Source organism: Rhododendron vialii, chromosome 3a (genome assembly GCF_030253575.1).
Source record: "Rhododendron vialii isolate Sample 1 chromosome 3a, ASM3025357v1".
Classification (NCBI taxonomy): domain Eukaryota; kingdom Viridiplantae; phylum Streptophyta; class Magnoliopsida; order Ericales; family Ericaceae; genus Rhododendron; species Rhododendron vialii.
Window position 1 is genome coordinate 27,834,905 of NC_080559.1, and position 71,347 is coordinate 27,906,251.

A 71,347-nucleotide genomic window follows, 5' to 3' on the forward strand; every position below is an offset into this window, starting at 1 on the left:
AATTATTATACTTCATTCAAGTAAATAGAGATGTTCGATCAATTTGATTTTTTTTTCAGATGAGAAGAACAAGTTGAGGCCTACAAAAATGAATGACACAAATTGTAAAAAGTGACGACATTATTGTGGATCCTCCCTCTATACACACATTGCACAATAGGATCATCACTTGAAAAGAATGCACCCCCTCCAAAAAAACCAATGCTTCAATGCTCCTGATACACTGTCACGTGGTGCTCCAAATTATTTTTTTGCCACACGTTAGTAGTGTCGTCACCATAAAATGTGAAGCCCATATAAATTTGAGAGCGAGAAGAGTTTGAGGCAAGGCAACGTGGTGTCCCAAGGGCACCATGTTTGGTTTGTGTCTAGAAATCCAATATTTTTTCTTTGCACACATTTTCTAATAAATTTTCTCCTCTATTATTATTTTTATTTCTCTATCTATTTCTATATTCTCTTTACACCCAAAACCTCCCTCAAAACCAAACCAAACAAAGGTCATTTCGCGGGAGAGTCCCCGAGAGCCATCTAATGATTCACAGAGTGTTTATGCTAGTGATTAACTTATGCAGAATAATTTTTTGATTTTGTTCTTATTCAATATTCTTTTTTGCATTGTTAGTTTTACGCCAAATTTTTATGTAATATGGAAGACGAAAGGAATCGGAAAAGTAAAAAAATTTAACTTTTATATAAGTATTTTGGAAAATATCCAACGTAAAGCTCAAAAAGTCAATTTTTGAACTTTTTCTTGAATATTTTCCGAAATACTTGTTTAAAAGTCATAATTTTTTTGTTTTTCGATTCCTCTCATTCTTACTCACTCATATCACACAAAAATTTAGCATAAAACTAATAAACGAAAAAAAATTGAATAAAAATAAAACCAAAAAATTATAATGCATATGTTAATCACTAGTGCGAACGAGAGGTACTATAGATACAGTCGCTTACGTCACACTCTTGCAAATCCACAGGCGTCGATTGTCGGTTACCGCCAAAAATGGAAAGTCCCCTCTGTCCTTGACTCTCTCTCCTCGACGTACGACCCATTCCAGAGCCACCGACACTTTTAAGCCGTCCGATCCAAAAGAAACTTGACAACTTACACGTGGCCGTTTCTGGACTGTGGATCGGTGTTTTCCCGTGGGAATTGATCTTTTTGCGGGGTGGGAAAGTATTAGATACTTCCACGCATACGTGGTCCGATAGAGACGGTACAACGTATTCTTTCTCTAATCTAATCGTGGAGATATTCAAACCAAGCTTAAACTAAAGTAAACCACGGCGGCCGTCGGTTGGTTTGTCCAGATGCTAATATTAATAACGAATTTTTAATTAACAGTAAACAAGTTATGATTGGAGTTTCAACATTACTATATTGTACGGGAAAGTATCCGCAGGCAATTTTAAAACACAACTTCATACTCCATGAGTTTGTCCGGAATCGGGGCGATGCTTGCGATTCACAAGGATGAAGCAAAAGAGGGGTCAGTATGGGCGGTCGCCCCTACAAAAAGAAAAAGAAAACTACTATTATATATAAAAAAAAATTAAAAATACCTTGAAAGTATATAGGCTCGCTCCTCTGTAGAATTTTGAAAAAAAAAAATAGTAATCTGTGAATTATGAGGATACCAACATTAATTACTAAAGACTAAGGGCTAAAATATAACAAAAAATAAAATTATATGGTTAATATTGTGAATATTCAAATAATAAACTTTCACCTTTCATTAGATGGGTTTCATGTTTTATAGTTTTATTTCTTTTTGCTCTAAAATCTCAATGGCACACGAAATCCCCCCCCCCCCCCCCCCGCCCCTCTCTCTCTCTCTCTCTCTCTTTCTCTCTCTCTCTCGGCACAAACATCCCCAATTGTTAAAACTTCAAAGGCAATTTCTAGAAAATAGAGACAGAGGAGAAGACATTTTGGAAACCCTAAGTAATTTTAGTGAAATTTAAGTTGTAGGTATGTCTTTCCCCGATTGTTGTTCTAGACCTCTCCTAATTCTTTGTTTTTTTACCAGTTAGTAACATGAAAGCCCATGTACTGAATTCGTCCAGTTGCGATGAATGAAAAAAAAGAAGATGAACAATAAAGAAAAACATGACACATATATCAAAATCGATCCCATTAGTTAAACCGATTTACGTATTTATGTTATTTTGAGTTTTAATGTATTTACGTAATTTATGCATGTGTATTTATATATATTTTTTCTCGCATGGACGGTCGCCCCTGCGTGGTAAAATTCCTGGCTCCGTCCTTGCTTGCGAACCCAAAGGCATCAAACCGTTCTGCATGGACGGTCGCCCCTGCGTGGTGAAATTCTTGGCTCCGTTCTTGCTTGCGAACCCAAAGGCATCAAACCGTTCTAGATATAATTTTGTCTAATGTTGTGTTTTAAAATTGTATGCATAGGATTACTTTGAGTGAGAGTAATATTTTAATTCAGCTAAATATGCAATATGTACGCGCGGGGTATGCACCCCTTTGAATTTACTCATATCCTTTTCGTCTATCTAAAACTTAAACATGCTTTGATCATTTCTTTATCGATTACTTATTGATTTATTTTTCATATGATTAATATTGTTGACAAATTTTATAAAAAAAAATAGACGGTTTTTTTATTATAAAAGTGGGGTTGAGATGGCTCAAAAATTTAAAACTAGAGAGGAGCCTTGGTCTTTGAGCAGTTGGTTTGTAAATTGTAGGAGTAATATTTGACCAGGGACGGGGTACCGACCGACCACTGAAGTACTAAAATAGTAATCAAGAGGATAACTGAATAAAAAAATAAAAAACGTTAATTAATGACTCACGGGGAAGTCTAAGTTATAATAATATTATAAGATAAGATTAGTGGCAATGGTAATTGTCGGTCCCTTAACTTTTCATCAACAGTTAAAAAAGGCGATTGGATGTTCATAGTAGGGACCATAAAACATGAGAAATGTCACGTCAATTTTCTTTTCTTCTTTTGCCTGGAAAAAGGGGTGAACTGGCGACCGAGGCAAAGGGCAGATCTAGAAATCCAATCAATCCTGAGTTAACATAAAATTTAATAAATTAATATATAATTTAACCCAAAAGAGTCGTACAATTAATATCCTACAAACTTGTACAAACATAGGAGTATATGTTAAAAATAAACAAAAGAAAAGTAGAAAGAACATAAAATATTAAAGTGGTACAAAAAAAAAAGTTGTGCCCCATGTAGTTTTAGGGAGTAGAAATTATTTACTATCGAATCTGAGTCGATATCTTCAACTAATTTTCTTTCAAAAAAATCTTCATATAAGGTGTGAGTTAAGCTAAAAAAGAAAATGAGGTGGACTAAAAGTTAGTGGGCTAAAAGTTAATGAACTAAAATTTTACATAGTATAAGTTTTTATTTTTTTAACCTCACCCGCCATGAAATATCTGGATTTGAGTCATAATAGATCTGATTGAAGATAAAAATACTTTTCAATTATCATGTCGCATGAAAACCGCCATTAAAACCCCACCCAAAAAACGAGTGGACATGAGGCCTTTACAGCCCAACTATTTGGTCTTAAGTTGACTTGAACGCGGAAAGGGGAGGGGTTTTTTTTTAAAACCCAGCTGCCTCAGTCACTGGAATTACCACCCCAAAGGTTGAGAAGTGTCAATTAAGTGCTAAATAAAGCTTAATGGAGAGAATTTTCTCCTGCCTTTTCTCTAGCCTCATAATCATCAATCGGTCTTTGTTGGAGTTTATTGAGGGATCGTTCTCGACCCTTTCCAATGATCAGAATTTTTCGTGTTTCAAAGGTCTCTGAAAATATTAACGATGGTTGAAAATCACGTCAGTCGAATTGTAAATAGTATAATTTCAATTTACATTTATTTACGTATAAAAAATACATATTGACACGCCAAATTGAAACACATGTGTTAATTGATATACGATTGGCGTAATTTCTAAAATAATTATTATTTCTGATGACTTGTACAAAATGGGTATTTCTTTTATCATCAAAGCAACTCGGTATTGTTGGCAGCCCTATTCAGATAAGGTCAAACAAATCCTATAATTACATGTCTAGCCATCTAATTAAGAATCGTTTAGGGTCTGTTTGATTAACGAGAAAAAATAAAATGAAAAGTGAAAATGATAGAAAGTGAAGTGAAAGAAAAGAAAAGAAAAAGAAATTTTTTTTTCTCACATTCGTTTGATTAGAATGTAAGTTTTGCAAGAAAATAACAGAGAAAATGAGATATCATTGTTTGGAGGGGATAAAATTGTCGAAATTAGAAGAGAAAATAGGATAAAGAAGGAAGTTAGAGTAATTGTTGTTGATTTTCTCGAGAAAATAAAATTTCTCTACACATTTTGTGAGAAAAAGTAAAGTAAGCTATCATGCTTTAGAGGGTTATATAGAAAAATTCACTTTCTACTACTTTTTTAGATATTTTTGCTTAGTGAACAAAAAAGAAGTATATTGTTTTCCTCTTTCTTGCGTTCATTATCTCTGTAATCAAACAGACCCTTAATATGGCCATACATGGTATATGAGAAATGTACAGACCCTTAATATGGCCATACATGGTATATGAGAAATGTTTACCCTAGCAAGTAGCATGCTTCCTTTCTGACTTTTTTTTTTCCCACTTTTTCAAATAAGTATTTAAAAAATAAAGACCTATTTTCAATTTTAAAAATAATTGACTTATGGAAATAATTTTTCAATTTTTCTTACAGTGTTTGATAGATGTTGATGAGATCTATAAAACAATATCTATAGTACATTTTTTTTTATTTCAGTAAGTCTATTATTTTTAAACTTAAAAATTATAAATAAATACTTATTTTTTAAGAAGCTAAACCGGAACATCAAGCATTCTGTGCAGAAAAAAAAGAGAAGAGCATACTGTGCGGCGCCCTTGGTATTGACCTTTGGCAGGTAGAGCCCTAGTCAATGACAACCAACTTTTACAAATGTGGTCCTAAACCTGTTTTACAACCATTAATTATGTCTTGTTCTCTTTACAATTCAAAAAGAATTTTTTTAAAAATTTTCCCTAAATTCTTCATACTTTCAACATTTCTCTCTCTATCTCTCTCCACTTATTATCACCCCTACTATTTTTCAAAAAAAAATTCAAACACCAATCCAAACAAAGCATTAATAAAAACTCTGCTACGGCTAGCACCGATCGAGAACCAACGGGCACGTGTGGTCGACTCTGTGTTCCGCACGGATAATTCAAACCGTTCAATTACTTTATTAAAAAACAAGTGGAATTTTGAAAAATCGGCTCAATCCGATATGTGTAAGTGCTCGATCCAATCTTTTACTTTTTTTCATTCAGATTTCAGATCTATCCGTGCAGGATCAGAAGTGGGCCCCGCATGCCTGTCGGTTCCCGATCGGTGCTCTGGCCGTCGGTGGCCTTGGCATTTTCTATTTAAGAACACGACACTAACATTTCAACATGGATGGTTTGCGTTAGTGTTTTGTTTTCTGTATGCTATTCTAAAGCCCGGGCCTAATAACTTTGTTTGGAGGACAATTATCGAAACCTACTGCTGTCTGCTGGACTTTTTTTTTTTGGAAAATGACGGTCAAAGACATATTTTGATAATTAATACCCGTCAAGGATATGCTGAGAACATTTGCTAATACTGAAAATGTCCTTAGCGTGTATTAATTATTAAAACATGTTATTGGCCGTCATTTCCTCTCTTTTTTTTTTTAAGACAACCGGTCACCAACAGAGATGTTACTCGTAAACCATTTTTTATTGCTTTTTGTCTTATGATGAATGCAATATCAAGATGATGATTGGTGCGGTTTTGTTTTTTGAAAGAGTTTTCCAAAACTTTTATTAAAAATTCGAAAAATACTGCCCGTTTTTAACCAGGCAACCAAACGGTGTTGTAAAATCGTTTACAAGAATGTCGGATTAAGCTCACGGAAAGGCCCTCTTTTGCCCTCTACATGGGCCTCGTACCGAGTTCTAAAATGTGATCCAAACTGTTGCTTTTTGTAAGCCTTGATGTGTACAACACCATCGTAAAAAATCAAAGTCAATTGGACAAAGGCAGCTTAATTAAAATAGATCACGTTTTTCTTACGTAAATGAAACAACAAATATAATTTTAAAAAATACACAACCAACAAGGTCAAAAAAGATAAACTAGAATCATACTCCCTCCGTTTCTAAACGAGAGTCCCTCTTAAGAATTCCAACATTTTTAGGGGACATGTAATTATTAAACTTACTTTCCACCTTTAACCCTATATTCTAGAGTACCTATTTTGAATCATTTGTATTTACATATGAGGGATACTTTTGAAATTTTATCAAATTTGTACTTTTATTTTTAGAAAGGAATAATCATTTTGAAACATCTCAAAATGAAATAAAAGGCTCTCTCAATTAGAAACGGAAAATATAAATAGTTTAGCTAATTGAGCTGCATAGTGCTTAAATTGCAATGAATGATTCTCTCTGTCCTTCTTTTCTTTTACTACTTCATTGGTGGAAAGTCTCCTTCGCTGGCTCAATCTAGGGGTTGATTGGAACTTGGAACTTTATTAGAGCATATCCATAATGGTATAATTAAAATCAAAAGGTTGCTAAGATTATAAACATTTGTTCAAAAAAGAACTTATATTGGAATACAAAAATGCTACTTGCACAACCGTTGTGTTGGTTGTGTTTGTAATTCTGACCGTTGAATAATAACAACTTTATCAAATTTTGACCATTGAATAATCAAAACTATCAACCTTTTGCTAATAATCAAATTTAGTTGTCCCCACATTTCCTCAATCAAGTACACCATCATAACACAAAAACCATATCTCTCTTCCATTTTTAACATGTCTTTAAGAAAAATACTTTTAAAAACAGTTTTTATTAAAAAAAATAATTCAAAAAACTGTTCTTTTGAAAAAAAAAACTTTTTTTATTCAAAAAATAATTTTTAAAATTTTTTCCCGAAAACTGTTTTTTTAAATCAAAGTTTTCATAAAACTATTTTTTCTTTTTCTAATAACCTATTTTTATAGGTTGAAAAAAACTATTTTAAAAAAATTATTTTCTATGTCACATTTTCTAGATTTTTATAAGTTGAAAATGTGATGTAGCAAGTTTTAGTTATTCAATTTTGATTATACCATTGTAGATCTCTACATTGCTAATCTTAGCAACCCCTTAAATGGATAATCAAAAGATGATGTGATAACTTTTGATTATTCCACTGTGGATGCTCTTAGAGCACTAGTGTTTGTCTGTGCCTACGGCACTATTTTTGTAATATATTTGTAAGAGTGTGAGTGTTTTCTTAAGAGAGTTGGAGAGTACACATCAGCTCTTGGATTAAATGAATCTCAGTCTTCTTTCAACTTGTATTTATGTGGTCTTCACACCCTTGTGTTTTATTAGATAGATGTATACACCGGTTATGTAAAAATGTTAGTAAATAGTGTAATTTTTTCATTTTACCTACTCATTTTTCTTTCAACACCACACCAATACTAATTATTTTTCCTATCCTATATTAAAATATTAGAGCATGTATACACCAGTTATGTAAAAACGTTGGTGAACAGTGTAATTTTTTCATTTTACATACTTACATTTCTTTTAACACTGCACCAATACTGTCTATTTTTTCTATCCTCTATTAAAATAGAGTGTAAATTTTGTCCGGCTCATTCGAACAGAGGGGGTTTTCCGCCACCCCCGTGGGCCCTCTTTGCTTTTTTTTTTTTGGATTATTCAAACTGTGCATCTTGTAGGGCCTATAAAATAATGTACCTACGCAAAAAATTAGTTTGTTCGAACATCGATAGATATGTCAAAAGTTGAGTTTTTAGACGAAAAAATAAATGGTTGTGGACAGTTTAACTTAAAAAACAGTTGACAAATCCAGGCCATGCATTTTTTCATCTAGAAATCAACTTTTGACATATCTATGGATGTTCAAACAAGCTGAATTTTTGCGTAGATACATTATTTTATAAGTCATACAAGATGCACGGTTTGAATTACCCAAAAAAAAGCGTGAAAAGGGTCCACGGAAGATGCTGGCGGAAAATTCCCTTTGTCTGGATGAGCCGGACATAATTTAATCTCATTAAATATCATTTCTTTCTTCATTCCAGAACGTACCATTTCTTTCTTGGTTGGAGAGAGAGAGAAGAAAAAGAATAAACAAAGGAAACCGAATGAACAGTTCTTCGGATGAAGAAGCGAAGTATTGTTTACAAAAGAACTCTACCGTGTAGTTTACCTATGCTGCTGCAACTTAAAATTTCCCAATTTGGTTAGGTAAAACAGATATATCGGTTGTTTACCTAGTAAACTTGCTCTTATTTTTGCATTTTGCATTTGCATTTTAAAATTCTTGGCTGTCAATTGCATAATGCATTTTGTGATTATTCATTAGAATAACCCCGAGTGAACTTTTTGAATTTTCATTTTTCATGTTTCCATTCACTTCAGAAAAGTATTACTCCTTATTACAACCACCAGAATGACAATGAATGAAAGATCTTACAATTGGTTTTCTGAAGATTCTTCAAATTTTAAATCTACCCCGACGGTCTCTGGTCCTATCACGTGCTGTGTTGTAGAAGAACAAACAGTGTTCCCCACTTGGGATATGAGTAGCAACAAAACACTTTCTCATTTTTACTTTTATTTTACAATGCAGGTGTTCCGAGTCAATTTACGCGCATCTCAGACTAAATCTGCAGCCTCTCCCCACAACTCTTCTCATGCTTAAGCGAGCGGTAAGGTGGCCCCAAGAATCGCTAGCAAGGGGAATCAAACTTAAGACATTAGGCCTTGTTCATTTCCAAATTTTGTTTTGTTTTAATTTTGTTTTTCAATCATTACTTTATATCTTTCTCCAATCATTACCCTATTTCTTTAATTATTAATTTCATTTCTCTCTCTATCTCTCTCCACTCATTACCCCTCTCTCTAATCATTACTTTATTTCTCTCTCCACCCACTATCAAAACAAAAATATCCAAAGTTACAAAACGAACAAGGCCTTAGACCCAGTTCGTTTTGGGATTTTGGATATGGATTTATAGGTAATGAGTGTAGAGAGAAATAGAGTAAAAATTGAATATAGAAGTAATGATTGGAGAGAGATAGAGAGAAAAATGAGAGTAATAATTGAAGAGAAATAGGATAATGATTAGAATTCAAAATTCAAAACCCTTAAACGAACGGAGTCTTAAGTCTTAGACCAAGACCACCAAATCACCCCTGGAGTTAACAAAACTCTTCAATTTTTCCTGTTTTGGCACAGAATGCAAACTCAATATTCATTTCTTTGAAGCTCTAAAAAATAAAGTCATTTCCTTGGTTGAGATTTTTTGTGTTAATACAGGGTGTTTCGGGCCAGCTGGCACGCACCTCGAATTAATTCTTACAGCGCTTGCCATCGTCCTTTCACATGCTTACACCTAAAATGAGGTAGCCCTAAGAGTTGATAATGAGAAGAATCGAATCTGACATGGTTGAGATTTTACTCGCTGTGTTTGGTTGGCCTTTTTGAGAATAACTTTCAACTCTCGACACAGTTTTCAATAAATCTTTCTCTCTATCTCTCTCCACTCATTACCACTCCAACTTTCAAAAATAACTTTCTAAAAGCTCAACCAAACAAAATGAGATCTTTGTTAGCATTGCTCTCTAATAGATGATTCAAACATCTGGCAGTGGCTGATAAAGTCACTATACCCAAAACAAGATTGCGGATCAAAAAAAAAAACAAGATTATCTTACACTAATTATATGTAAGGTAATTACACCAATTGCCTGAGTGATTCAACGATATCTGATTGGCCAGTTTAGCTCTTAAATATTGCGGTCCATTTTCCCAAAGTTACGAGTGAAGTTAATTGGTTTTTTTTTTAACAGAGGATTGACTTTTGTGTTTTAATAGTCATAAGACAGAAAATAAGTGAGGGATATAAGATTTACCGTTAGCTAAAGGGGGAAAAAAAAAAAAAAAACTACCAAGAAGGTTCCTGACATATTGAGAATAGTGGAAAGTTAGATTCTTAAGTCAACAATACTAAAATATTAACCCTGAGATCTTTTAAACAAAATTTATATTGCATATTTTTAGATTTTAATAATTTAATTATTTTTGAGCTTGAAATTGTCTTTTTAAAAAATAAAGACTTATTTTCCGTTCTAGAATGGGGCCTAAGTCAACAATACTAAAGTATTAACCCTCATGAAATTGTTACTAATGTCCAGGAGTTTTATACTAATAGTAATTTGAGTAATTAAAAAAAGTCAAACCTCATGAATTTGTCTAGACAGGATCACACCTATGGCTGATCTGTCACACACATGATTTGTTTCTTTTAACTAATTATGTAACTGGTCCTCCACCATAATGGATGATGTACTATTGTAAATTCAAAAAAGGGTTCCAATTATTTTCGGTTCAAGTTTTGGACTAGGCGGAAAAAACTTTAAACCATTAATCATTGCAATGTAATGACCCATATTTGAACTGTCCTGTCCAATTCAAGTTATATATAAGGACCAGAGAGGATCCAATTTCTTCGTGAAACTAAAAATATATCTTACCATAAAAATGTGTGTTAGAGCCCAAGTAAAAGTTTCCCTTGAAAACATTGGATAACATGTCCGATGGAGAAAGGCTCATACAGCTATGCTTCTTGCTCTATTCACTTCTACTGTATTATTTTGGTCCACAGTACTAACAGTACAGTCCAATATGCTAGTATTAGAATGCCAAACTAACCCTTTTCTCCATGATTAGAATGATAAAGTCCATTGGAGATGATGGGTGCTATTGATGATATGATATTTCACCACCCCCCCCCCCCCCCTTTTTTTTTTTTAAGGAAACGAAACATAATCATAAACCAAACCAATACTAAGGGACACTCCGGTTCTGGAAATACAACAAATGACCCAAAAAGTTCAAACAAAAACAACAAAATAGAGATTCGTCAAAAATTAACAGCTACGATGTTGGAGGCGGAGACCACTGTTCTGCTCATGACGGTAGTTGAAGGAATCACGTCTGCACTGGGGCTCACCGTCCTTTGCCCCACCGGCCCTTTTTTAACTTTTTTGTTGTAGCTTTGGGCAAGAGACACAAGAGTCTAGTCTTGTCTTCATTTAGGTAGGGGGTCACTCGAACCTGCTAAGCATCCACCCGAGTTCTGTTTTTGTGAGATGACAGTATGAATGAAGTGATGCATATTTTCCGCAGACAGCTGTGTTATGTTTTCAATGTTCTTTGCATGCCTCAAATATGAAGGAAATGAAAACAAAAACAGAAATAATGCTGGACCTGATGCTACTGCCTAGCCTTGTCCTGGTGCCCACCACTTGACATTGGTTTCCTTGGAAATTTTAGAAATGAATGTCACTGTCTCTGGAGTCCCGCCAAACAAGGCTTAACAAAAGGCTCAGAAACCTTATCTTGAAAACTACAACAGCAATGGTAGGAAAGAAAACTTTATCTACATGTTAAACCCTCTTCAGATAAGATCAGGAACATAGCTTGGAGCAGCCATGGCAACCTTAAGCAGCCAATTTCATATTACCAACCATAAAAGCTATCGGAATGTAAAACGAAGAACGTCGTCGTCGATCTCTTGCTCAATGCAGCCATCTCAAAGCAACATTAAGGTGCAACTCCAGTCTCAACTCTACGTCTTGTCATAAACCGATTACATGACTAACACAGGACTGGAACTAAGAGTTCTTTTCTTTGTTGGAAGAGGTAATCATAAATGGAGCAGCCAAGGAAATTGGAAGGGCAGCAGTAGTTGCAGTGACAAAAGCCAGAGGGATGGAAGTGGCTGGTGCAGTGGATTCGTACCTTGTTGGAGAAGATATTGGAAATGTTTCTGATCCTTTAATTTCACCATTTCATTTTTTGTTCTTCATTCTTCGGAATTGTTTCAGTGTTACATTCCTTCTAATTTGTGTACTTCAAACAGGTTTGTGACATGGAAGAGCCACTTGAAATACCCATAGTGAATGATCTGACAATGGTGCTAGGTTCTATATCTCAGGTATTCAACTTCAACTGCAATTCAAACCAGCTTATTTTTTGTTATCCATTCCATTCTACGTTTCTGGGTTCTAACAGACGGAAACTTAACGTACTTTGCTTCCAGTCAAAGGCAATAGCAGTCGTCGTAGATTTTACCGACCCTTCCACAGTTTACGATAACGTAAAACAGGTTAGTTCTCTTAATCAACGTCAACTTGCGATTGCCCTGCCATCTACCAATAACAACACTCAAAAAATAAAAGTACGCACTTAGCCCATTTCTTTTCACTCTTTCATTTATACAGGCAACAGCATTTGGCATGAAAAGTGTGGTTTATGTGCCCCGGATAAAATTAGACACGGTAGCAGCACTATCGGCATTCTGTGAGAAGGCCACCATGGTGAGCGCAGGGTGAGACTTCACATTGTTTCATTGGTTTCTCTTCTCTTTCCCCGTACAATGTGAGTGCAGAGTATACCAATTTTGTTTGTGATTTGGTTATGAACTTATTCGTTTTCTTCATTCTTTATGTTTTGGAATTTAATGTTTTAGGGCTGTCTTATTGCGCCGACTTTGTCCATAGGATCTATACTCCTCCAGCAAGCTGCAATTTCAGCATCTTTCCACTACAAAAATGTTGAGATTGTTGAGTCCAGACAAAATGCAGGGGTAAGTTAGAGCATACTTTTATCGAATTGCAACATCATATCAACATTTTACTTTCATTTTAGACCTCAGACCGTTCTAATATTTTTTGTTACACCTACATTACGTAGTCCCAAGACATTCAACCTAGTTTGAAGCTAGCCGTTGAGCTTATCAATCAATACAGGAATCATGATACAAAAAATTACCTGTGGCATCCCTTCAAAATGCGGGAGGCAAAAAAACATGCATGAATAAGTGCACTTGTGGTAGTGTACATGTATCTATTAGAAATCTAATATTCAACAGCAAAATTTTTTGTCAAAAACCATTCAAAAGTCGTAAATCCCAATTGCATATTCTTCATTCATAAGTTCCAAGCCACTCCAACTAAATTACATTCCAGGTTAGAGTAGAGCTATTTACGATGTAAGCATATGCATTATAACCATTCATCGTTTTATGGATTCGAACAAAGACTAAAATAGCATGATTTTCTACTGCTGAAAAATTATTTAGACGATATAAAGAAGGAGATATTCATACCTCGAATTATGAGTATTTATGAAAGTACTGGAAATGTTGTTGCTGGACAGGGTTTTCCATCTTCAGACGCTATACAAATCGCCAACAACCTCTCAAACCTCGGTCAGATCTACAACAAAGAGGATATTTCAACAGATGTTTTGGTAAGGAGAAACTCAAAACTGAACCACGTTGGGTACCCATAAATGTAAAGAAGCCAATATGAGAGGAGTCAACTATATCTGATGTTAGTCTGATTAGAACTTGGAAATGACATAAATATGGAGAGCCCAATTCGCGTACCAAGTAGCAAAACCCGAATGAAAAATAAAGGATTTTAGAATCCTTGTCTAATCAAGAATTTTGCTTTTGTTTTGACCATTTTTTCTAATCAAGATCTTCGACATGATTCAAATGCAATTTTCTTATCTTGCAAGGCACGGGGGCAAGTTGTGGGAGAAGATGGAGTGCGTGTTCACAGCATGGTTCTTCCGGGGCTTCCATCGAGTACATCAGTTTACTTTTCTGGTCCAGGAGAGGTGTGGTTGGTGGCCCAACTCATACTTAAGAGAATCATACCCTCCTAACATAAAAACATAATAACCTCATCTGAGAACTGTTGATCACAGGTTTATTCCCTCAAACATGATATCACAGATGTGCAGTGTCTCATGCCCGGCCTAATCATCGCTATCAGAAAAGTTGTGCGGCTTAAGGTACCCAAATATCTGTATCTTGTGGCAATTTCTTTCTGATTCCGTTTCAGTACTTTGTAAATAATCTCTCTTTATTCCCTTCTGTCTTCAGAATCTGGTGCATGGCTTGGAGAAGGTTTTGTAGAAACTTTAGTTTCTTTAATCTCCTCAAAACAGAACTTATGCATGTGAAAACACGTTATACTGCTCAAATATGTGAAGTGGAAGATCAAGTGAGAAAAGAAAGATGGGAGAAAGAATATTTGAACAGTTTCTATGTGAGATACTAAGTAAATTATCTTTCATAATGTTTTGGTTAACTCGGACAGAACCCAATCTTTTGATGGTAGTTCATTGAAGCTTTGATCTTGATGAACTATAAGCACATAAGAGACTCCAGCCAAATCCTGAATCTATTTTGCTTCTCCCGATCGTTGAGCCTGATTGAGCCATAGAAACATTTCGAACACTGTCTTACTTGCTAGTTTGGATGATGGTCATGTGCATAATGCCAACAGTTTTGTTAAACACTTGAGAAAGAAAATTTGCCGATGAAAGTTACTCTGAAATTCTGAGTAACATGCTTAACCAGTTAAACTTCAACAGATAACTCAATGGAGCCTAAGTGGTACAACACTGAGAAAGTTGTTTCCTTCAATTTACTAAAACAACTATACTTCCAGAATGTTGTCTGCTGTTTCGATGGCCAAGAGAGATTCCCACTCGAAATGGAGGGCGTTTTCACACTCTCTTGTTAACCAGCTATCTTCTAGTACTGTTTCTCCTTTACAAAGGCTAATCAATAGGAGCATATTAGCCATACATGCTACCTATGCAAAGCTCATAAAGAGATGATAAATCATTCCATGATTTCTTGAATACGTACTCTCGAGTTAATAGACAAATATTGCTCAGCACTTTCAGGGACGGTCACTTGATCCACTTGATTCGCATCCTGCACAATTTTCCAAGATGGGTTCATACTTTACATAGAAATATAGAACAAGACTTGAATAGGAAGAGTTTTTACAACTGGCCTACTGCAGAAGCAGGTAATCCAAGTTTCCGGTATCCCCAATCGAATAAGCTGTAAATGGTTTATACTACAGGAGTAGTTTTCCTCTTTCATATTCAAACTGCTGATTTTGCACAATGACACCGTTTATGATTCCAACAAAAAAAAGATGTCATAGAGTATTTCATGTTCTGAAGTACTCTGAAGAACCAGGCTAAAAAGACACTTGAAACAAAGTTACAAAGCACAAAACTAAGTTTGGACAAATGATATTGATTCCACAAGGTGCAAATTCATACAGGTTCTCATCCAAATGGGAATTCACTAGCCAAAAGAACCACACATTTATCACCCAACCTCAGTGTAGTGGGCCGGAATATCATTCATAGCCCAATCGCCCGATTGGGATTGGTTGGCCCATCACCTTAATGGGAGGGGAACATCTTGGGCTGCCCTGCACGATTGGGACAAACTGGTCGGGCCAATGGTCCGGATCACGATCAGGCACTGCAATGAATATCAGGTGCTACAGTACGGAATGATTCGGTCCAGCCACGTGGCACATTTGGGTGCCTCCATGCGGCGCTGCTCCCAGCTGGGCAGTAGGAAGATATTCAACGGTTGCCAGTACAGGCGCAAGGGGCCAACCCGGTGTGGCCACGTGGCACGACAACGCGCTGGCCGCAGGGACGGATTCAGAAATATCGTTTAGTGGGGGCACCTTGTTAATCGTAGTAGCGAAAATTTATTTTTCTAGTTAACCACAATAAGATCGTTACATAATTAAGGCATGCAATACAAACTACAAAAATATATAACACATACTTTCACTTAAATTATGTAAAAATAAGCACAAAATCTCAGACAAAATTTGAGAGTATGTTATACATGCATATCGACAAGTTTTAGAATGGTCGATATAGTTTTATTAATGATATTATTTTAAAATATTGCTCTTAGACGGTTAAAAATAAGTACAATTAAGAAAGAATCGATCCAAGTAGACAAATAGTTCAAAAATCAACAAGTATAAATGCACCATATAACAAAATTGAAACATAAAACTAGTTTTATATGTATATTTTCAAAATATATGCACTTGTTTATGTGTAGTAGCACACTTAATTTTGTAATTATGCGAAATATACAAAAATATAACAAAATCATTTTAGTTTCGAGCGGGGGCACGTGTCCCCACGTGCCCCACTTTCCCTCCGTCCCTAGCCTGGCCGACAAGCTCAAGGGGCAAGGGCATTCCATGATCTGGCTAGCGTCCAGGCAAGATAGTGGTGGTCGTCACCCTGGTACGGGGACGACATGCAGGCCATCTTGGCTTGGCTTCCAAGGTAGGGGCACTCCTATAAATACAACTGATAAACCCTATCAGGCATGCCTTCTTCTCTCCTAATAAGTTTGTGTTTTTCTCTATTTGAGTTGAGACTAACTTAATATAGTCATCGGAGCCAACCAACCTCAAGAGATACGGAGCAAATCCGAGAAGGAGAGGCCCAATCCAGAAGAGTGCGAGTCATAAAATTGGGACACAAGGCCTGTTTTTTAAACCAATTCAAAAGCTGAAGCATTGTTCTCCGTTTGGGCATGCCAAACAACAAACAAACAAAGCGTATCAAGAAATACAAAACTATCCATCAAACAGAGCCCAATGCTATAACTTCACTACATTGGCTTGTATACGCCTTACCCTTTTGTAAACAAGACGGCCAAAGATTTTACCTTGAGAAATTTGCCGCGGTAGGTTAAGTAGAATAGAGAATCCAACCAAGGAAAGACCCAGAGCCTCTGATCTGATCTCTGCACAAGAAGATAGTCAAAACTCCTGATGGAAACTATGTAAATTCAACCGATCAGTGTGCTGGTGTAGGGGTTGTTGAATTTGGTCCCGCAAAAATGGTTCAATAGCAAAAGCGAACTAAAAGCATGCCCTCGAGACTGTTGTCCCTTCGGGCTTTCTGGATATCGTCCCCGACCAGATTGCATCATGAGCATAGTTTGGGGTTGGATTGTTGTCCCTCGAGATTTCTATCACTTTCGATGGCGGGCTCCTAGTCCGGCAACCGAGTTGCAGGCCTTCTTCGGCAGGAACGCCTAGAGTAGTAGTGTTTGGTTAGCATGTACTCATGTTTAGCTTGTGTTAGTTTTGGTTCAATTTTGTAGTTTGTGATGTAATTTGTCTGCCTTCGGACTTCTCCATTTCGTAATGGATTGACGTTTTCAAAAAAAAAAAAAAAGAACTAAAAGCATGCCCAATCCATAATGGGCAAGTACTACTCGTCCAATCCAGGTATTCCTAATAACAATTATTAACAGGCAATTTTGCCCAAATTAATTTTTCTTAAAGACAAGTTTTTTTGTTTTTTGTTGGTCAAACAAGTTTTATTAAGAAATGTGACCGGAATATATCAAGTTGGGCGAAGGTAAAAGGAAATCCAACCAATAAAAAATCCAACCAATGATTGAATGAAAAAAAGCCCTAGGACTATGCCAAGAACACCAAAAGGGTCAAAAGCCCACACACCCAAAGGGCCAAGCCCATCCCAAATTAATTTTTCTTAAATAAAATTATTCATCTTTTGGTTAGTTTTTGTCATATTGTTTTTTGATTAATCTTTCGTGAGGAATAAAAAAAGTGTATTAGTAGAATATGAACATGAGTTAAAAAAAGTTAGCATTGTAAAAGATATACTAACGTTTTTTCTCTATACAGAAATTTTTAAGTTAGGCAAAAGGTAGAAGTTTTACATTGATATTGAGACAGAGATGTTTGTCGTCAACAACCACCAAAAAGAAGATAAAAGCCTAACTGGAGCGAATTGCGACTACATGAGTAACCCCGTTTGTTTTGGGGAAAAAAACGATAAAAGCCTAACCGGAGCAAATTGCGACTACATGAGTAATCCTGTTTGTTTTGGGGAAAAAAAAAATGATAAAAGCCTAACAGGAGCAAATTGCGACTACATCAGTTACCCAGTAGTCAGTTACCCCGTTTGTGTTTGGGATTCTGTTGGGAAAAAACATTTTCTCGAAAACATTTTCTGTAGAAAACTCTTTCTAGAAAATTGAGTTCTTATCCAGGGTCACATGAAATTGTTGTCCGCAAAATATTCTCTCTTATTTGGTTAAGAAGGATAAATCATACTCATACATGACAAACAGAAATGATATCAACACAATTTTTGTATCTGTACCAATGGGTAGAGACCAATTTCGGGTCCATTTTGGTTCCAAAAAAATAATCTGATCCGCTCATTTTGTTTAAAATATATTTTGTTTAGAGTCCCTGTAAAAAAATTAGTTAAATCGGGTATCGGTAAGGGAGTTTACGATACATCCCACTTTGCTTCAAAATTCAAACTATTCATGGACAGTTAGATGTATCGTAAACGTCCTTATCGATATCAGATTTAGCTAATTTTTGGTAGGGACCCCTAAACAAAATATTTTAAACAAAATGAGCGAATCAAATCATTTTTTTGGAATCCGAAATGAGCCCAAAATTGATCTGTATGCGGGGTATATACTAAATTATTTGTACCAATAGCATCTTGATAAAATGATTACTTCATACCTTATACTCCATCAGTCCCAAATTATTTGTCCCTTCTGGAGAATCTAACTTATTAATTACAGTACAACAATATAATTGCTTTATACTTGAATTTTTTTACATTGACCTTACTTTACAGTGTAACTGATTTTAAGAAAATGGTAGAGAAATAGAAATGGCAAAAGAGGAATCACTTATAAATCTATTAGTCATTTGTGGAAAGTGGACATTTATTTTGGGACATCCCAAAATAAAAATAGGGACCAACAATTTGGGACAGAAGGAGTAGTAAAAATGGAAAGTTGTGCTACTGGTACAGACTGAGCAAAACAGATCCAGTGTACAGATGGTTTTGGGATCCATCTCAGGTTCCACAAACATGATCAGAACCATATCATTTTGTTTAAAATATTACTATGTTTAAATGGATGATTCATAAAGGTTCTTACTGGTATAGGATTGAGTTAATCTTTTATAGAGATTTTAAACATTAATATTTCGAACAAAATAACCGGCTCTAATCATGTTTGTGGACCGGAGACGGGTCCTAAAATCACATGTACACTAGATCTGTTTTGTTGTGGTTCATTTTCTGTTAAAGACTTTAGAGAACGTTTTCCTTTTGTTTTCTGTTGTACTAGTATCTATTTTCATCCAGAAAACCTCTTCCGTCTTTGGTGTCGTGGACCCATATAAAAAGGAGTAACTAATCCATGTTTTCGGAGTATTACATGACGATGCCCCAAACTCTTTTTCACTGCACATTCGTGTGAGCTTTACACAATTTGTGATTAGAAATCACACAAATATGTGGTAAATGAAGATTTTGGGGCACTACGTGACTGTGTCCCAAGGGCATTGAATAAATTTTCATAAAGAAGATGCTTCGAGGAAGAAACAATTAACGAGCTGTGCTATGGGTACACCATTTGGTGTACACCGCATTCGGTGGAAATCCACTTCATAGTCCTACGCAAATGATCAGAGCCGCTCCATGTTCTTAAAATATCTTTTTGAGAGTCTTTGTAGAAAATCAGCTTAGTCAGATACAATTAAGAGCTTAATCAATTATTTGCTCAATTTTCTGTTAGCTATCTGGGCGTAGAATCGATCAAACCCTTTTACAATAAGCTAATTTTTGGGGGACCCTTAAAAATGAATTTTAAGAATACTGGGCGGTTCCGATCATTTATATGGGATTAGAAGTGGATCCCACGAAATACAGTGTAACCAATTTTATCGTACACCTACGAGAGAGGCTCATAAGTCGATGACACGACACCAAAGACGGAAGACGTATATGAATATGATGAACAACTTTGCTAGCACCTCCGCTCATGTAAGTGTGGACGTATAAGTAGGCGTGGAAATAGAATTTCTAGTATGACCAGCAATCGGAAGTTAAGAGTAGTTTTCCTTACCAGACTAATGAAAACATGCCACGTACCCCGGCAAACCCCAGACCGACCTTCGGGTGGTCACCGGTTATAGTCGGTCTCGTGGGTCATCGAAACCGGTACAGCCGGCAGATCCTAAGCAATTCCCTTTTTTTTTTCGTGCTCGCCTATCTGCAATTCCCGCTACTTGTATGTAGCTGATCCCAATTCTCTCTCTCTCTCTCTCTCTCTCTCTCTCTTCGATTCACTTCCGAAGGACGCGACGCGAAACGTTTCTCTGCCCTCTCCAGCTCTCATTCTGAGGTCCGCTCTACTATTCCCTCTTCTAGATTTATTTATACACAATTGTGTGGTTTCTTGGCTATGAAGCCTTCTGAATTCTGAGAAATTGTTGTCTTTGGGAGTCTTTCTTGTTTTTTTTTTTCTTTGGGCTTTTTAGAGCTAATTTGGAAATTAGGGCTTTTTAGAGTTAATTGGGATTCATTGTCTTGGATGACGATATTCTGATTTTGCGTTGATACTCGTGACCTTTTGCTTTGGGTGACTCGGATTCTGATCTGTATTGTTCTTGATAATGGGTTTTTTGCTAACAAGGTTTCTTTTTGCGATGCTTTTCTGTACACAGTTTCCCTGCTCGAACCATTGAAACGATTTGGTCCTTTTTCTGTGGAGATGATCGGTTAGGATTACCTTTTTGGCAAGTATTGTCTCTTTATTTACTTGGAAGAGGCTTGAGTTGTTTGATCCTGTTAGTTTTATAGTAGAGCTTTGGACGCTGGATCTGGATAGCTACTTGGATTCTGGTCACCCAGGGGCTTTTCCATCCATGGGGCCTACCCGGACCGCTAGAGGGCTAGCGAATTCTTCCTCTAGCTCCGGCATCTCTTTCCAAGGAGATGGGCAATCACAAGCTGTGGGATACTCCCGCCCGAGTTCATCTTTTGGGAATTCATCGAATTCGATTCAAGGAGTTGGACGTTCACATAACAGTCCTGTTTCCGGAGACGCGAGTAATACGTTCTTGAACAGTGTGGCGAGCCCTGGACCGAGTGCTGGCGTGAGCTCGTTGGTTACAGATGCCAACTCGGGTCTTTCAGGTGGGCCAAATCTCCGGAGAAGTTCTAGCTTTAACACAGAGTCATACATGCGCATACCTGCATCTCCCATGTCATTTTCGTCCAACAATGTTAGCATTTCCGGCTCTTCGGTTATGGATGGGTCCTGTGTAGTGCAGCAGAACTCCAATCAAGACACCAACTCCCAACAGGTATCGAGGAGTCAGCAGCAGCAGCACCAGGGGGCTTCTGGTGCTACATCCTTGCCTACGTCGCGAATGGGCCAAGTTTCATTTCCCACTGGCTCACGGGTCCGTGGCGCTTTCACTCAGGATCCCGACATGTCCCACCTGCAGAAGAAACCCCGGTTGGATATAAAGCAGGAAGATATAATGCATCAGCAGGTTATACAACAGGCACTGCATAGACAGGACTCCTTGCAATTGCAAACCCACAATCCTGAGTTGCAAGCACTAATTCAGCAACATAGACTGCGGCAACAGCAGCAACAGTTTCTGCAGTCTATCCCACCAGTGCAGAGAGCCCACTTACTGCAACAGCAGCAGTTTAGACAACAGCTTCAACAACAGGGCATGCAGCCTGTATCTTCAGGAGAACGGCCTTATGATAATGGTGTGTGTTCTCGTAGACTAATGCAATACCTGTATCATCAGCGGCAGCGGCCCCCTGTGAGTTGGTCTATTAAAACTACATCGAACAGCTTTACTAATTTTCTACAAAATTCACCCTGGACTTTTGTAGAAAATTTTGAGCTCTGAGATATGATCATGCCTATCTCATGTTTGCATTCATAATTGCAGTGTTTTTTTTTTACTCCTGATGCCGTAGTTTTGTATATTGAAAGTTGGTCTGATTCTGTCATGGTATTACTTATTTCAACAGGACAATTCTATTGCCTATTGGAGGAAGTTTGTTTCGGAGTATTATTCCCCACGTGCAAAGAAAAGATGGTGCTTGTCATTATATGATAATGTTGGACATCCCTCATTTGGTGTTTTCCCGCAGGCAACCAAGGTGTCTTTATTTACTGTTAGTTTGTTATAAGACTGTACTTCACTCCAAAAGGCGCATTTGCATCGTAATGTACTTTGGTCTATAGTTTATACTTTATGTGCTTGGATTCTATGCTGTAAGATGTGCTTGGATTCTATGCTGTAAGCAATGCCAAAATGATGTTCACTGTAGTTAAACCCCAAGTTTGTTGACACTTGTCTTATAGTTTGGTCAATATTGTTATTGTTGTGCTTTGATTTTTCCAAAATCTGAAGCCAATCAGTTGAAGTGCCTGAAACTTGTTAGGATGGTTATGAGGCAAGACTAGCAATCAACAGAATGCATGTGCAATAAAACTGTTTGGTTTTGGTGTAGGAGTTAATGTCTTAGTAATTGTGGGAGAAACAGATATGATTGTTTATACCAGCAGCCGATTTGTATTTGCGCATCACTCATTGCGTATGTGTTTAACTCTTGGATTTTGTGATGGATGCACATCCACATTTCTTTTATTTTTCTCTTTACATGCCTAGTTTTGCAGATATTGTGAGCGCAATTTCTGAGATGTTCTTTTTTCTTGTTCAGGGTGCTTGGCAGTGTGACATTTGTGGTTCAAAATCTGGAAGGGGTTTTGGTAAGTGGATCTAGAATTTTTGTTCTTGAATGGTGTGTGTTTCATGATCTCCAGTAATCATGTGACTCTTTGATCCTTGTTTGTGTACAGTTCGTCCTTATCTGTGACTCTTTGATCCATGTTTCCATGTTTTGAGTATGATGTTTGAATGTTCTAAAACCCTAGAATTTGTATTTCTTAGTACACACGCAAGTAAAGTAGCTTACTATATAGTCGATATAGATATAAAAGGGAGTTATTCAATCCTCCCGGAGTACCGTTCAACGTGATACTCCCAACCAATCAAGTAGCGACAAATTTTGCGGGTGGGACATCAACAACTTTTGTTGGATTGTTGGGAGATGAGTGGTGACCCATAGAGTGTGTTGCTGTAACTCATTGACCGGGAGTACCATGTAGCCTATAGGCATTTGTCACATGATACTCCGGAGTACCTAATGTGAAACATGAGTAACCTCAACAAGCTTGTATGTGAGTTCATTGTCTGGCTGTTGATAGTCTTTAGTACTCCCATTTTTTAATTGGATTTACCTTCGCAGTGTTTTTGTATTGATCATCTACCCTTTCTGCACCTACATAAAATTTGTTTGGCTGGGGTTGCATGCTAGGGGCCAACAACCTCAATGATATGGTTGTGGAATTACTTTCATACTCCTACTTCAGATTACTTGCTACCATTATGCAACAATTATGTCTGATGCCATTTGGAGCTTTTATTGATGTGAATTTCTTTTTGTTGATAACAAGATTTGTGTGCTAAGATTGTAAGATAGGTTCGGTTTGATGCCTTGTTGGGCATAGGTTGAATTTCAGTCAGCTTTCCTATTAATGAAATAGAGGCTTAAAGGCTTGTACCCATCTAAAATAGACGTTTTGGACTTCAATATGAGGTTATCTACTTCAGTACAACTTTTGTTTTAGTGTTTTTACAGTTGATCATTAGAACCTTTCTAACTTGGGTTCGCTATATCTGCCTACCTCATTTTACTTTGTTTCACACTACAACCAGTTGAGTGTTTTGCTGTCGCTTTTTGATAAGCTTCTTTAATCTTCCCTAACACATTTTATTTGTGCCTCTCTCTCTCTCTCTCTCTCCCTCTCTCTCTCCCCTTTTGTGGTGGATGTTGACAGAGGCGACTTTTGAAGTACTTCCTAGGCTAAATGAAATCAAATTCGGGAGTGGTGTCATTGATGAACTTTTGTTTCTGGACTTGCCGCAAGAAGTTAGATCTACTTCTGGATTAATGATGTTAGAGTATGGGAGGGCAGTTCAAGAGACAGTATATGAGCAACTTCGTGTTGTTCGTGAGGGTCATCTTCGTGTTATTTTCACTCGTGATTTAAAGGTAATAAAATACTGTTTGGAATCTTACGATTGCTATACTCCTACATTCCCATCTTTTGATGTTAGCACTCCTATACTCCTCCCTCTTTCAGATATTATCTTGGGAATTTTGTGTTCGCCGTCATGAAGAACTTCTTCCTCGTAGGTTGGTTGCACCCCAGGTACGATTTTTTTGTTCGACTTCTTGCGTAAACTTGGTTGGCTCTCAAGATTTATGAGACGATTTGGATGTTGGTATATCTATTTCATTCGATTGTTATGGTTTTGGAGGTCTTTATTATTTTGTGTTTGTGCATGCGTGCGTTTGGAAGCCACAATTAATTTAATTTGATGGATGAGTTACACCATGGAGGTGGACTAGTGGATAATTCGTCCATCCAACACAAGAACACAATTATGACTAGTGAGAACTGGATGGAACTGATTAATGCAGACCTAACTGAAACTCGTTGTCAGTACTTCACTACGAGTTTACAAATGGTGAAAGGACAGGAGTATTACTTCTACATTTCAATGAAAAATCTTCCCTCTTGTTGGCCAATTATACCCAAAGCAAACTTAGCCTATTCTGGGAGACTATTAAATCGTGTTTGCCACAGTGGTGATTCCTCCTCTCCTCAAAAGATATTGATACTCTTATATAAACCTAATGCAGAAGTCGATTTTCAGCCTTTCCAAGCACTGGGAAAAGGCTTTTGTTCTTTGCTGCTTGAATCTTTTCTACCGCTTTTCCATCTGTTTTGGCATGGGGACATATTGGGATGGTCAGGCCGGATAGGTGCCCTATCGGGTAGTTATCATCAAGTGTATTCTCTGTCCCTTTACTTCCAGCCTTGCTCTGATAGGTAGTGTGTAACAAAATCGTAAAGTGAGGTAGCTTGGAAAACAACTGAGGGTCAAACATCAGTTTGCTCTCCAGGAAGAAGGTTTTTAACTCTTTTTTTTTTGTCATTACTTCCATTCCACACTTTGTAGTGAAAGGGGTTAACTAATATTTTTAGAGCCTGTCTTGATGTTTAGAATTTCTTTCCTCAAATGATGGTTACTTCTTCTGAAATAATAAGAGTCTATGGATTATGATCCCACCGCGCTTGATGTGGTCAATCTGGAGAAAGCGGAATCGTAGGTATCTTGACAGGGAGGATAGGCTATTGTTCAAAATTAAGAGTCTTTTGATTTCTACTTCTTTTTAGTTGGGAGTCGAAGGTGTGCAACCCTACTTTGAGTCGATTCTTTGACATGTTAGGTACTTTTGGAGTATAGAGGGGTGTATAGGTCCTTTGATAATTCGACCTTTTCTTTTTTTATTCCTTGCTTTCTTTTTTGTACATGTGGCATCCCCTTGATGCCTTTTCAATAAAATTTTATCACTTAATCAAAAAAAGTTTATTCTTCTGAATATTGGAACTATCATTAGTCCTTACCATATGCGTATACCTCGTCAGTTCTTTTTGTGAAGCCAATTCCTGTTGTCCTTGCACAAATGAAAAGGGTTTTAAACTATGGTACATATATATTCATGAAACATACATATTTTGCAGGTAAATCAGCTGCTACAGGTTGCACAGAAATGTCTTAGTACAATTGCTGAGAAAGGATCTGATGGAATTTCTCATCTGGACTTACAGACAAACAGCAATAAGTGAGTTAATTAGCAAAATATCTCCAGGGATTAGTATTTATATTATGTTCTTGTGATCCTACCCTTTTTACCTCTTTGGTTAAGAATATTGTATAATAATTTGGAAGGATTCATGGATCATATTTTCCGAGCTTAAGCTTTTGTTGTTTTTTGATTTGTTAAAAATCTGGAGCACGATATTTTGTGTTGCAATTTATCTCAGGGTTGTGACTGCTGGGCGTCAGCTGGCAAGGTCATTGGAGTCGCATTCACTAAATGATTTAGGATTTTCCAAAAGATATGTGCGGTGCTTACAAGTGAGTATCTTTCTTTGTTAACCCGTTTTTTCCCAAGGAAAATTGACACTCTTTTAGATTGTTATTAAGGTTTCTTATGCTAGTCCACCATGACTTGTAACAGATATCTGAGGTTGTACATAGTATGAAGGACTTGATGGATTTCTGCCGAGACCATAAAGTTGGGCCAATGGGTAACTACTTTCTTGCCATTATTCTTGCCCCTTTATTCCTCCCAGTCATATGCGAAATGTCTATAGGCCCTTTTTGTTTCACCGGATTAAAGTATTGGATTGGACAATAAATCCATGAGAACCACATGTCCCATGTTTGGCTGGAACTTTTGCGGCTAGGGTTATATATCCATATGACATCCCATAAAACATTGGACGTGTGATCTGGCATTATTAATCCCTTGTTATTAATCCAGTAGGTTATGTATCTTGCAAAACTCTTATCTTTTCCCCCGCTTGTATCTGATATGAATAATCCTTGGCAGAGGGCTTGAAAAATTATCCTCGACATTCTAATGCTGCCAAGCTTCAGATGCAGAATATGCATGATATGGAGCAGCTAGCAACCATTCAGGGTCTGCCAACTGATCGGTCCGCTATTAATAAACTGACGACTCAGCATCCTGGACTGAACAGTCATATGAGCAATAACAATCAGACGGTTCACCGAGGAGTTCTAAGTGGCACCGCACAAGCTGCTTTCGCAATAAGTAACTTCCAGAATCTGCTGACAAGGCAGAACTCGATGAACTCGAATTCTAGTTCTCTTCAGCATGAAGCATCGTCGTCATTTTCCTTCAATAATTCCTCGCAGAATCCATCTTCACCATTTCAAGGGCCAAGTCTTCATCAACGATCTTTCAATGGTTATGACATGCACCAACAGAGCCATCTACAGCCGCATCAGGGCGGCCAAACAATACAACAGCAAATGATGCAGCAACTATTGCAAAATATGAACAACAACAACAACAATGGGGGAGGGATGCAAAATGTGACGAGTGGCGGAATATCGTGTGGAAGCAATCCCTCATCAGGCGTTACAAGTGCGGCAGGAAGTGGTGGGGGTCCTACACCCAGCGGATGCAACAGTTTGAAAGCCGCATCCAATAGTGATTCCTCCGCTGCTGGTGGCAACAATGGATTTAACCAGAAAGCACCGGATTTGCCGCAAAATATTCCTTTGTCAGATGAGGAAATAGATGGGTTTTTTAATAGTGATTTCGACGATACTATGGGCTTTAACTGGAATGAATGATACATGCATTTGAGGCTCTACTTTCAACTTTCCATTGGGCGAAGTACCTCTTCTTTGTACAGGTTACTTGAATCATCAAATTTTAAGCCCTTATACATTTTCTTCCTGTTTCTTTTTTCTGCCGTGTATTGTGGCGCGAGTTGTTGATGTCAAGCAATTGTAGTGAGTAGGTATCAAAGTTTATCCCTTGATCTCTTTCTGGAATCCGCCCCCCCTTTGACTGTGGGATTTCGGTTGCCAAGTGTAACATAGTGGATATGATGATGCTTGAAGCTGTATTATGGTATTTCGCCAATTTAATTCCTTGGATTTCATGTCATCTGGTGTTTTCTGATTTCTGCAAATTATTGGCTGCTGGAGGCTAAAACCAGTCAGATGCTCTTTCTTTTTGCCATAGGCATTAGATTTGACTACGACGCCATTTTTTGAGTCCCTGAGGTTTAACCAAGCAAATAAAAGAACCAAAAAGGAAAAAATGTTCATTTATTTCTTCTAGTAATACACAAGTAGGAACCCAACTACCAGAACAAGTACTAAGGTTAATTGCAAGCACTTAAAACTGCCTTAACCTCTCCCCAGATCACAAAAGAACTAATTCCTTGGGCAATATCAGCACAGAGTCTAAGCACAGGCCACCTTTTGTATGTGTGCAATCAATCTGTGTCATTAAGAACTTGATCTTCATTGTTGTTCCGGGGCTGTCAACAGGAAAATCTCCCACATGGTAGTGAACCCACTTCCCCGCATCGTTCAAATAGCACCGGGTCGTGGCATGGTGCCCGTTGGACGTGGAAAACTGAAACTGAACTGGTTTGATATCCCAACCATGTATCTGGTCTAGGTCACAGACCCTCCGGCCGTGTCTTCTCATGGGTTTACCGAGCTGGAGGCGGAAGTAAAGGCTATAGGTTCCTGATCGAAATTGGAAATCCATCTCTCCTCCTACTTCTAACCACCATATCTGTTGAAGGTATGCAATTGTGTGGAAGCTACAGATCAAAACAAAGGCAAATGCCAGTTCAGATGTACAGTCGGGTTATACAATGATTTTCTATATACTGCATCAAATAGAACAAATTCATCTTTGTTATCTGTAACTAACCAAAAATATAGATTGTTACGGATGGTTTTTATAATTTCCCAATTGCCCTATCAATACAAAAAAGAAAAGGATCCTATCTTTTTGCCTATATTTCGCAATTGGTATGAGGAGTGTGGAGACATTGTAGCTCTGTTGCAGTCACAAGATTCAACCCAAACTTCATTTCTAGTCTAGTAATTAAAGGGAACACGTTCGTCTGACCGGTGTTTAATTCAAAATTTTTTTCTTATTTTAAAGTATCAAAAAATCAAGATTCAGAACTAGAATGAGTGAGAAGCAAGTTAAGGGAAACATGGACGAGATAAAATTATATATATATAAAATCTTCCAGAGCAATTGAATGAGTCTTTCTACGTTTTCATTCGTAGACGCAACAACTTAATTTCTTAGGCATGCGCTGAAAATCTCCATGGATAAAGTTGCTTCAGGGTCGTAGGAGATGACTAACTATTGTATAATTTTTAATCAAGAAAAATTAAGATGGAAATGGAGAAGGAATTGAGCATTTGAGCTGACTAAAATGACCAAAAATTAACCCGAGCACAGTAACTTGCAATTGAAGTCCATGTTGACACAATCCATCTTTCCACTAAAATTAAGAGAAATAATTGCTTAATTCTTTTTCTTGTAAATGTTGAATTCTGTCTTGATTGGGATAATAAAGATGGTTTTCTAAAGCCTTTTTTTGTTTTTGTTTTTTTGCTAATCGAAAAAGGGTGGGTTGAACCAGCGTAGAGGTCCCCGATCAGAGAGAAGAGAGTAACCTGGATTCATCAGTTGGGAGGTGATTCCAGTATCTCCGATCATCTATACCAGTTATTTTCATTCCCTTCCAAGAAATGGAAACACAAATTCCTCCACTTCTCTTCTCCATACATACTTCCTGCAATGCCAACCGTCAATATTAATCCAACACCACACATAGCCATAATCTACAGAGAGAGAGAGAGAGAGAGAGAGAGAGAGAGAGAGAGAGAGAGAGAGAGAGAGAGAGAGAGAGAGAGAGCAACAGGAATCATGCTGATATGTGGTGATACTCGAATGAAATCGATCCATTATCAAGAACTAATACGTATCCCGATCTCATTGTTTAAAACACTTGGAATAAGCTAGGAAGAGGTAGAGACGGCAACAGGCCTTTGGCCCAACGTCATCTCTAAGGTGCGGGAGAAAGGAGGCTGTCAAGAGTTCAATTCTTCTCTCAACTCTAATCTAATTATTCTAACAAAATTGACTTTCACCGTTGATTAAAAAAGAAAGGAAGAGGGAGAGAGTGTCACCTTGGTTCCACCATCGAAGGGAATGGGACGACACAATCTAGTGTAGATGTCTCTCTTGGACAAACCGATCTCTGGATTTCTTCCATCGAAAAGCTTCTTCACGAGACTCGGATAATTTTCTGGTAATTTGGATTCCCATACGAAATCAGCCAAGGAAGCTTGACGGAAAGCCCGGTTTATTCGGGCCAATTTACAAATCTCTGGAGGGTCCAGATTGATCAGAACCAGAGCTACGCAGCACTCGGGTATTTCCCCGAGACCCGGCTTCCACGGGTCGGTACTCTCAGCGCCAATACCCTCTTCGGCTGAACCGGAAAACGCAGCCCCCATATACGCGAGAGAGAAAGGAGAGATCACGTACTTGGAGAGAGAGAGAGAGAGTAATATGAGAAGGAGAAATAGAATAATAGAGAGAGAGAGGGGGTTAGTTTGGACAAAAAAATCAAAGGGGCTTATTTTTTATCTTTATTTAAATTTTTTTGGTATCACTTGGTTTATTATCATTTTTTTGGCAATTATTGCATCCTCATGATGAGAAATTTAAAAATTAAATTTTTTTGATCAAAATTCAATTTTTTTTAAATAAAGACGAAAAAATTGACTTATTGACTTATTTTCATCTTTACGTAATTTTATTTGGCTCATTTTTTACGGGAAAGCCATTGATTTTTTTAGAAGAACAACCTTTAAGAGAAGGAGAAATAGAATAATATATATAGTAGTAATAAGCTTGTGAAAAACTAGGCGTACGTAATTTATTAGCCTTGCACGATTGTATTTGAAACACGAGCCGAAAACGGATTTGTAGAGGAGTACTAAAATTAGGGAGAGGATCCTGTCCAGTGTGGTTGACTCTAGTCGTCCAATTTAGATTTTTGTGGACCCATTATGGGCCCGCATAGATAATCGAAACGGTTTATTGTGTAGAGCTTGTTGAGTTTTTCAAGTATTTGGTAGTAAAAATCAAGTTCATTGAATACCCATAGATGATCGGTTGGAACACATTTATCTTGTAAAAAATGCACTAAGCACATTGATGCAAATCCATCTGTTTCAAGATAAATGTGTTCTGATTTGTCACTTATCGATATTCAATGAACTTGATTTTTACTATCATATTTGAAGAACTCGACGAACTCTACACAATGAACGGTTCTGATTATCTTGGCTCCACAAAAATCAAAATTGGACCGGGCTGGACTTAAGCACACTGGACAAGACCCTCTTCCGTACTATTAGGCTAGGTTTTGATGACAGGAATCAAAAGATCAGAAATGAATATCTTATTTATGGGAATCTCATTTACAGTAATGTGATACATGGATAATCCTATTGAAATGTTTGGATGATGTGAGAATGTTAAAAAGGAAAAAAAATAGAGTAAATTCCTATAAGAATGGCATAAAATCTTGAGTAGAAAAATAGGATTTCAAGTGCTGAGAAAGATGCAATCAATTATATAGCGGAAAGGCTAATTATATTAGAATTTTTTTTTTTGGGTGAATTGGAAACTTCATTGCATAAAACAATTAATACAAAGTTCTGGGGTAAGTAATTCCCTCCTTGTCCGCTAGAAACTGCGAATTAATACATAAAGGCATTGAAACATAATGAAAGAAAGGAAGAACAAGCAAAAGAGCGTCTCTTGAAATTATATCGGCACATTTGTTGCATTCTTTCATGACATGGCTAATCGGTGGAGCTCCCAACTGCCGAATGAGGTCCCTGCATTGAATGATAATGGATGAAAGATAATGATCACTGTTAGCCTCTTGAATTGAATCAATAACATTTTGGGCATCCATTTCAATGCAAACCGGAGAAATGTGCATTTGCACAATAAGCTTGAGGCCAAAGTGAAGGGCTGTGAGTTCGGCCGCCAGGCCCGACTATAAACCAAGCTTCGCAGAGAATTAAATCAATAATTATATTCGATTTTTGTCTTTATATAATGACCTCAAACCGTTAAAGCAGTGCTGTAATATTTATGGGGACAAAAGAAAGAATCACTCTTTATTCCGTTTGACCAAAAAAAAAAAAGAAGAAGATGAAATCACTTTTATAACATAGCTTCAAAAAAGTGTATACGTCAAAATAGGCTCCCCTACATTGATCGAGTTGCCTGGAACACCCATCTGCATTATATAGCATATAGAAGGTCTAAATGGGCATTGCATTCACAAGGTAGAAGAGTTCAACACAATAGGTTGTCTGCAGTACTCAGCATCTTCAGACCAAAAGACAAAAGCAATAGTATAATTGAGACTTGATAGTAACAAAAGCAAGATAATTGAGCCTTTTTTCGGAAAAAAAAAATGGAAAATACGCTTTTTTGAGTTCTGTAATTGATGCCAAAGAGAAAAACAAAGAAATTGATTTTCGTGCTCCACTTTTTATTGATGACGCTCCAATTTTAACGTGAATATAAATAAAGTGGAGCGTCATCAGTAAAAAATAAAACGTGAATATCAATTTCCAAAAAAAAAAACACTTAAAACAAAAAATAGTACGGCACACGTACACACACATGATGCCAGAGAGGGAAAAATGAAGCATGGATTTGGTGGAGTCCAACACATAGTTCTACCACCCACAATGAAATGATGGCAAAGAGAGAAAAAAGAAAAGAAAAGAAGAAGTATGAATTAGCAAAAACTATTCAATGCCTTGAGGGTACCACCACACGCGGTGTTTCAATATTACTGAATAATCTCTCATGAATTAGAAGGCAAGAGTATGAAAAGTGGTAAAGTAAAGACTTGTGCAAAAGGGTTTCAATCCGCAAAAAGTCTATGCACACGATAATCCAACCACATGAACCATTCGAACCCCCTCATATACGGGTATCTGTCATCTGACTCATCTTGGGTTCCACAAAGCCTAAGGCAAGAGGAGATTGTGGGTGGGAGGGAATCTTTTGAGGGGAACGTGGGTAATGGCAGTTAGCATGATGTGTTTTTACAATTTTGGGCCGGAAGTTATACATGGGAATTAGGAAATATATATATCCGGGGAAGGTAAAGTAGAATGTATATTCGGTTTTTTTGGGAGGACAATTTGGTGAGAGCAAAATGTGAGCCAAGTCTTGAAAAGATGTCCACACCAAGTGCTCTTGCTTAATATATTAGAATAGATTATTATCATTAGAATTAAAATAGAAGATGATTTATATTTCTGCGCGCCAATAGTTAAATAAGTGTAGACTATAAAAAATGCCCAACGATCTTGTTTGGTTCTTCTCTTAAAAAATTTCTCCCAAATTTGTTTTATCGTTTCGTTGTTTTTTTCGTCTTTAATGATTTTTTTACTTATTTTTTAATTTTGTATATAACGTATGTCTATTTAAAAAGAAAAAAAAGTTGGTTAAAATTTTTCAAAAATGCATAAACACAAAAAAATACACAAACCTCTAACATTAAAAATACGCGAACTTTGAAAATGTCGAACCCTCATTGAAAAAGTGAAATACTAGAAGATTGACTATCAAAATATTAAATTATTGAATAGCCTACTACAAGGTAACTAAAAAGTAATTAAAACAGATTGCAAAAAATAAAAGAGGCAAATAGTTTGGGCAAAGTGAAAAGACGGGAACAGAGAGAGGGATTGGAGGAAAAAGTGGAAGAGAGGAGGGGGGGAAAAAACATGGGTCTTGGGGTATAAGATTTATTAATTTAATTTTCCTTTTTTCTCAAGTAATTAGATTACCCCGGAATCTCAAATTCTCAAGGGACAGTGGAGGTATGAGATTTGTCCTCTATTTAGGTATCAAATTGCTTCTGGATTTGGAAATAAGTAATCATATTCTCATTCAATCACAGCCCAAACATGGAAATCAAGAGTTCATGTATCATATTTTCATTGTCCTAAACATGTCTGCCGTCGAAACATAGCCTTATTGTATGACAATCATGTGATTGTGTAAGTTATGCAGGAGACAATTTTCAAGAATCAAGAGGGCTCTTCTTTAAGGCTCCGTTTGTTTCAATGTAAAATAATTTACAATGGTCTAATTATAAACTTTTATTCCCTGAGTTTGATTGGCACATGAAAAATATTTCTCAAAACAATGGAAATTACTGGTTTAGAAATATTTTAATCGAGTAAGCTCTCTCTCTCTCTCTCTCTGATCTAATATTATTTGAGGGGAAAAGGAAATGAAATACGTGATTTTGGGAATGTTGGAAGATTGGGGGGAGAAATGCAAAAATGACTTACAGCCAAAATTAGAGGAAAACAATTTCACCCCGTTGGTGCAAAATGTTTTATCTTAAAAATATTTTCCTCCTCCTTTTTCTAGCCAAACAACAAAAAATGGGTAAAACGTCCAAATAAACGGAGCTTAAGAATCAAATTCATTACTTAGTAGTGGGGCTTGGTTTTCTGCTTATTGTTACCAAAAAAAATCAATTGATAAATGCTTGATTCAATCATTCAACTCTTGGTTTGAAATTCTGGACTAGAATTCTAAACTAAAAATAAATACTATTATTTGATCACTTACTTGCCCATGTGAGATTGAACTGATTTTTGAATGGAAGTTGATTTTGGCACTCTACTTTTAACCATTGACGCTTCATTTTTTGTCTTTTTTCTATTTGAAATTATAACAATACCCTTTTAAAGTAGATGAACACTAACAAGATAAAAGATAATTTAATAATTTCACATAAGATAAAGATAAAAAATAAAGTGTCAATGGTTAAATATGAAGTGCGAAAATCACTTATTTTTGAATAATAGTATAAGAAACCCACCTCTACAAGATAATGGACGATTTTTCCTACCCACCACTTAGGGCCTACTTACGTTTTTTTTTTTTGAACTGACCTACTTAAGTTTGGTGGATTATTTTGTAATCAGGATTATGGTTGCCCCTCTTGTTGTACTCTTGGTTGACTCCCTTGTCAAACTTTTTTTGCTCTTCTTGGGTTCGGGGCTGCCTATTATTGTTGAGTGTTTAATATGTCAATATAGTCGAGATGTTATATTCCGTTTTGATACCTTTGTGCCTCCGTTCCCTTTAATCTCTATATATATTTCAAAAATTAATAAATGATGCTTTTTTGTACTACCTATTTCAAAGATTAACAAATTGTCGCTTTTTACTGTTTAAAAAAAAAAAAAAAAACCAAGCCAAACAATTCACTTGTACGCAACCCCTCACTGGAAAAAGCTAACCAATAGCAAGCACTTTGACACTGAAAGCTTACCATCCGAATTTCAGCCGCTAAGCTCGCGTTTTAAACTTGGAAAAATGACTGTTAATGACGTGTTTTGATAATTAATAACCGTCAAGGACATTTTCTGCATTAACAAATGTTTTTAACTTGTCCTTGACGGGTATTAATTATCAAAACATGTCCTGAGCCGTCATTTTCCCTTTAAACTTTCTTCTTCTTCTTATTCTTCTTCTTCTTTTTTAAAAGAAAATTTGCAGAAAAGTAAAGAAAATAATTGAACAAATATGTCAGCCTTTTTCTAACTTCGCAAATGTCTTTATATATATAGACAAACAGAGTAATCCATGGGAAACCAAATGCATGTCTTTATATAGACAAAAATAAAGTCTGCTAAAGACTAAATGCATGTCTCTTAATCTATAATAATAAGACTATTACAACCATAACCAAATAATGCAGTCAACCAATAATAGTTTCATAACATAATGATGATAGACCCAAAAAAAAAATAGTACTCTCTTATGGAGAAATTTTTTAGTGCCGGGTGGGTATTACGTCGTGCCCGCTCGGCGCATCCAGGCCGTTCATTTCAGTTCTGGACGGCTCAAATTTGGAGAGAGAAAGAGGAGAGAGCGTGGTGGGATGAAAGGAGAGGGAGAATTTCAATCTGGGCCGTCCAACACACCTTTTGGACAGCCCAGATAAACTGAGCGGGCACGACGTGATATTCCTCCGGTACCCAAAATTTTAGTGGAAAGTTTTAGTAGTGGTTTTCTGGACACGAGGTGAGGTCTTTGCACTGCACATTTTTCTCGTGGTTGCGGTCGTTTTCAAATGAAAGGCTTCTGATATGTGACATATGGGCCTACGCAATTGCTGTGATCTGCGTGCTATTGGAGGCCTTTAACTGTCATTTGGTGGGTTATGTCATTTCGTAGAAAGAGATGCTAGATGAACAACCATCCGAACACAACACAGAAATACAATCTCTCACGTATACATGGGTTTCACGCACATTTAACATGCGGAATCCACGTCTATATGAGGGGTTATATTTGGTGTTGCGTTCGGATGGTTGTGCACCTAGCATTTTTGTTTGTAAATGGAGTGACAGCTAGCTAGACATTATACTCCTCACACAGTAGAGTCTTCCAATGCATCCAAAAATCCCCTGATTCTGTTCTTGAGAAAAATCAATTTTGATGTTAGGGCCAAGGGGCTTTCAATTCTTTTGTACTAGCAGTACATTGGAAGGATTTGTTGATTATTATTGGGGCGTGGCTCCCATCCACCTGCATCCAAACTTATGAGATGTGGGAGACAATTAAGCAACCACTTCCTCATTCACCCAGATATATGACTATTTCAACCACCAGAGTAGAGGCTTGGTCTGGCATGGAGAATGATTCGCATAGAGGGGTTTGATCCTCTGGCTCCTTGCATTTGTATCTCAGAAAGAGAGATTTGTGAGGCTACCAATGTGAGAGAACCGGAGTGAAGCGAGTTGAGATAACTCACATGTAAAGCTTTTTTTCTTCAGTTTAAATCAGTTGCTCTGATTGTTCTCCGTAGAGTACCCGAGTTTAAGGAACCATATATCCTCTTGTTTCGCGTGTGTTGGTTTGATTCTGGGCACAACAGGATTGCTTTCCTTTCATCTTGTCTTTCTTGGGAGGCTTAATTATCCATTCTCAAATTTCATCCAACTTAAGTATTCATCCTCCATTTTTTGAACAATTATGATTTCATTCTTGTTTTTTTTTTTATACCAAAAGTGCACTAATATATATATATATATATATATATATATATATATATATATACACACACACACACACACACACAGTCCGTCTCCCGTAAAGACCACCTCATATTAATAAAATGCGGACCTCCCTTTTCCAATTGAATTTCGATGATCTGAGCTGCTCAATGTGTTCAGAACGTGATTTTAAGGGTACCCTTTTAAAAATCAGCAAAAAAAATGATCGGGAAGGGCTTCATCCGAGCAGTTTTTGTTTGTTTTTTATCGAACAGTTCAAACAAAAACTGCTCGGATGAAGCCTTTCCCGGTCATTTTTTTTGCCGATTTCTCGCGGGTACCCTTAAAATCACGTTTTGAACACATTGAGCGGCTCGGATCATCGAAATTCGATCGGAAAATGGGAGAAATGAGGAGGTCCGCATTTTAACTAAAATAAGAACTCCTTCATTTGAGACTGACTGTATATATATATATACCAGAAAATGAGACCAAAACATAATCTTTCCCATCCCGTCCCACGATTTCCGTTCAATTCCTAAAATTATGGATCCCAAAAATTCGGGTGGGATTATATATAAGTAAGCATCTCTCTCTCTCCAAAGTCGTCCATTCGTTCTTCATAAACAGCTGCCGCCATTCACACGTCCTCCGGTAGGCGGAGATCCACTCGTCGTCCGACGTCTTCCGCTCTATCGCCGTCGTTTCCCTCCTCCCTCTCGCCGATCAATCATCCTCCGTCGTCATCAATGAAGCCGACAGAAATCTTCCTTCGGTACCGTTACTGTCGACCGATTCCCTCCATTTCGCCAATCAATCATCTTCTATCGTCAATGAAGTTTAACGGAGAAGTGGGTGTTATCGTTGTTGCCGGAGCAAATCTTCAAGATGTAGTGATTTGAAGTTTTTTTTTTGTTTATATGGTTTGGGTATTCATGGTTTATTAAACCATGAATCGGCGATTGAATATTCAATTTTTTTTTTCTCGTCTTGTTCGTTGAATTTTTTTATTTATGGCTTGTTTGGGTATTCTTACCATGATTATTAATGAAGGTTTCCATGACGATACACAGATTGAATGGTTTTTTGTTTATTTAAACCATTTACCATGAAATATTTATTCGAATCATGGGATATTAATCGTGTCCACATAATAATCGTCATGGTAATTTAACCATGTAATGTCATGGTAATTTAACCCTGTAACGGTTTGAATATGTCATATTATATATATTTTTACGGTAATTTAGCCATGTTCCATGTAATAAGATCAATGAAAAATACGACTTTCTGTTATCTGGTTAGCCAACTCGAAGAATGAAGAAAAAATGTAAATATGTAGTCAACTTATCATGTTATATTCCTAAAAATAAGTAATCAATCATATTGAAATTTACCAAATTCCATTGAATTAGGAAAATAGTCCAATCAAATCCCACTAAATTGGGAAAATAATCAAATCCAATCCCACTAAATTAGGAAAGCAATATAACATTGAATTAGGAAAATAATCCAATCCAATCCCACTAAATTGGGAAAACAATCAAATCCAATCCCACTAAATTAGGAAAGCAATATAACATAATATATGTATATCATAGTGAAAAGGGTAAGAAAGGTAATTCACACACTAAAAGGATGAAAACATAAGTATGAAAAAAGGATGGGATGGATTTTTACATAACATAGATAAAGAGGATGAATATTTAAATATTCCGTCTTTCTTTTGTTGTAATTTGGAGGCTATATAATATATGCCCTCCTTAATACTTGTCCTTGTTTGAGCTCCTAATAAAATTTTGGATTACCAAAAAAAAATCTTTATATATCAACGCAATTATATACCGGTATCTTAAGACTCCCTGGATAGTAGGAACTTTATTCCAAACAAATAAGGTAAAACAGAAACCTGATTGCAGGACTTCTGGAATGGTAAAAGTTGATCATATGTTGCAGAGATGCCGGAAATCGTCTCATGAGCTTTTGAGAAAAAAGCTGGTATTAATTCTATAAGTCAATTTTCATCACACGACAATGATTTACAAATAAAATGAAAATTAAAAGAAAAAACCAACATATCCAAATACTCCTAAGACTTTTCAGATGCAAGGGTCATGTCAAATTCTGCCTTCTTTATAGCCAAAAAGAAACTAAGAATTTCTTAATATCGCATGTTTAATCCCTCCACAAGGAGGTACTACTTCCATCTTCTAACAAGAAAGAACAATTCAATATGTACAAGCAGAATAAGAACCAGTGGCAGGGATGTAATGCGAGCATCCTTCGATTAGTCTTCAGTCACCTCCTTTTGGCATATCGGGCAGTTCTGAGAGAGAGAGAGAGAGAGAGAGAGAGATGTTACTTAAATGGAGGATTAATTACCTTCTACTTTTATAAAAACCGTCTATCATAGTCACAAAGTATTGTACAAAACAAAAAAGCGTAGACACGTCTACCGGCCTCGTATCCCTGTCTGACAGTCAGTCAAGAAGATGACACAACACTTTCCGGACACGCGTCGGACATGCTTAACTACATGTTCAAGTTTTTTTAATTATATTCGATACTCTTGGGACTTGCTAAGGACACATTAAAAAGAAGTAAAACTCAGTCCAGGGTGAATTTTCAGAAATGTATATAGTTCACATGTATTTATATGCGGACCATTGATTTGTATCTTCATAGTATTGTTCTTAATATGATAGAAATAATGTTTTCAAATTTTTTATGAATTCACAACCTACCTCTACAAAATTAATACATTTTACATTCAATGTGTCTCTAACGTGTCCGTGTCCTAATTTTCAAAGAAATGACCTTTCCATGAGTCCGAATTTCGTACCTGTGTCTGTGCTTCTTAGGTACAAAATATTGTACAAAAAGCCTCATTTTGCTTTGGTCTGGCATCACAACTTTTGTTCGTTCGCAAACAAATGGACCACATGAAAGAATCCCTTTGGTTCATCACGAAAAATTGGTCAAATAAGAGCTTCAAAATATTGATGTTGCCTTTATCATGCATGTGTTCTAGACTTGATCTACTTTATCATGTTGAAAAAGCGAGGTTGAATATTCAAAAGTTGTTTCCAAGAACTTGAAGTTGCGTCTGTGTTCTAAATAATGGATAACAAATTCAGAACCCTTTTTCTTTTTCTGGAAGCAATGGATACAAATGTAGGAACTACTCCCTAGACCTGCGATTCATTACACAATGATGAACAGGCTAAAGCTCGATATTGACTATCAGATATCCATATTAACGAGAGGAATAAAGCTGTGTTTGCTCAAATTTGTTCCAAGATTCACATGCACGACGACAGTGTAGTCTAGGTCCTCTAGGACGGTCTACGGATCCTTACAAGTTACAAGACCAAACTATGCATTCCAAACCGTTGCTAACCCAGTATCTAAAGCAAAGCATGTTCAAAGTTTCAAAGTTCTTTGACCAGATCACAGGTTCAGGTCACCTCTACAGATATAAGGCCGACTTATGCAAATTTTCAACTGGTACAGCATGTATGAACCGGAGTGAAGTCGACTCTAGGAACGTCTATGGATCCTTACAAGACCAAACTATGCATTCCAAACCGTTGCTAACCCAGTAGTAGGACCTAAAGCAAAACATGTTCAAAGTTCTTTGACCAGATCACAGGTTCAGGTCACCTCTACAGATACAAGGCCAGTCACCTCTACAGATATAAGACCGACATATGCAAATTTTCAACTAGTACATCGTGCGTGTGTTAGTAAAAGGTTTTGGACTATGACATTTACCATAATCTGTTTTGGCTGATAACGAAACAAAAGCCAACAGTTGAATCTTTTGGAAAATTTGACTACCACTTTCACTGATAATAATCTGCCAAAACGCACTTATCAAAACATAGTTTTATGGCAACTTCAATTGATGACACAGACCAGTTTAACAATCACTACAACCTCAAATGAATCACATTTAAATATTGGGATACAGAACATTGTTACGGTAAATAGAGCAAGCAAAAGGTTCTATGTAACTTACTTTGCTGAGCTTCAACCAACGAGTAATACATTTTGAATGATATCGGTGTGCACAAGGCAGAATTGTCAAATACTCGCCACTTTGGACCATCATGAAACATATCGCACACCTACATGTAAATATTTCAAAGTAATAATCAAGAAAGTTATAACATTAATGAAAGCAACAAATAATCTATTAAACTAAGTAGAATAGGTAAAGGCTGTCGATGATTCACTAGGAACTGAAAGATCAAAGTACAAGGTCTGGATAACCAAAATAATGGTGTTTTACGGTTACGTGCACAAGTGAGCATATAACAATCTTCATCTATGAACTCATCTTAATGAACAAGCAGTGACTCCGTATATTTTGCTGCGGGTTGCCACACGTGAAAGTCTGTAAGTGTACTCTACTCCCTTTGTCGCTGCATTTAACAAATATGCAAGATACTATTTGATAGGAGAAAACATAGGTGAAATTTCTTACTCTTCTTTAATTTTCTTCTTCGAAAATATGCCCGTTCTGTACTTGAACTTTGGCAGTCTAGCTAAGAGGCCTTCTGACAGTCCTTTGTTCTCAACGCCAACTGATTCCCCCAACGATTGTAATTGCTAACAAAAACACATTCAGAAGGTTACATTACCAAATATTACGAGTATATGACCTACTGCGTCAAAACTATTTAGTGGTACATTAGTTACAAAACCAAATTCATTTTAAAATTCACACTTCAAAAGGTAAAATGATTGTAGAGTACATGAGTAAACTTACCTCATAAGTCATATTATCTGGATCTATAGCATCTTCACTTGTAGTCTGATTTATTGACTGAAATTTTTACATTGAAGCTAAATATCATACAAGAATTATGCCCTTATAATGCCATCAAAGTCATCTAAGAGTTGAGAAATAGTGGCGTTACCGTGGTAGGAGTTTCTAGAGAACTAACCTCTCTATTCTCTGCAAAATACATAAAACAATGGAATTACTTTTACCATGAAAATGCAGAAAAACACCAATACAATCATGCAAAAGTTCAACAATTGAAGGGTAGAAGTGTGATAAAAAGAAAGAAAGAAAGAAAGGCAAGCGCCGTGTATAACGTCAAAACTCAAACCATAATGTACATGAAATGCCAAAATTTAGGTAATATACCAAATCATCCCCCCCCCCCCCCCCCCCCCCGCCCGAGCAATAGCAATTGAATTGGGCATATCTACTTAGTCTATGTAATACAGGTGTAAATATAACACATCCTCCGTAACTTAATGCTGTTGTGAGAGAAAGAAGGAAAAGTGTATAGGGTGTTGTGTTCACTAACCCTAACACAATCAACTCTTATTTATATAATGGAAAATCATAACATAAGACTACATTAACTAATGTGGGACTAATAGCAATACTATATTCTAACACTCCCCATCAAGCTGGAGACTCTCCAGCTTATTACATATCTTCCAACGAAACAATTACCTCAACTACTAACAACAATAACGAAAAACAACTAATTGTTTAAAAACAATGGAACAACTTTCAATAGCAATGACCAACGAATGACTTCAACGAACGAAACGACTTCAACGACCAACCGACTTCAATGACTTCAACGAAATGATTTCAATGACCAACGAATCAACGAACGAATTCAACGACCAACAAAACCAATTTCAACTACCAACTTCAACGACCAATAACAACCAACTTCAATTACCAACCAACAACCACCAACTTCAACGAAATAGACGACAAAACAAGATATGTTACCACACTCACCAAAAGCATGGCCAAAAAACTCGACCATGATACCCAACAATATTCAACTATATGATTGTTGCCATTACAATAAGTGCAATGGCGAGAAATACAACCACGACTACGACTGCGACCGACTTCACCCAATATATGACCACCTCGACCAGAATCACGGCTAATATTAGGGCCGCCATAACCAGACCTACTACGATCATCTCTTTTGGACTTCCAAAAACCATGACCGAAGCTACGAGAGAAAGGACTACCCGTATCAGGAACTGAACTAGAAGCCATTCCAAATCAATCTCAACAATGCACCAACCAGCAGCCACTCCAACTATCAATGAACAAGACTAGAAACAGCAAAGTGAACTAGAATACTAACATGTAGTGTTACTAGCGAGTTATAGCATGCAACGGAGCAGACCATTGCGAGAACAAATCAGCATCAGACCCAAACGAAGTGGCTGGAAAAGAACTGATGAAGGGTTTGGAGGCCTATTGGTAAGTGGGTTAGGGTTTTGGAGATCAGACGAGAGTGGAGGGATTTCTGGCACTGTTCACGACTACTGTTCATGTCGACGAACACTATCCACTATGACTATGGTGATGGATATTCAGGTTAGGGTTAGAGTTTTGAGGGCTGCTGGTCAATAAGGCAGCGGCGGTTGGCTATGGTGGTGACTAACTATGGCGGCTAGTGGTGGTGTCTATCGTGGGGTTAGGGTTTCAGTGGGATTTTAGGATTAGGGTCAAGAACCCGCTCTGACACCACGTTGTGAGAGAAAGAAGGAAAAGTGTTTAGGGTGTTGTGTTCACTAATCCTAACACAATCAACTCTTATTTATATAATGGAAAATCATATCATAAGACTACATTAACCAATGCGGGACTAATAGCAATACTATATTCTAACAAATGCCACTCTATTGGCTTTCAATGCTTACGTACCTTAATCATAGCTTACTCCAGAAGTCCATGCTCTTCTTTCCAAAATCCTTCCTCCCTTTCAATTCTGTTAGTACGAAATTACTTCTATTGCTATGACACTGATTGTAGGCTCTTAAAAAATCTAAGGGGCTTAGGAATGTATAACCCCCAACAGAAATACAGAATCATCACACTGGACAACCATGCAAATGCAAAGGCCATCAGCTGGTCTACTACCTTTTGCTCTTAAAGCGCCTCGAGTATAGAAGCATTCAAGTGCATGACTACAGAAATAGGATATTAAGTACAGTAATGCATTCCTGACATATATATCCCCACTGCTCGCATTGTTATCACCAAGCATCATCCATAGTTAAAAATGCAGAAGATTTGAAAATTTTCATTTAGCATAACAACTGCATATGCCATAAATAAAGTATAAATAATACTGGTTGCAAAAGTAACCACACCAAATTCAAATGAAAGGAGGGATTGTCTAGGTGTACCGGTGGCAGCACTGGTGGATTAAGATATGTTAAAATCATCAAATCCGTCCTCCAAATCCTGCAAGGACCAAGCCAGAGCTTCGTCCAAAGCCAGTTGTGAATCAAAACTTGCACGCCTTGAAGACTCACAGTCTTGCCTAGAGCCCTGACTACTATCACTGCTTTGGCCATGATCAGATTTTCTCTCCTTATTACTGTCATTTCCTTTAAGTGATTGGTAAACACTTAACTGCGACATATATTCACCATTAGCAGAATACTTCCCATTATGGACGACATAACAAGACTCTTTTCTAATTAATGAAAGATATCAGAAATCTGAAACATAAGACCTGGTGTTGCAAGACCTCTTCATGACTCAGGTCCCCAAAATCAGGAAAAAACTCATTCAAATTCTCTGCAATTTCATCTGGGATCGATAAGTTCAAACAGTGGTCATCGTTCCTCGTCATGATTGTAGGAAAAGCAATTTCTTTCCGTCCGGACTCGGAAAATCACTTCCTCAATTCTCCCTAGGTAATAATGCATCATTCGAATCACAAAATGAGAAATTCAATAAAGACAAAACCCAAATGAACTGGATACACAAGTCAATAACTCACTGGGTAAATGTCGATACCTAATGACTATTCAAGTATTGGCTACCTAGAACTTTCACCCTTCTTAGTGTACACATAAATTCACTAGCTTGCAGGCAGGAATAGTAGTTCGATCGCGGTTATCCTATTGACGACTGAGGGAAACATTAGTTTCAATTAGAATCTCGATACTCATGAAGACACCATAATGGTTGATGCAGAAGAATATCATAAAATATATTATTCATCCTTGTAAAGGCAGGGTCATAAATAGAGAACTTTCAGTTCACAATTAAAATCTGAAATTCACGTTGCGAAACAGGTTGACTCGTGAGTTCGAAATAGTTGGCAATTTATCAAACACTTAGAGAACAATTGTACCATCAAGTCACAAACAACAACTCAAAGCAGAGGAGACACAAATAATTCTGCAAACACAGACGAGATACGGCATGTAAAGCCAGAAGCACGAGATTTCGCGTACTTACCTGACAACAGAAAGGGCTTTCAGTTGTTTCCCAGATGGAAAGAAATGGAAGGCTTTCTGTGAAGTACAATGAAAGTGGGTTTATTATCACTAAATTTAGGAATCAGGAAGCAACCCATAAAAATATCACTACCTAATCATTTGTTAAATCAAGATTAATTGACAATTAAGGTCTTTTTTATATTCCCAGATGGCAAGAAAAAGGAAAGTACTAGAAAGTTGGTTAATTATAGCTAAAATTCACAAACCAGGAAGCAACCCAAAATGACCACAAAAAACATTTATAAATCTAGAGCTATTGGCAATTATGGTCTTTTTATATACCCAGATGGAAAGAGCAAAGAGGCAAGGCCCTTGGTGTAAAGAACTCTTAAAGTGGGTTAATTATAACTAAATTCACAAATCAGGAAGCAACCCAGAATCATACGACAACGTAAACAATGTTTAAATCTAGAATTATTGGCAATTAAGGTGCTTTTATTATTAAATCGACTAGGTCACGGGGAAAGACGACTTAAACATTGACTCCTGTTTCACAAACTGATGCAGAAAACCAAATCAAATTAATAATAGGAAAGCATGAGAGGTTTTTAATGAAATTAAAATAGAAAGATCACAGAAATGAAAGCTCATGGAATTAAAAAAGAAAAGGAAAATGGTACTCTGCAGGTTTTTTTTTTTTTTTGGTTAGTACTCTGCAAGTTCAGAAGCACTGAAGAGACAAACAGAGATGGAAGTACCTTTTGAGCGGAGATAACCGAGAGATGGGTTCTTGACACATAACTACATCCTCTCTCTCACTGTAGTCTTCTCCCCTCAAATGTGAGCAATATTGTAGCCTAGCGAAGAAAAAAGAGTGTAGCAAAAATTGATTTCTCTTGTTTTCTGCTTTTTGTGTTTGTTTGGATTCTTGGAAAGATGCCGGGGGGAGGGAGGGGAAGGAGGGGGCTGCTGTCCCTGCTGCACCCCATTTTGGGGTTCATTCCGGTCTCGCTCCGATGATCTGAATCATTCACTTTGTAAAGCTCGTCGAGTAGAACAACTATGCAAAACATCAATTTAATTAGATATCATTAAGTACTTGATCGGAACCTTTTTATCTTAAAAAGAATGTATCCGAAACACTGGATCAAATCCACTGTAACCCATGGACAGAGAGTTATATGGGCTTCGATAAGGTACTTAATGATATTCAATTAAGCTAATTTTTTGCATAGTTGTTCTACTCGACGAGCTCTACAAAGTGAACGATTTAGATCATCGGAATGAGACCGGGATGAGCCCCAAAATTGGGACAGCAGCTCCCGCGTCCCGGGGGTAAAGCGGAGATGGAGTCCCGCTTGACGTTTTTGTGAAATGGCCAAAGGCAATTTGATGAATAATGTTAGGAAAATGATTTGACACTATTTTTTTATGGTAGCATTCCAAAATTTGATTTTTAGTGTAAAGATTAAAAAATTGATTTTGGTATTTCAGTTTTAACTACTGACATTCCATTTTTTGTCTTGATCATGTGAGAAAACAAAACTAAAAATGAAGTGTCATTGGCTAAAAATGAAGTGCCAAAATCACATTACTAAAAATTATATACTTCTTTCGTCCCAAATTAAGTGTCCACATTTCTATTTTAAGATATCCCAAAATAAGTGTCTACTTTCTAAAAATAACCATCAAAGTATTCCAAACTTTTAATTTTATTACCCCTAAAAAGTAACATTCTCTTCCTAATTGATTTGATAACTTTTTATATTCGTTTCATTTTTAGATTGAAAATATATTTCAATTTATAATATATTTCATGATTTTGAAAACTTTGTATGATAAATCTAATTGAGATCTATCAAAGAAGATCCATATTACATATTTTTTTAAATATATATTAAAAGATATAAGCGATTTCAATACATATAATTAACTTCATATTTTTTAAGGTTAATTTTGAAAGTTTAGAGCAAAATTTTTAAATTCGTAAATAGCACGATTTCCCGTAGGAGACACTTAAATTGGGATGAAGGGAGTACATAGCAAAACACACTAAAAGACAAATATTGGAGTACCATCATAAATAATTGGAGTGCCAAAATCATTTTTTCATAATGTTACTTTCACAAGTTAACATAAAACAATGGGTGATTTTAAAATCACTCATGAATATTAGGCCCCGATTCGTTAAGATTCTTATTTTTTGAATACTTATTTTTCGCTTTATGAGATAGGTTATTTTCTCACAATATATCAAATTTAATTCAAAAAATAAAACTTATTTTTCTTAACGGAACAGAGCCTAAATCTTTTTATTTCGCAAAATTCACGTGCATCGAATAATAAAACTCAAACAACAAATGGTGTTATCCATACAGAATAGGAGTACTCATTATTTAGCAGACTTTCGCCGTGATTAGAGATATCCTAACCCCTGAGGAGCCACGACGCCCAAGTGTAATATCCAGTCTCCTTCTAATGATGACATTACTAACCTCTTCTCACTCTTTCTTTTTTCTATGAGTATTTGAGTAAATTTTCCTGATACCAACTGAAGTTTGATGGTACTGTGATCGTTTTTGGGTCTCTAAAATCAATCTCTCTTTCTGCGCGTGATTTCTAATAAGTTTTCTCTCAAATTATTACTTTCATTTCTCTTTCTTCAAAACGCAAACCAAACAAGGGATAGGACAGTAAAATGAACTGAGCCGGTTGCTAACTGTTCGAGACTTAACTTGGTGAAGACTTGTTCGAGTTTGATTTGTCTGCTAAACGAATTGAACTTGAGCTTCAGTTGTAGGCTCTTATAATAAATCTGAGTCAATCCTGATCCTAGTAACTAGTAATATTCGGCTCGTGAATAAGTTTGAGCTTGAGTCAAGCCTAGGCCAGTTTGGCTTGAACTCGGCTTGTCATATTTTCATTGGGCTCAAGTTCAAATTCACTAAAAACTTAACGAACAAACCTCAATATCCTAAAACTCGTTTCGGATCGGCTCGTTTGCAGATCTAGAAAGGCGCAACACTGTCATTGCGCAATCTCTATATATCTGCCGACAAACACTAGAAAAGGGCCTCAAATCAAATCTGTTTTTTTCTTTCTTTTTCTTTTTTTTCTTTCCAAACGGTCAAGGAGGAATCTGTTTAAACGTGAACTTGAGGAATTACCAGCGGGAAAGGATTCGGTATTCGGTAGATAGTAGCTGTATTCCCTTGAAGCTAAAAAAAATCGAAAATCCTATGGACACCAACCGGGTGTGTTGGGTGTGGGTGCGCACCCCGGCACGTGGAGCCACTCCATATCCTACATGGATAGACGGGTTTCTCTCACTTGTCTTTTTTTCTAGTCATTTAGTAATATATCATAAATTGATGGAACCCTAAACACTATTTTATAGACAGAAAGAGAACCAATTTCCTTAGTGAACGTTGATACTTACTTCCCATCAAAGTAAAGTGCGTTTAAGAAATAACTTCTTTATTTGAGCAATAAAATAAAAGTTTAGACGTAAAGATATGAAGAATCTTATTAAACCCACAATTCATATGTCCCACAATTCTTATTTGTGGGATTTTCTTGAATTTACTTTGATAATAAGGATGAATTGTTTTATAAAATTCATGGAGAATATCAACTGTGTCACTAATCATGTTAAGAGGATATCAACAAACGCATAATCGTACGTATGTATCTTTAGGTAATTAAATTGATCTCGAGTTTATATTTTTAAAATAAATGTCCTCCGAAGTAATATCAATTCAAATTCGGTTGCTATAATTTTAAACATAATTGATATCTTGATGAGCTCTAAAAATGAATAATCAAAGTAGGTCCAAGAAAATCTATAAAAATGAATAATCAAAGTAGGTCCAAGAAAATCTATAAATGGTCCAGCAGGACGCCCTACTCTAATCATTGAGATGACTATTGGATCATCTTCTCTATTATACCACCCTTTTTTATTGCTCAGCTCTCCTGAGCCACAGACCATTTATTAATCTACCCAAATAATATAGGGGGAGAGGAGGAACGGGACACAAAAATTTGACGCGAGATTAACAAATGCGATTTTTTTTTGAATAAAGACAAAAAAAATTAAAATATCTTATCCACCATGTTAGCATTTTTTCCCCCTCAACAAATGTCAGGAGCTTCAGTTATAATTAGTGAGATTTGAATTCTCGTCAAATGCATGAGAGTGCATAGTATGAACCATTCCATTTACAGTAGATCAATAGTTCTCGCCGATAATATAGTATTCTATCTACTCAAGCCTGAGACCTATACTACTAGAATTCACATGGGCTTTAGAGCCTAGGTCAAGTTTGAGGTCTCATTTATTGGGAGAGAGAAAGCTTTTTTTTTTGAAAAATTCTAAAATCAGCCCAATGGACTGACGATAGTAGGTGTGTGAATGTGTATTAAAAGATGTAAAAAATGCACATAAATACATGTTTTTCTTGTTTTTCAGTGTGTTTATCGTCAGTCCAGTGGACTGACAATAGCAAGACCATTTTTTTTTTTAAGTGCAAGGGATGTGCGTAGAGTTTAAGCTGCTAATCGTTAAAAACAACAACGGGGATTTATAAACTTTGGAAAGTCTTGCCATTATTTGACCACCCAGCCATGCAGTGGGTATGGATGTTTGGAAATCCAGACTCAAACGTGGTTAATACTGGTTTGGCTCGTGCTGCACCAATCACATAATTACCCAACTAATTCTATTTTTTTTTTAGTAAGTACCTAACTTATTATAATTGTCAATTAATTAATTAGTTTTTTTTTTTTTTTTTACTTCGGTCGCCTTTTATCATAGGCATAGCTGCTCTATCTTATTTTTGCAAGAGATACTCTTTAGTCTCTCGTATATTATTGCCTTTGTGCTCCCGTCATTGTTTCGAGTGCCTCTATAATCAATGATATTTTTTTAAAATTTTTCTAAGTTCATTTTTCGCTGACATTTTACAGCTATCTATTATCGTCGACAACTTTTGTCAATGTCATTTATTATTGATGATTCTTTTCATTTGGGCAATTACACTGTGGCCGCCAAATTATTCATGACGGCCTATACATTAAGAATTTGCATTCATTTTACCTTAGATTTACTTTATGGTATCATATATTACTGCTTCATCCCCTTTCAAGAATCATAACCACCGATGAACATTACCTTCTCTCCCCAATATCATTGTCAATCACCTCCAACGAGTAAATTCAACAATAAACAGCCAAATCACCTCTAAAAATATACCAATCAATGTCTAAACATCGGCAACGAAACATTTTTCTGGTGATCAATGTAGGACAAAACATGGAGTATAATACTAGCATTCAATGAACAACTAAAAAGGGGAATTTCATGACTAAGAAAATGACAACACAAAAAGTAAAAGGAGATGGGTATGCAGAATGGACCTGCTGCTGCCGCTTCATTGGGGAAATCTAAGATTCCAGTTCTTTTTTTAACTACTCCACTAGTACACACCCACATCTGCAGGACTGCACCACCGCATACTCATGTGATGGTCTACTTCATAACGAAGAGATTGTTGGTGATTGGATGATTCCAATTAGGTAAGGCATCATCTCATCTTTCACGTGGTGACAAGAGTTTGTTGCATGCCCGTGCAAGGTACGAATAAAGCAGCTGATATCTTAAAAGGGTGGCTGTCTGATTAGGAATGGCAACGGGACGGGGCGAGGCGGGTTTTGTCTCAACCCCGACCCGAAAATTTAACCTCGCACCCGACCCCGCTCCGAACCTGGATCGGATAATTTATGGGTACCCCCGCCCAACCCCTATCGGGTATCAGGTTTACCCGTCCCCGCTCAAATTTTTTTTTCATTGAGAAAATATGTTCTAGATTTTAAAATAAGTGAGCACAAACAATAAAAGTTTAGAAATAACTATTATAATTTAAACAAAATCTATTATCAAAAAGCAAAATGGAAGAATTAGTTACTAATATTTATGTGGTATTTTAGTTGTAAGAGTAAAAATACAAGAATAAAAATAGTTTTTTATGCATAAAATAATTTCGGGGCGGGATGGGTACCCGAACGGGGAAACGCCAATCCGAACCCGACCGGGGTTCCCCAATTCTCCCCCAACCCCGATCCGACCCCAAAAAAAAACAACAAAAACTCGCCCCAATCAAAGCGGGGTGGGTTAGGGGCGGATAGAATTGCCATCCCTATGTCTGACATTGTCTAACAATGTCGGGGAAGGTGGGGTAAGGAGGGAGGAACATCGAATCATTTGGAAGTTGCCGTTTTAAGTGTTGCACGTATTTGGATTTCATTTCTTCTTTTAAGTAAAACAAAAAAAGAACATACATGTAAAGACGCGGATCCAGTGGCGGAGGGAGAATAGGACGAGCGGAGGCACGCGCCCCCACTCAATTTTTTTTTTTAAATTTAAGATTTTAAAATGTATATTTTGTATTTTCTCTAGTTAATTGTATTTCATAATTGTATTTTCTCTAGTCAAATATCATTTCGTTCTCAATTTCTTTTCCACATATTTGAACATTGTCATTATACCGGCGAAATGAGATGTCTAATGTGAAAAATAGCTGCCACTTACTATTTGGAACTCTCTAATGCATAATGTCCAAAATTAAAAAATGTCTAACCATGGGTTATATGTTTTATACTTTAACAATTATTAACAATGGGAGCAATAATGCTAAATATTATATAGTGAATTGCTCTTAGACTTGATCCGCTGAGACAATTTAAGTAATTCGATTGTTTTTATATTCTATGTAATTTACTATATTAAAAAATTATGTTAGGTTTTTCAATTCCTAGCACAAATGTTTTAACGTTGCTTAAAACTTAAAACGAAATTTCATTGTTGAAATGTGTTTAAAAGGTGCCCCCACTTACAAAGTTTTCTGGCTACGCCACTGCGCGGATCCGAACACAAATGTGGCTAGAACGTTCGATAACGTGATCCTCACACAATGCACATGGGATCCTCACCCTTCAACCAGTTGAAAAGACATTTGTATTTGAATTTGTGTCCTGACATGTGTCCATGTCATTTCCGAAAGAAGAAACGCACAACAGAAAAAACTGCAAATTTAAGGCCGTAGACAATAAACTAAACTAAGGGACTCCTTCCCTATCCATAGTAAGAGTTGAGTAAGATCAGGGGTGGCATCACGGAGAAAGAACCCTTTCGGACATGAGAAATTACTAGCAATGCAGTTCAAATTAAGTCGTTAAACATTAGCAGTTAGACTGGATGCCTAGATGAGGCGCTTTTCTGTCAACCACGGGTCCACGATGCTCGGGTATTCTAGTTCCCCTGCTGCTTCCCTTACCACGAATCGGAAATAACATAGCAAAATAAAAAGATGGCCAATAAATCAGATTTGTTAAATCACGCTTAACTGCCCGTCAATTACAGCATATGTAGCTTCCAAACTTAACCTGATTAGCTAGGAGTTAAGTTGACCTGAAAAGTAGTAATCAAGATTACTGACCCCATTAGTAGCAAACATACTCTGAAGAAAGTTGTGCATATAGGTCACAAACATCAAAGCTTGTAAGGTGGCAACCGAACATTCAAGAAACCCATTACAAACATGAACTTCAGAACCAAAATACCACCAGCGCATACTTTGGACTAATCACCTCCAACTTGCCTCTTCCACGAATCCTCGACAATTAATTCATCCACTCCCCAATCTTCGTAACTGGAAAAACCACAGAAATTGACAGAATATTGTTAACTGTTAAGAGGAAAAATAAAAGGTTTTAAAAAAGACATTTCGGAATGATGGTTGAAGGTTGAAACACTAGAATTATCTTCGGAATTGTTATCAATTTAGAAAGAAGGAAATGATAAATAGATGGGGATTTCTACCTTCCATCAGGCAGGTAGCGGCGAATGGTGAAAGGTATCTTCCGCTCTCGTAGCTCCTTCATTGCAATCTAAAAGAGCAGATAAACAAGTAACCAAAAGCTAATGAAGCTAGAAGGCGAACGCTAAACTAGAGCATGATTTACTTGTATGTGAGCCATGAACGATGTCTACCTACTAGTAAACTGTTCTTGTATTTTTTTTCCCGAAAAGTACGGTGAGAGAGGACCAACCGGAATAGGACATATTGAGAAAAAACGAAGCACTTAGAAAACAATCGACGGGCAGATAATTAAAAAAAAAAATTACGACACTAGTGGGACTACCTTCTGCTAGTGTAAGTGCACAATACTTGTAGCTAAAAGCAATGACAAAGTATAATCGTCTTTTACTTTTACTTTTGTTTTGGAAGAACATATGAATAGATGAAGTCCAACGACACCAACCTAGAATATAAATACATGTCTCACAGATAAACAGAAGATTGCAGCACTACTTCAAAGTGTGAACACTTCCTCTTGAAACAAGGGAAAAAACCCTTTGAGTTCTTGATTCAGGGGAGGGTCCAAAGCCTTGGTATTTGGGGTCAAATGAGTTTATCTTCCACACCCACACAACAGTGCAATATAAACTGGTAGAATGTCAAATTGAGAGGTAAAACCAAACCGATAGACAAGGTAGGTTAGGTGTGAACACACGGAAATGCCACACAGTGTCGCCTCATCATCACCACTCCAGTTCTGTCAAAACATGAAGGCCATATGTCAGCCCCGTGAAGGAAAACAAGCCCTATGCCCCGGTGACCCAGACCCACACTTGCATCCAACTAAGGTACGATTATTCCTTTGGATGACGGGGCCCACAAAACATCTGCTCGGTTCACCTAGGCTCACATCCCAAATGATTGGTCTCTGGAAGAGAAGTCTGACATCTCCATAACAGCTTAGATAGGGAGAAGGTCCTAGAAGCCTCGCTCCGGATCCCCACATGTGGTTATTTAGGTTGGGGGATAGAGTTGAGGTTAGTCAAGGTGTTTCATCATCCCCAATCTTTAGACGACTTACACCTCGTCCATTTTAGAGAGAATATTGCAACGACCCAAAGGTCTAATGCACGCACGAAAAGCAGGTGAGAATTCTCTGAGTTATTGAAACAAGGGTGTTGAGTCTGCTGTCCATTGATGAGCCGTCCCCATGTTTCGACCCTCTTGCATAACTTTTACTATAACACAGAGGATCCCAACATCCTCCTCCATCTCTGGTGAGAGTTCCCCAGCAGTCTAAACCGCCATCCACTCTCTACCAACTAAGACCGCTTCTCATCACACCTCCTTACTGGTGACTTCTATCCATCCCAACGCAAAGTGAAAAAGTCTTCCCAGAAGGCCCACCCTGGCCACATCGCCCTCCATCAACCACAATACACCATCAAGGGCAGCACCAACGAGAAGAAGCAATGTGTTTTACATCCAAAGGGGAAAAAGTTGGCACAATCGAGATAATAACAAGATATCGGTGATATGAGGGAAAACAAAGACGTAGTTGTAAACTTGTAATACGGTCCTGAAATTCATCGGCAACAGCAAATTGAATATAACTCTTATTGGGCAACTAGTAACAAAAGGAAATTACCTATGAAAAAGAAGGAACCTGTGAACTTAATATACTAATCCCTGAAACTTACAGAGGATGCTAACTAACTTCTTCCTGACACCTTATGAATAAAAGAGCCAACATTGGAATTCAAGTTCTCTCTTTTCTTTCTGTCCGGTTAACAGACATTACTTGCCCAGCTAAAGACGCAGAGTTCAAATATATTACCTTGTGCTAACTATTTTATGTGCCACGTTCAATTGTCGTGAAAAAGGTATTAAGTATTATATGCACATGAAGGTGCAAGGCGCAGTCGAAGAATAAAGAAACAAGTAATTCTAGGCATCCATCGATGCTGTTACAGAAGGTCACTGCTAACCTCAAGTGGATCAGTTTCACCTTCCAATTCAACCATCACGGGCGCATTCATGCTGCTCACAGAAAGTCAAATACAATACATCATCAACTCAGTTTTTTTTATCCAACAAGATTCTAAACCTAAACACCAAATATCTTACCTGATTTGCAGCGCACGAGTACCCAAAATTCTTGCACGTTCATACTTTGTCATGTATTTCGATGTCTTTCGAGCTCGTTCTTTTGGTTCATCCGCTCCTTTGTCATCAGTTTCAGCTAAAAGGGGATCAGCAGTGTCCTCATTGTTCTCGTTATCTGCTTCCTCTTCTGCCCCTTCCTACCAATATCGAACAACCACAAATACTTATACCAGCAATAAGGCCCACTAATATTGAAGGCACATCAAGTAAAGATTTCTCACATCGGGCTCAGGCTCTTGCGGCTCATCCTCGTATCTAAACAAAGGAAAAACTTATCAACACCTAATACAAATACCAACCGACTACCATTCTAATGCACAAACCTCAACATAAATTATTAGACGGTTGAAAACCATTCATGTGCAGTCCAACAAACATATTATCATATTACATCACTAAACAGCATTCATCAGGGAATGCTCAATTGCTCAAATATCAGAATTCAGTACCTGTAAAATGTCGCCAACTCACCAGTCAACCAATTTACCATCATATGACGCCATATTAGATACAACTCCATGGGGCTTAATGATACCCATTGAGCATCAAAATGAACATTAGTTGCCACAAGCATATTCCGTGAACTTAGTCGAAACAATACCTTCGTAAGGTATGAAAAAGTCATTCGAACTTTCAAAAACTGGACAAGCACAGGTGATAGCCCACTGATTTTCCCAGACCTCCTCACAGAACCAACAAAACAGATGCCGATTCCATCATCAATAATAAACAACGGATACAACTTTGATGGAAGGGCTACAGTATTTGGAGTGTTTAAGGCAACGTCCTCTTAGTGTAAATAATCACATTATAGTAACCGTATCATCAAAATCCAACCCAGCAATTACAGCCTTTGTAAATAAAGCCTTGCTGGGGTTCACAACCTCAAAGCAATAAACAAGTTATAGGTCTCCAAACCCATGTTTTATCCGAAGGGTTTTCCCCCCGAGTAAATCAACCTAAACACGCCCACATGTTTGGTCTAATCCAGAGTCTCGATTGAAACCCTCAAGAATTTAAAAACAGCTTAGGAACAGTAGTTCAAGTCAACAGAAAAATTACGCGGCGATTGTAAACCCTAAGCCACAAACAACAAAGAGATAGCACACAACCCAAAGCTAGACAGAAGAGGAGAGAGAGAGAATAAACGAACCCTCCGTCCATATCGTAGTCCCCATCGTCGGCCATCTTCTGCAAAACTGATGAATAGGCTCTCGTTCTTTCCCTTCTTCCTTGTGGAAAACTGGTTCGTGGTTACGGAGTTGCGCCAGTTAACTTATATACACACACATATACATATATTGGGCCTGCTCCACTGGTGCCTGTAAGGCCGAATTTATAGCCGACCCTATTTGGATAAGCGGGTAAGGCTCTGTTTGGAACTCGAGAAAAGAAAGGGGAAAAAAGATATAAAATAATTAGAAAGTGTAAATGAGAAGAAAAATTGGGAGGAACGTTGAATTGGAATTTGGAATTTTCCTTCTCTTCTTTGAGGACCAAACAAGGGAAGATTTTTTTCTAAAAAAATTTCTCTTTCTTTTCCGCTTCTTTCTACAAGTTTCAAACAGAGGCTAAATGTGAAAACGTGTTTACTTGTTTTTATTTTTAAATTTTTATACTGGAGGCATGTTTACTTGTTTAGTTGATGATTTTGGTGCCAAAATTCCAAAATACAGAACCACACTCACTTGGAGTATTGAATGCTTTCAAGTGGTGGGATTATATGGGTCTCGGGGTTTTTGGCTTTCTCTTGATTGTTAGTAAGTTTTAGGGGGGCATGCCTCCTCTAGTTAATGCAATGTACAAATTCCCCGTATTTTAGTAGTACTATTTTAGTGTGATGCATCAACTATCAAGGTCGCAAGCTAAACATGTAAGGATGGGATCAGGGAGTCCAGTGGCGGCGACCGCCACGATAAGAATTTTAAAAAATGCAATTATTATATGTTAAAAAAAATATTATGCCCAATTTATATAGTCTCGCCACCACTAAATTTTTTTAGTATACATTTCGCCATTGCTAAGGGTAAATCCTAATTCCGTCCTTGTAAACATGTGCCTTGATGCTTAAAGATCACCTCCCCTGTGATAGCTAGCTCTTTTTTAGCTCTAAGCGTTTGGGTTTTTTTATGTACCCAAAAAAAATATATATATAGAAAACTAGGTTAGTTGAATAGCCCTGTAAATTTGGACATTATTTGAACGATAACGTCAAAAAAATAATAATAATAACAATTTTCATATTCAAGTCATTGGATTAAAACTCATCTCATCTCATTTTTCGTCATAGATTAATTGACGTAAGTGATGCGACACTTTTGACAAACCCAGTGTTATTGTCGGTTGTGACTCCAAAGATGATTTTCCTATTTCTTGGCAGCAAATTTGGCTGATCGGGGGACATGAATTTTATTTTTAGAAAGCTTCATTTGTGGGGGTGGGTGGTCAATCATCCTTGTGACATGCTCTGTGGCTTGTGGGTCAGGAACTCAAAATGATCATGTCGGTTATAATTTCAATGTGCACTATCTCATCAATAATACTCAACTTTTGCTGTACCACCCAAAATCTCGCTCCTTCAAATTTAGCTATTCAATCATTCATGGTAGCATATCTTAATGTTATTCATGAAAAGCTATCTATGTTGTTATCCGGCCAGTAGCTTTACCATGATTTACCACGCATATATGCTGGGAAAGACTTTATTTCAGAAAATCAAACGCATTTTGATACTGTAGTATTTTTGGAACCTAAGATTTGGTATCATTAAAGAAGTAGTATTTGCTACCTTGAGAATAAGACCGAAGGTGGACACATTCAACAAATGTTTGAAAATTAGACGTGAGAGAGATATTATTGAGTTTTGAAGTCAAGTGTGTGACTTTTATTAATTTGAAGAAAGAAGATTAATATCGAGAATGCATGGTTTTGAAGTCTGAGTGAAATAATGATCTCTAGATATTTTTTTTGATGACTAATTAATGATATTTCTATAGTGGGTTGGAGATGATCTTATGGATAATCAGCTCATTCAATTCATTTTAGTCTCATAATTCATCTACGTATGGATACTCGGACCTGTTTGGAAGTCTAGTTTTTCTTCATTTTGGATTATTAGTTATAGATTTTTGAATTGTGGTTGGAATAGATTGTGAATCTATAGAGTGTTTACTATTTAACAAATATGTGCAGAATCGATTTTGTGACAAAGAAGTATTTGGGAGAATAATCATCAAAATAGATTATAATTAGTTAACTTTTTATCATGTTCTTGGTTATTAGTGTATTTTAATATGTATGAAACTTCGGGCGGTTCCGGTGCTTAGCACCACAACCTCGCCTTCAAATATAAGGTTGAGAAAATTCCAAGCATAGGGCTAAATTGTCGGTAGCATAATAAACCAGTAAAATCGGAATCGTACCCATAGAGAATCGAATATAGCTTAATTGGATTGTAAGTTTTATACGGTGGATTTCGGCGTTTAAGACGGCCAACTTAATTTTGCTTTAAACAGTGGAAATGCTAAATAAAAAGACTAGAAAAGAGATTTATGAACTAAAAAGAGGCAAGTCTAGGAATCATCTATCCTTTGACAAAGGCCGCTACCGGTTCTCGACTATAATTCAAACGAGAGTCATGACCGTGTGCTCACGCTCGGAAGATTTAGCTTAAAAAGACTATGTTTATCAAAAGATTAATTTGGTTAAACGGAATCAAATCAACCTATTTTTGCTAATGTATCTAACACGTAGGAGACCACGAGCCCTCAATATGCCGCTTGCCAAGATCGCTTGACTAAACAACATACCAAGGAGTTAACACCCATCGGTTAGACCAAAATGGCTAGGTTAATGAAATTCTGAAAACCATGATTTTAAGCCTGAGGATTCGAGAACCAAACAATCACCTAAGTCATTGGGAAAGAGTAACCCAAGACTTAGCCAAGTAACTACTCACACATAATGAAAGAACAAAGCATGCTAGAAAAACAACCCATAAGATTTAACCGTAGGAAATAAAAACAAACTTGATTCATACGAAAATCCAATGAGTAGCTACAACATTAATAAACGAGAAAACAATAAACGACTAATACCTTAAAGTGTTCTTGAGGAAATATACTAGGAAAGTTTGGAAACCATTAATGGAGCTCTAGAATTAAAAAGATTTAAAAGCTAATAATGAACTAGATTCAAACATTGTGAGAGAGTGCCTTATATATACACAAAGGCTTTCTCTTTCCTCAAAAGTCAGCAAAAAATCTCAAAAAGCTACATATTAAAAGAAAGTTTTCATAAATAGGAAGTCTGAAAAAGCAACAAAAATATCTATTGGAGACCAATGCTATCGATACCATAAGCAAAGGTATCGATAACATCATTCAAATATTCCCTCGGAGAAGCAAGTTATCGATTACTCCAACCAAATGTTATCGATACCCTCAGGTCTGGGCAACTTCTGGACCAAAATGGAACAAAAGTTATCGATACCATTGTGGAAGGTATCGATAACAATCAGCAAAACTGCAGATTTCAGGTTGAGGCTTCAGCAAACAGCTCCTAGTAACTTCACAGTTCATCAGTATCTTATTTTCATTAAATAAATTAAAGTAAAGAAAAGGTAAAAGTACCTCTCATTTGGAAACAATTGCATTACCAGAATTTCAATATTCCAATTAAATCAAAATGTCAATCACTTTTAGTGTTAAATGAAAAACTGCACGTTTTTCTCAAAAGAAAATGGCTTAAAACATGACCTTGCTTTTCAAATAAAACCTTATAACTTTGTAGTTACTCTTAGAAAAATTCAAAGATCAATTACCGCCATTTTTAATCTCGAAAATCAATACTTTTTCAGAAAGTCATTTTTCATATTTAGACAGATTTTAAGGGGCCGGCAGGGTCTTCGGGTACTTGGAAGCACTTAGGCCATGTATGGAGTTGAAATGCGCTTTATTTGCACGTTTTACCTGAAAATACTAAAAACACATCTTACGTGCAATATCGCTATAAAAGCTAAATAAACGCAAGTTAAAACAACATAAAACGGGACTAATCGCACCAAATATCTACAATATTAGGTGTTCATCATCCAGAGACAACAAATTAGACACCTAAAAAAATACCTCATAGTTTTCGATCAAATTTTAATGATCTGAGCCGTTCAATGTGATCAAAACGTAATTTTAAAGGTACATCTTAGAAATCAGCAAAAAAAAAATCGGGAAGGGCTTGATCTAAGCAGTTTTTAGCTTAGATTTGATGAACGGTTCAATTAAAAACTGCTCAAAATAAACACTTTCCGGTCATATTATTTGCTAATTTCTCGCGGACATTCTTAAAATCACATTCTGCACACATTGAACGGTTCGAATCATAAAATTTGATCAGGAACTATGAGATTGAGATTTGGGGTGTTTTTTAGGTGTCTAATTAGTTGTTCCCGGAACCACCCTGATGAAACTTAGTCATACAATCCTTCAAATTAAATGGACATCGCTTCCGCACTCAATTCTCGCTTTGCGCTTGCATTCTCAATCTTCGCACTCACGAATTCTAGTTGTTTTGTGGAGTTTTGAAAGACACTTTTATGCTCCCGCTCACGCTCTTATACCTGCACTCGCATGCGCATTATGTAACTTAGATATGAAGAACTCTTTTAGATATTATTGATTAAAATATCGTTTGAAACTTCCACTTCACAATTACTAGTGTCTCATATTTGAACATCTCCTTCTTTCTGAGAGCAGAAAGACTTAGAATATTACATTAAAAACATTTTAAGGTAAGTTTATTGATGAAATTAAATAAGCATCCTATATGGAAAATTTATCTAGGTCTACATCCATGTGAATTTAAACACTTGTGTTCCCATCCTGGAGTTGTATTATTATCCATTATACCCCTAATAATGTATTTATACATATAGATAAAATTAATCTAAACTGGGAATTCATTCCCATAATTTCGGGATCAACACAAGAAACAAATCCCCCACGATACTGATTTCCATTATCCCTTTCCAAAACTTTCTGTCGCCGACCCACCAACAAAACCATTTTTCTCATTCTTGCTTTTTACCCACCCTCTTTTTCTCCTCTCGGAATAGGCGATCCGGAACACTATCTCTGGCGCCAATGGAAGCCTCACCGTCCTGGAGCTCGGCGTGCTCCAGCGCTCCGTTGGAGTAAAACCCTCGGGCAACCAGATCCACCACCTACCCGTCTCTCCATGGACGCCGACGCTTAGGTATCAGATTTTGGGGGTTTAGATTTTTCTTTATTCTTTTTTTCTCCTGGGGTTCATGTGCGTTTTTTCTAGCAGTCATGTTTGGTTTTTGATCAAGTCTCAGCCACAAAAAGGCTTGTTTCAATTGGAATCGTGTTGTTCGCCCTCGTGTAGCTTTTCAAAATGCGTCATGTTGCGCTTACCCACAGGCCTCTCAATAGTTTTATACGTTTTCGAGTCATCTCAGTAGTTTTATACATTTAGGTTGTGTCACTATCGCTTCTGCCCACTTAATTGTCGCTGCCGCTGTTACTGGGATATCAGTTTTAAGTATTATATTTTTCGATTTTTGTCATGTTTGTGAATTGATGATGCTTTGTTCATCTATCTCGTTTGAGACCTACACTTCTCAAAACTTGTCATGTTTTTTGATTTTTGTCATATTTTTTATTTGATCATGTTTTGTTCATTTACCTCAATCGAAACCTACACTTCTCAAAACTTACCATGTTTTTTGATTTTGTCATGTTTTTTAATTGATCTTGTTTTGTTCATCTACCTCAATCAGGTTTTGCCATGTTTTGTGAATTAATCATGTTTTGCCATGTTTTTCGGCTTACACATTTGTTTTTGTAAGAGTTGTGTTTTCTTTTTAGATTTTTAGGAGAATGAAAATGTGAGAGAGAAGATTATGAGAGAAAAAAAATTCAAAAGATTAGGTGAGAGAAATGTTTAAAAGAGGAGAGAGAATTGAGATAATTAGAAAAGATTAAAAAAAGAGAGAGAAAGATTTAAAAAATTAAAAGAAAGAAAGGATAATTTAGGATTTAATTGAATTTAAAGATGAAAAGATATAAGTATTTAAACACATTAGAATAAGCACCTAAATAAATTGGATAAAAATGATGGCTAATTAAGTTCCCCTTATTTTGTGATGGAGATGTAAATTTAACTAATAAAGGGCAGATATTAAATTGCCGAGCGAAAAAAAAAGGGCGGATATTAAATTCCTACATTATAACGGCCTGCGCATCATATACCATGAGGCAATATCTGGATTTTATCATAAAAATGCAGGGGTATTTTGGTCTTTCTAGACGTAGGGGAGAATCAGAATCTGAAATGAGAAAGTGAAAACTCCTCGAGGGACGATCATCAAATTGTACGTGCCTCTGAAAGTGTGGTTTTGATAATGCATTCTATATTAATCTTGCTAGCAAACATAAAAAATGCAAAAATACAAAATGGATAGTAATATATAAGTTGGCTCCCAAACGAACTCTTTAACACTAGATTCCTCTCAAAAAGATTGTTTGATCTACAAAATGAGGATATAAAAATAAATCATTTTGGTCTAAAGAAATTCAATTTTGACAGTAGTTAGTACTCTCTCGTCCCAAATTCTTTGTCCGATTCGTAAAACAGAGTGTTAAAAATAATGCAATTTAAAAATACTCATTGATATCTAGTAAGTTATTGAAATACTTTTGATTTTTTCTTGCAAAAATTGTATTATTTTTAACACTCCTTTTTGCGGACCGAACAAAGAATTTAAGACGGAGGGAGTACTTAAGTAAATTGCAATGAGTTCTTTTAATTTAACAAAAACTAGTCCGAATTTTGATTGATAGAAATGTATTATTTTAAATATTTGTTTTGCAAACTAGACAATTTTTTGAGGCCGGAAAAAGTAGAAAAATAAACATTTTTCTGAATATATCTTTATGTGATTATTGACATTTGATTATATACATTTTTTCAAACAAACAAAGTACTCAATCAAAAGAAAAAAATACTCAGCAAACTCTATAATGAATAATTCCAATCATGATGATGAGACCCAAAAAAAGAAGGGAATCACATCAAAATACAAGAAATTTTTCAGTGCCGAGTAGGTATATCTTAAGTGGTGCCCGTTCAGCATTTCCGAACCGTTTGATGCACTTTTAGACGTCAGATTAAAATCTTCCCTCTCCTTTCACCCCTCCTCTTTCCCTCTCATCTCACTCAAACTCGGATCCCAACTCCTCGTCGTCGGGTCAATCCCCGACCGCAGCCTAACAAATCCTCAAGGGCCTTTGTGGATCCATCTTGGGCTCAAAACAATGATATGGGCATTTTCATTTTACGGAGCTCGTCGACTTGGTTATTCACGCAAGTAAAAATAGCTTAATCGAACATTGGTAGATAGATACTACCTCTGTCCCAATTTAATTGTCACTTTTGGGAGTTCATGTCACTTTTCAATTGATTATATCTTGTAATTTATAATGTTTTAGGTGATTTTGAAAGCATTGTATTATAGAACAAATCGAGATTTTTAAAACACGTTCATATTAAACATAAAATTCATTACCAATTTAAAGATATAACTAGTTTTTTTATCCAGTTAGAATAGAACTGGGACAAGTAAATTGGGACGGAGGGAGTACATGATCGAAATATATTTTTATGAAAAATATGGAAAATTAAGTTTTGAATTAATCTTCTTCATCCCATTTTTTTCTTGTATAAATTTGTTTTGATCATTTACCTACTAATCTTTGATCTAGCTAATTATACAAATGAGCTCTACAAAATAAACGATTCCTGAGCTCACAAAAGCCGAAACTGGACCCCCAACTGGATTGTCCAAAAAATGGACAGGCCCCGTCCTCTCGGGTCAGGTCGGGAGGCGCGAGTTCAAAACCCAGTTTCCAAAATGCACAACACGCCGATCGGACTCGCCGGCGAGTGCAACAATCAGTGGAAAAACCTGAATACTTTGGTCGAAGAAAATCGCCGAAATGGTTGAGGATTTGAGAGCGAAGGAAGGTTCAGTTGTGGAGGGGGCGGAGGATGCTTCTGTGGTTCCTTTGAATACTTAGGGGAATTTGATTTTTTCAGTGGATTTGGTGGGGTTTGATGGGAAGGGTATGGGTGGGCAGATGAGGAAACTCTCCGAATTTGACGGATTTGTTTCCTGTTTTGGGAGATTGAGATTTGATTGGGATGAATAAAAAGTTGAGAAATTCTAATGACATCACATTTTTTACCTCGATGAAAACTTATTTACGGATCAGATTTTAAACAAACTTTTCTGAGCGGGTGCATTACAAGGGAAGCGATTATGAATATTTGGATGCCGTTTGGTTCAGAAAGAAGAATGTGGCCTGAACACAACCTATGATGGCCAAGGTAGTTCCTTTGATTCTTGGGACTTTGATCCATTTATTTGAGTGGTCCTTGCCAGGTAACATGGACCCGGCCGACCTTGATCACGCGAAAGAGAAGAATTCGATAACTTAATTTGTTGAAGGGATCAGCAACCCTCATGCCTTTGCTCGAAGATGAGGAAGCAACTGAAATATTGAATGCTTGTACGATGATGATGTGTGTTTATTGGCTTGTGTACTACTATTATAATATTGTTAAAAGATGACGCTTGCAAGAGTGAAAATATATCAATTTTAAAAAAAAACCGTAATTAAAAACATTGTAATAGATAAATAATGTCAGTCATTTAAAAAACTGTAATATAATATATTTATGATGTTACTTTCTAAAATAGTGACTTAACTATTCTTTCTTTTTAATGTCAGTTTCTCTTAAACTGTGATATAATATATTTATAATGTCACTTTATAAAATAGTGACAACTAATTTTTTTTTTTAATGTCGATTTTTCCTAAACTGTGATCTAATATATTTATGAGGCGTGGGCCTTAAGCCCTCCAAAAATGTCAAAAAAATAGGACCCCCCACTTATTTTTAGGACTTAGTATATATGTGTTGTTTTAGAGACCAATTTTAAACCCAATAATACATTTTATACTTAAGCCCCAATGGCCCAGAAAAATGGAACACAGAATGCAGAAAAAAAACAAACAAAAAGGAGGAGTAAAAGATCACTGGATCGCCAAAAATTTCTGGGGCCTTTCAAAATTATTCAGTGTGGTGGGTGTATGGATGCATCTTTTTGCCCCCTTAAATGCTACTACTCCGGTACTTCTCATTACAAACAAATATTATATCCGAATCAAAATTATTCAGTGTGATTGACTTTTTATTTGATTTTCGTTTACAATAATTAAAAGCCTCACTTTCGAAGATCGTCTTAGGCCTCCAAAATCTCAGAGCTGGCCCTGTGTTTAAGGCAACGTCCTCTTAGTGTAAATAATTCCAGTGCCACACCCATTTTCACATCCAAACATACACCCACAACCGTATGAGTGGTGGGCCCCATACACACACTAAAGTGTATAGTATGTGTGGGACTCATCACTCATGTGATGTGGTGGGTATGTGTTTGGGTGTGAAAATGAGTGTGGTACTAACACCACTCATCATCAAAATCCAACCCAGAAATTACAGCCTTTGTAAAATAAATCCTTGCTCTGCTGGGGCTCACAACCTCAAACCAATAAACAAGTGATAGGTCTCCAAACCCATGTTTTTTCCGAAGGTAAATTAAACTAAACACGCCCACATGTTTTGGTCTAATCCAGAGTCTCGATTGAAACCCTCAAGAATTTAAAAACATCTTAGGAACAGTAGTTCAAGTCAACAGAAAAATTACGTTCCGATTATAAACCCTAAGCCACAAACAACAAAGAGAAAGCACACGACCCAAGGCTAGACAGAAGAGGAGAGAGAGACAGAGAGAGCGAGAGAATAAAGAGACCCTCCGTCCATATCGTAGTCCCCATCGTCGGCCATCTTCTGCAAAACTGATGAGTAGGCTCTCGTTCTTTCCCTTCTACCTTGTGGAAAACTGGTTACGGAGAGTTGCGCCAGTTGACTTTAAATATATTAGAGGCCGGACACACGCGATGCATATGCAAGTCAGATTTTTACAATATTTTGTAAAAATGTTTTTCACTTTATGTTTGATTGAATTTTCACAAATATTGTGAAAATTCGAATTCCCCACACATCGCTTGTACCCCAACCTTTAGTTCCAATAAAGAGGCCGGGGCACACACGATGGGTGTGCAAGTGCAACAGCCTTCATAGAGACTGCACGGCCACACTCACATCTCAAGAGCCTCTTTTATTGGTCAGGCACATGTGTTGTTGCTTAAGAAAGTTGGTTTTTGTTAAAGATCTTAAAATTGTTCGCCATCCGTTATGATTATCCTAAGCACAAATTTTTTGTTTTATGGAAATCGCCAAACTAATTCAATTTCATGTTTTATACTAAACAGAGGCCAGGCACACGCAATGCACGTGCAAATTGAGTTTTCAAGACTACTCAGAACAATGAAATTGACATCAAATGGAATAAGAATGTAAAGTAAATTAAGATTTAAACTTCATAAGGCGAAACATAAAAACCTGTAGAACTTATATGACAACGCCCTTTTTTTGGGGGTTCCTATCAGTAAATCAAACACGAGAGAGAGAGAGAGAGAGAGAGAGAGAGAGTAGAAACCTACTTCCAAAAAAACTGAATCCGTGGGGAGGCGAAACAAAAAAACTGTAGAAACTCATATGCCAACACGAGTTATACAAAACCCAAATTGAATAGAAACTTCATATTACTATGGGTTTGAGTTTCTATTCAGTTCCGCTGCAATTTAATGCCAAATCTTTTTTTCAGATTTTGTGTCACAAATCAAGAAATTGTGAAAGGAAACAAAACTGTAATTGAGTAGAGAGAGAGAAAGAGAGAGAAAGAGAGAGAGATTTTAACGTGATTTGAGGGGGTGGTGATAAGGGTGGGTAGTTACCAATTCAGTTTTTTACAAATTTGTTATTTTATGTTAAAATATCCAATATATCCTCATAGTTAATTGTTTTGTATTGTGGTGGTTTTTTTTAGAGGGCATTTTTGGAAAAGAAAAATACATGACAGAAGGGAGATATCAAAATGGTGTTCTTTCTTTATATATTAGAATAGATATCTATTGGGCCTGCTTCGCTGGTGCCTGTAAGCCCAAATTTATAGCCGACCCTATTTGGATAAGCGGGTAAGGTTCTGTTTGGAACTCGGGAGAAGAAAGGGGAAAAAAGATAAATTAAAAAGTGTAAATGAGAAGAAAATTTGAAGAGAAAATTGGGAGGAACGTTAAATTGGAATTTTCCTTCTATTCTTTGAGAACCAAACAAGGGAAGATATTTTTTAAAAATATTTCTGTTTCTTTTCCGCTTCTTTCTACAAGTTTCAAACAGAGACTAAATGTGAAAGCGTATTTACTTTTTTTTAAAAAATTTTATACTGGAGGCATGTTTACTTGTTTAGTTGATGATTTTGGTGCCAAAATTCCAAAATACAGACCCACACTCACTTGGAGTATTGAATGCTTTCAAGTGGTGGGATTATATGGGTCTCGGGGTTTTTGGCTTTCTCTTGATTGTTAGGAAGTTTTAGGGGGGCATGTCTCCTCCATGTAATGCAATGTACAAATTCCCTGTATTTTAGTTGGAGTATTGCTATCAGTACCGATAGCTTTGTAAGGAAAACGTACCGATCGGTCGCGCCGGGCCGTCTCTGGCCACCGGACGACCGATCTGAGCCGTCCAAAAATTCTAAAAATGGTCATGTCGGTTATCATTTCAATGTGCTATCTCATCAATAATACTCAAATTTTTGCTGTACCACCCAATAATTCGCTCCTTCAAATTTAGCTATTCATTCATGGTAGACTATCACCATCACTGATTCTTCATTGTCATTTGCTTGGGTACTACTAGTGGTCATTGGCTCTTTTCCCTTTCCCATGGATAACCCTCCCCACTCAACATTTCTGTCCACATGGATATCAAACAGTCTATCATCTTCATCATCATCAGCTTCACTATCTACAAAATCCTCCAAGTTTGTTTTATCATCACTTGAGTTTGTGTAATCTTCATCTTCATCACCCTCATACACATCTCTATCGCCATTCCCATCCTGCTCCTCAACAGCTACTCCAGTAGTTAGGTGCTCCTTAACAGTACTCCGGTAGTTAGGTAGTGATTTTCATTAGAAAAGATTTCATGGTGTTCTACGTATGCCTCAATAGTTTTGCTTAATTTGATCCACCTAACCATTTCTACACAGTCACTATCATCTTCTAAGTTCCTAAACCCATGGTATAGATCCCTCGCAGAAACTTAATAGTGATAAGTCATAGAGCCAAATAAATTCAACTCTCTGACCATGTCTTTCAATTCTATCATTCCCATGTAATCACTATCAACCCAGTCAAAAAAACATACTTTACCCCAACAGTAGGTCTACGGTTCCCGATCTTGGTGCCCGACTTGGTTCCCGATGCTGACGTGGCGGGGGGCCCCACGTCAGCAAAAGCAAAATTGAAAAAAAAAAAAAACCAAAGAAGGGACTTCTTCTTTCTTGATGCGAAAAGGAACTTCTGGTGTAACAGAGAGAGGGAGGAGGAGAAAGAGAGAGAAAAGGAGGAGAGGGGACGAAGACCAGCGGCATCGACTCAACCTCCACCTCCGGCGACCACTGACGCCTCCCTTCGCGAAAATAGCTTCTCCAGACGACACCCCTTAGCGCACCGACGCCAAGCCTCCGCCAAGATCTCTCTCTCTCTCTCTCTCTCTCTCAGGAAAGTAGGATTTCAGTTTCCCCAAAAGAAATTCATACTAGAACTTGTTCAAACCCCAAAAAATTAGGGTTCCATGTTGGTGAAATTGGGGATTTTGATGTACATCTTAGTGCATGACATATGGACTTGTTTTCTGTCAATTGAAGTAAATGGGTAGTTCAAAAGTGAGGACCTGAGCCTAAATTGGAAATACCCATCTGGGTTTGTGCTGCTAAATTGTTGAACCCAGTTATAACCCCACCTCTTCCCCTGTTCAGTTTGGAATCAAGAAAACCCATATCAAAACTGTTATCTAATGACTAATGGGTTACTGAGAAGTGAAAACCCCACCATCCTTGTTATTCTTCGTCTTGGACTCTGGTGGTGGTGGTCATCGTCGGTGGTCTTCGTCCCTCCTGGCCTCTCCCTCCAGGCTTCCCACCTCTCTCTCTTATAAACCAGAAACTCTCTTTCTTCGTTTAAAACCCAGAAATCTCTTTTTGATTTTTTTTAAAAAATTTTGGACAGTAGCTGACGTGGCGTGAGGCCCACCACCACGTCAGCATCGGGAACAAGGTCGGGCACCCAAGATCGGGAACCGTAGACTTAGAGCCCGCTCCAGAACCGAAATAAGAACTTATTTTTTGTCTAATAAGAAGTCTTGTTCCGGAAAATAAGAAGGTTGATACTTATTTTGGAAGAATTTATATAGGTACCGACCGGACGGGAGGGAAATCGTACCGACTGCCCCACCGGGCCGTCTCCGGTTACCGCACGGCCGATCCGAGCCGTCCAAAAATTCTAAAAAAAAAAACCAAGGGGGCTATCGCGGGAATCAATGGCATCCGAGGTGTGTAGGGTACTTGATCCAAGCACCTCTTTCTCGTGTGAAATCATATACATGAAAAAGGAGTGCTCAAATCAAGTACCATACACACCTCGAATGCCGTTAATTCTCACGTGAGCCCCCTCGATATTTTTTTTTTAAATTTTTGGACGGTTCAGATCGGCCGTCCAGTGCCCGGAGACGGCCCGGCGCGGCCGTCGGTACGATTTCCCTCCTCCGGCGCCCCTTCTCATAGCAACAGTCTTATTCTTTGTATAAGGCAACTTCAAGCTCAAAAATCATGTGTTTACGCAAATAATTTTCTTATCACTATGGATTTCATTTGATAGATCTCATTGAGATCTTTAATACGGTGCAAAAAAAATTTGAATTTTTTTTTTTCATTTATATTATTTTTGAGTTTGAAAATGTGAAAGGAACTTTTTATTCGAATTTTATGGAATGACCCTTCTTATTTTTTAATGAAAAATTTCAAAATAAATACTTATTTTTTTAAAAAATTTCCGGAACGGAGCCTTAATGTTTCTCCAAACATATCTCCTGCTATTTACACCAACCACAAGCTTTCCATCATAATGCAGCTTTATGGAGAAGTGTACATCAACTTTTTCTGTGCAAACAAAGTAAAAAATGGTCATGCACATGGAAATAACATACAGACAAGGTGGGGACCAAAATAAAGCCTTTCGAAGAGCAAAGAATTCATACATGCATAAAAAATGCTGATCAAAACAAGGCATATAAAACAAAGCATATAAATCCAAAAGAAGAGAGTAAAGGATTCAGAATTGCCAAAATCGATGCTTTGTTTGGTTCTCTTTTTGAAATGCATTTTTTAAAAGATTTTTCTTAAATTTTTTCTACTTCCAATCATTTCTCTCTCCACTTATTACCCCTACTACTTTTTTAAATTTTTTTTCAAAAAGTGTTCCAAACAATATTAAATGCACACCAAACTTTAAATGGTTGTCCGAAAATTAAATACCTAAACTTATCATAAAGTGGTCCATCTTTTCCAACCCTTACAATGCCCATTGATTTGAAAAGTCTTTTGTCTAAATGAATCTTCCTCCCCTCTACACCTTTTGCGAGAGCTTTGTGGTCCTTCTTTTTCAATCCTTATAATCCCCTGTCTTTTACACTGACTTGTACCCTAGGGGCCTGGGCCATTGAAAGATAATAGATTTGGGCACCAGTTTTAGGATTTTATTATATCATGCCCTGATTTGGGCGGGAAATTAGGCGAAATGCCCATTTTGTCCAAGGAAAAGAGAGGAAAATGTCCATGCTACCCTCAATCTGTCAATTTCCGTCATCTTTATTGACAGATGTTTACGATTGGACCAAATTGGAGCAAAAAACAAACTTGAAGGACAAAATAGTAGCAATTGATACTTGAAGGACGAAATTGAGACTCTATTGAAACTTAGAGGACGATTTCTATAAATTTTCCTATTTAATAACCATTATCTAATACCTCATCCAAACCAACTACTTTTTTTATTCTCTTTATAAATGTCACATCAATATGGAGTCTCCCTCCATAACTAATCCCCCTACCATCTTATCTCCCATCCATAAATAATCTTCCAAAAACTTATCCCGCATCCAATCGGGCCTTTAGTATGATGCATCAACTATCAAGGTCGCGAGCTAAACATGTGCCTTGATGCTTAAAGATCACCTCTCCTGTGCTAGCTAGCTAGCTCTTTTTTAGCTCTAAGCGTTTGGATTTTCTTATGTACCCAAACAAAAAAAACTAGAAAAACTAGGTTAGCTGAATAGCCGGTAAATTTGGACATTATTTGAACGACAACGTCAAAAAAAAATAACAATTTCATATTCAAGTTATTGGATTAAATTCATCTCACCTCATTTTTCGTCATAAATTAATTGACGTAGATGATGCGACACTTTTGACAAATCCAACGTTATTGCCGGTCGTGACTTCAAAGATGATTTTTCTATTTCTTGGCATCAAATTTGGCTGATCGGGGGACATGAATTTTATTCTTAGAAAGCTTCATAT

The 71,347-nt window shown here is 36.9% G+C and overlaps 5 protein-coding genes and 1 long non-coding RNA gene across 13 annotated transcripts; 2 read left to right on the forward strand and 4 right to left on the reverse strand.

Annotated features, from left to right (window-relative positions):
- The first annotated feature begins 11,316 nt into the window (after positions 1-11,316).
- LOC131319502 (dihydrodipicolinate reductase-like protein CRR1, chloroplastic) lies at positions 11,317-14,360 on the forward strand. 2 transcript variants are annotated; one of them, XM_058349766.1, is made up of 10 exons: positions 11,317-11,686; positions 11,781-11,903; positions 12,001-12,075; positions 12,181-12,246; positions 12,362-12,457; positions 12,610-12,726; positions 13,299-13,391; positions 13,665-13,771; positions 13,857-13,943; positions 14,035-14,360. In XM_058349766.1, the coding sequence occupies exons 1-9, from the start codon at positions 11,570-11,572 to the stop codon at positions 13,909-13,911; spliced, it is 849 nt and encodes a 282-aa protein (XP_058205749.1). In that variant the 5' UTR covers positions 11,317-11,569; the 3' UTR covers positions 13,912-13,943; positions 14,035-14,360. The 2 variants fall into 2 exon arrangements, with proteins under 2 accessions (XP_058205749.1, XP_058205748.1); XM_058349765.1 differs by having other exon boundaries at positions 11,361-11,686; positions 13,665-13,766.
- Positions 14,361-20,051: 5,691 nt separating this feature from the next.
- Positions 20,052-27,455, forward strand: LOC131318653 (probable transcriptional regulator SLK2). The gene is made up of 10 exons (XM_058348568.1): positions 20,052-20,202; positions 20,525-21,643; positions 21,858-21,989; positions 22,554-22,602; positions 23,734-23,948; positions 24,040-24,108; positions 25,489-25,589; positions 25,792-25,885; positions 25,989-26,058; positions 26,364-27,455. Exons 2-10 carry the CDS (start codon positions 20,726-20,728, stop codon positions 27,134-27,136), a joined length of 2,421 nt encoding a protein of 806 aa, XP_058204551.1. The 5' UTR covers positions 20,052-20,202; positions 20,525-20,725; the 3' UTR covers positions 27,137-27,455.
- Positions 27,245-29,913, reverse strand: LOC131318654 (F-box protein PP2-A13-like). The gene is made up of 3 exons (XM_058348569.1): positions 29,519-29,913; positions 29,003-29,121; positions 27,245-28,125 (listed from the first exon to the last, which is right to left on the reverse strand). The coding sequence occupies exons 1-3, from the start codon at positions 29,846-29,848 to the stop codon at positions 27,717-27,719; spliced, it is 858 nt and encodes a 285-aa protein (XP_058204552.1). The 5' UTR covers positions 29,849-29,913; the 3' UTR covers positions 27,245-27,716.
- Positions 29,914-31,047: 1,134 nt separating this feature from the next.
- On the reverse strand, positions 31,048-31,653 carry LOC131321310 (uncharacterized). Its single transcript, XM_058352307.1, has 2 exons — positions 31,627-31,653; positions 31,048-31,407 (listed from the first exon to the last, which is right to left on the reverse strand). Exons 1-2 carry the CDS (start codon positions 31,651-31,653, stop codon positions 31,048-31,050), a joined length of 387 nt encoding a protein of 128 aa, XP_058208290.1.
- Positions 31,654-38,419: 6,766 nt separating this feature from the next.
- Positions 38,420-45,638, reverse strand: LOC131319428 (uncharacterized). Of its 6 annotated transcripts, none has more exons than XR_009197960.1 (10): positions 45,457-45,638; positions 44,718-44,773; positions 44,271-44,384; positions 43,984-44,163; positions 43,652-43,880; positions 41,386-41,423; positions 41,235-41,291; positions 40,950-41,074; positions 40,482-40,590; positions 38,420-38,786 (listed from the first exon to the last, which is right to left on the reverse strand). It is a non-coding gene; the product is annotated as an uncharacterized LOC131319428 (long non-coding RNA). The 6 variants fall into 6 exon arrangements; XR_009197961.1 differs by having other exon boundaries at positions 44,254-44,384; XR_009197959.1 differs by lacking the exon at positions 44,271-44,384.
- Positions 45,639-52,066: 6,428 nt separating this feature from the next.
- LOC131318860 (DNA-directed RNA polymerases II and V subunit 6B-like) lies at positions 52,067-65,730 on the reverse strand. 2 transcript variants are annotated; one of them, XM_058348872.1, is made up of 7 exons: positions 65,662-65,680; positions 55,877-55,922; positions 54,945-54,978; positions 54,685-54,860; positions 54,546-54,597; positions 52,578-52,645; positions 52,067-52,407 (listed from the first exon to the last, which is right to left on the reverse strand). In XM_058348872.1, the coding sequence occupies exons 2-7, from the start codon at positions 55,909-55,911 to the stop codon at positions 52,338-52,340; spliced, it is 435 nt and encodes a 144-aa protein (XP_058204855.1). In that variant the 5' UTR covers positions 55,912-55,922; positions 65,662-65,680; the 3' UTR covers positions 52,067-52,337. The 2 variants fall into 2 exon arrangements, with proteins under 2 accessions (XP_058204855.1, XP_058204854.1); XM_058348871.1 differs by lacking the exon at positions 55,877-55,922 and having other exon boundaries at positions 65,615-65,730.
- Positions 65,731-71,347: the final 5,617 nt, after the last annotated feature.

Coding starts and splice junctions, on each gene's coding strand:
- LOC131318860 (XM_058348871.1), bottom strand. CDS start 65,649: ATGGCCGACGATGGGGACTACGATATGGACGGAGG. Junction 54,861..54,944: donor CGCAAGAGCCTGAGCCCGAT/GTGAGAAATCTT, acceptor CGATATTGGTAG/GAAGGGGCAGAAGAGGAAGC. Junction 52,408..52,577: donor CGCTACCTGCCTGATGGAAG/GTAGAAATCCCC, acceptor TGGTTTTTCCAG/TTACGAAGATTGGGGAGTGG.
- LOC131321310 (XM_058352307.1), bottom strand. CDS start 31,653: ATGGGTGTTCCAGGCAACTCGATCAAT. Junction 31,408..31,626: donor TTCCAGGCAACTCGATCAAT/GTAGGGGAGCCT, acceptor CTTGGTTTATAG/TCGGGCCTGGCGGCCGAACT.
- LOC131319502 (XM_058349765.1), top strand. CDS start 11,570: ATGGCAACCTTAAGCAGCCAATTTCATATTACCAACCATAAAAGCTAT. Junction 12,076..12,180: donor TGCTAGGTTCTATATCTCAG/GTATTCAACTTC, acceptor CTTTGCTTCCAG/TCAAAGGCAATAGCAGTCGT. Junction 13,767..13,856: donor ACTTTTCTGGTCCAGGAGAG/GTGTGGTTGGTG, acceptor TGTTGATCACAG/GTTTATTCCCTCAAACATGA.
- LOC131318653 (XM_058348568.1), top strand. CDS start 20,726: ATGGGGCCTACCCGGACCGCTAGAGGGCTAGCGAATTCTTCCTCTAGC. Junction 24,109..25,488: donor GTAGGTTGGTTGCACCCCAG/GTACGATTTTTT, acceptor CATATTTTGCAG/GTAAATCAGCTGCTACAGGT. Junction 25,886..25,988: donor GATATGTGCGGTGCTTACAA/GTGAGTATCTTT, acceptor GACTTGTAACAG/ATATCTGAGGTTGTACATAG.
- LOC131318654 (XM_058348569.1), bottom strand. CDS start 29,848: ATGGGGGCTGCGTTTTCCGGTTCAGCCGAAGAGGGTATTGGCGCTGAG. Junction 29,122..29,518: donor CCTTCGATGGTGGAACCAAG/GTGACACTCTCT, acceptor TTGGCATTGCAG/GAAGTATGTATGGAGAAGAG. Junction 28,126..29,002: donor CTCCCAACTGATGAATCCAG/GTTACTCTCTTC, acceptor TTTGATCTGTAG/CTTCCACACAATTGCATACC.